The sequence below is a fragment of the Choloepus didactylus genome, chromosome 2 (genome assembly GCF_015220235.1).
Source record: "Choloepus didactylus isolate mChoDid1 chromosome 2, mChoDid1.pri, whole genome shotgun sequence".
Taxonomy (NCBI): Eukaryota; Metazoa; Chordata; class Mammalia; order Pilosa; family Megalonychidae; genus Choloepus; species Choloepus didactylus.
In genome coordinates, this window is record NC_051308.1 from 129,386,098 (window position 1) to 129,458,186 (window position 72,089).

The following is a 72,089-nucleotide window of genomic DNA, read 5'->3' on the forward strand; positions in this document are numbered from 1 at the left end:
TTATTTGACCTAAGGTAAAATTATTTTCTGTTCTGATGTTAAAAGAAATTAGCACATTTTCATATGCCTATGGTGTAGAACCAAATGTACCCCTATGCTCCATTCTTACATGGAAGAGGGAAGGGGTTGGTGAAGAGAGGGTGGAAAGGCAGGATATGGGAGGAGGTGGAGAAGAGGACGAGGAGGATGGGGAGCTGAATAGAAAGGAGGTTCTATTCCCAGCCCCAGAATGGCAGACCCTCTCTCTGGAAGTCCCCATAACTGCATTCCACACTCACACATTCCTCCACGGCTGTTAATGCCCCAGCCTCCTTTCTTCCCACAAGAATTGCCTCTCATCCAACTCCCCTCCCCTGATTTGGGGATTTTTCCTTTTCCACTAGATCTCCCCCAGGTCTAGGCCTAAGTCCTTCACCAGGAGCAAAAATGTGCCTGCCCACTTCCCACACCCAAAGAATTCATTAGTCAAACCTTGCCTTGTGGTTCTGGAGAATCCAAAACCCAGAAATCTTCCAAGAGAAAAGTAAGGGCAGGCCTGCACTCTTTTGGGTACAGGGGTCCACCCTGGTGAATCAGAATTCAGCTACCTCTGGTCATTTTAATTGAGAAATGTGAAGATGTTCAACTCCCACCACTGAACTTGAATGACTAGGGAGAATATATACAGAAAATGCACTGATTAGTACTTTGAGATATAACTATCAATCCATATATCCATATGCATAACACATACACACTTTTGTTTCATTTTGTTCATACAAATTATGTCATCTACATTTGTTTTCCAGCTTTCTTTTCTTTTACTTTCTTTTTACCACCTCCAAAGTACTTGTTTTGGCTAAACTGTAATTCCATTCATTGTCATGTAACCAGAGAAAGATTGTTCACATCTCCCGGGACATCTGTATAAGAAGAACCAGAAACAACCCAAATGTCCACCATCCCTGGGAAAGATAAACAATGGTGGTATAGTTAATTAGCATAAACATTGGATGAACCACTGAAGACTATCAAATACATACTTCTTAGTGTAAAAAGCCAAATATCAGAATATATGTACTCTAAGATTACAGGTTAAAACTGAAACCTCTTAAGGGTGAATAATCAGCAAATAATTACATGGTAAACAAGTTTCTGAATATCATGAACATTAGATAGTGCTGACTGCTAAGGGTAGGAGTGGGTGTGATCAGGAGGGAGCACGTGGGAAGACTGTGGCAGCTAGATATGTTCTGGGTGTTGATCTACGTGGGGTTACATGTTAATTTGTAACAATTCATATAACTCTACATTTATTTTATGCCTTTCCTACATGTTGTGTTAGAGTAAAAGGAAAAATATCCTTTCTGGATGATACCTATCAAAATATCTAATATTAGCCTAGTTTTCTTCATGAACAACAAACTGCATTAACAGTGCAGTTGAATTATCTCAATCTGTACAACATCTGTGAGCTGTGGTTCCTATTATGTCCGTAATAAAACACTGGGAAAGTATAGGAGGTGCCCTTGGTCCCATCCTGTCAATTGGTGGTGCCATGACCAGAAAGGGGCCAGGAAAGGGCAGCCTGAGGCAGCAGAGGCAGTGCTGACAACCACACACCTGAGTGAATATCTCCATCAACAGTGGTGCCTTTGAGGAGCCAGGAACGCAGTGTATTGTGAAAGCCTTGGCCTGAGGTGTCAAGGTTTTTTGGGGAATAGAATTATCCTGATTTGTGCATCTTACAAGGCAAGAAATGTTAACTGTGGCAGAGAAGAATAGACTTCTCAGTACCTTCAGATAAATTTTTCTTAGAGCAGGAGAAATTATATGGCATAAGAGCAGCAGGTGCCGAAATGACAGAAGTTTCTGGAGCTGGGTCACCCACATAATACATGCCCCTCTCCTGACCCCACTTGACTTGACTTTTCCTCCAATGCACACCCCTGTCCCCTTCCAGCTCCTTTCTCCTCCTACCCCACCCAGCCTGCTAATGGCGGTCAGCCCAGGAAGAGGAAGTGATGTAATGGGTCCCGCCCCATTTTCACTTAATCAGTGGCCTTGTCACACTGGATTTTCCTTCATTCAGATCACAAGTTAACAACACAGCATTTGGAAATTAAAAAGATAATCATAGGAATTAAAAAAACAACCCTCAGAATTGCAAGAGTATATTAAGAATGGCCTCTCAAAATCAAAATGAAAAGTTTGAGGTAATAGAGGACAGGAAAGATAAGTTCAGAGTATCTGCCAGCAGGTACAGATATGAGTATTAGGATTTCCGGAAAGAGAAGAGAGCTGTTAGGGCATCAGCGATTCTCCCTCATCAGGAGGAAGGAGTTGAGAAGGACATCCTGCAGTTACATGGGAAGAGACAGGAGGGAAAGGCAGTTACCAAAGGGGAGAAAGAGTCTGAACAGGGCCTATGGTGACGTGGAAGGGACAAATTTTCTGCAAGATCCAGAAATGCATTTTAGAACACCATACGTTGAAGGCAGGTGGAGGAAATTTTGATACATTTGTTTTAACTAATCTCTTGAAGAAATGTAGATTTTCCTTGGGTTGTAGGTATATCAAAATAGTCTATGAAAGTGTAACAGTGTTGTCAACTGAATTTCTCAATTCTCTGGATACTAATTTACAGTAGTTGTGTATCTCTGGATGAGAGTCTTGGCTCAATAATTGAGTTGGACAACCAGAAGAGCTGAGAGTAGTTCAGCTTGGTGATAGAGAGTAGGCCTAAGGGGCTCTGTGTCTGCTGTCTCTGTTAGGCAATTGGTGAGTTTGGTCATAGGTTGACCAAAAAATTGGTGGTTCCATCCCATATGAGCACAGTGGTTTTTGACTAATCCAGACCTCTTAAAGATGTGTTCGCTGCACATTCTCTATGAACTAGGCTCTGAACCTTAACCCCAATCTCTCTACATCTGGCCTAAATTAACTGATATCCAGCAAAACCTGAAACCAATATGATTTTCTCAGTTTTCCTATGTTTTCCTTCTGCTCTGCTCTCACAGATAACTAGAGCCAATAGCTGCATAAAGATATCACTCTGGCTTGGCAGATGCTACTGCCTGTTTGAACACTGTCCTGGATCTTTGATGCACAAGAGAGTCCTGAGACTGGCTTAACCTGACTTCCCTTGACTATGATCCCAGGCTGCAGTGAACTGGTAACTCTCCCACTGAGGAATGAGCTCTCTATGATTGGGCTTGAGTAGAATAAAAATTTTGAAAAAAGATTTTCCATTTTCATTGTATAGGCACTTTAAATAAGGGATCTTTTCCTTATTTCTAGTCATAACAATCATGGAAATTGCACACATCAAAGTTTATCTGGAAGAACTTAATAATGATGGTTGCTTTATTGCTCTTCTTCATTTCTTTCGTCTATGCTGGTAAGTGACACTTACTAAAAACCTTGCCTGGTGACCTCAGGTGTACAAAGGATAATATAAATCTGCCATAGGAAGTACAGGTAGATATAAATTCTCAGATCATGTTAATCTGGTGTTAAGTATTTTACTATCTTCATTATTTCAGAGTTTTGGTTGGTAGCATTAAAGAGACATTCTTTGAGTGTGTACAATGTTCTTCATAGTGTCCTTCAAGTTGTAAGGATTGGGAAGAATTATATGAAATTGAGTGCAAGATTTTTAACTGTGGTTCTTTGACTTCTTTTACTCCTGCATACATATATATGATAATAAGACATCAAAAGAGCAGAGAAAGGCACCAGTATAGAGTATCCTACTGTGGCATAACAAGTTACCACAAAGTTAGCGAATTACTGGTTTAAAACAACACACATTTAGTATTTCACAGTTCTGTTGGTGGGAAGACTGGAAAGATGTACCTGGGTTCTCTGCTCAGGGCCCAACAAAGCAGAAATTAATGTACTGGGTGGCTGCATTCTCATCTAGAGCCTAGGCTCTTCTTCCAAGCTCACCTAGATTGGCAGAATTCAGTTCCTGTATTTGCAAGACTGAGGTCCCAGTTTCCCTGCTGACTATCAGCCAGGGACATTCTCTGCTTCTAGAGGCCGCCTGCATTCTTTCTCACTCCAGACTTCATACTCCATCTTTAAACCAGCAACAGTGCATTGAGTCCTCATACTCAGATCCTCTGACATTGTTCCTCCTACCAGCCAGAGTAATCTCTGTCTGTTTAAGGAGCATGTGATTCGTTCAGGCTCACCTATATAAATTTTATCTTCAAGTCAATGGTTTCACAAAAAATAAGATAATTACAGTGGTGGTGTCTCATCTTGTATACACGTTCTGGGGCTTTGAGTGGGAAATATTCAGGAAGCTATTTAAGATATTGTACCATACACAGTGCCACTTGGGGCCTCAGAGTTTCACATCCCTCCTGCATGCAAGACATGTTCACCCCTGCTGAGGGTTCCCCAGGTCAAATACTGTTATGGAATCATTTCAAGTTCCAAAAAATCTCATGTAAAACCCTTAGTTTCAAAAATCCAAAATCTCATCTCAGTCATTTACATCAGGTGTTGTTGATGCTTCTGATTTAACACATTAAGTACAGATCCAGACCCCATTTCCTCTCTATGACTAGTACTCTGAAACTAAAGAAACAACTTACCAGCTCCCAACATATGGTTGTGGGACAGGTAGATAACAACAATTGTAGATATTAGAGGTCAAAATGGGGATATAAAAAATAAAAAATGAGTCATTGTTCCAACACACTTTGGAATCCAAATGGGCCAATTCCAGGAGTACCTCTATGATTTGGTTTCAAGGCCTGTGTTTTGGTTTCCTGGCTGGTAAAACAAATACCATACAATGAATTTGCTTAAGAATGGGAATTTATTGACTTATAGTTTCAGAGGCTAGAAGGCTTTCTTCTTCCTGGGTGGGCATCTTCTGGCTGACCAGCAATCTTTGGGGTTCCTTGGCATTTAGGTCACATGACAATGTACATGCTGGCATCTTATCCTTTCTCTTCTGTGTGCTGTTGAGCCTCTTCTGGCTGCTCCCTGTGGCTTCTCCTTCTGGGTCCAATTTCCTTTGCTTATGAGGACCTCAGCCATAATGGATTAAGGCCCACCTCATTCAGTTTGGGCACACCTTAACTAACAATATCTTCCAAGGCCCTATTTACTAATGGGTTCACACGCACTGGACCAGAGGTTAGGATCTGAACACATTGTGTATGTGTGTGGGGGGAGTGATTCAATCCCCAGCAGTCCATCTTCTGCACCCCCAAAAGACATGTTCTTCCCATATGCAAAATACATTCATTTCATCACAACATCCCAAAATCCTTCAACATTTTAAAACAATGCTAAGCCCAAAGACTCATCAATATCACTTATGGGTGTATACTGCCCTAGGGCAAAATTCCTCTGGTGCATCTGGAAACCTAGAAAACAAGTTATCTGCTCCCAATGTAGAATGGTGTGACAGGCATACAATAAACATTCCAATTCCAGAAGGGGCAACTGCAAGAAATACAGGGGTTTCATGTCCCAAGTAAGTCTGAAACCCAGCAGGGCAAACTCCATTAGATTTCAAGGTCTGAGGGTCATTTATGGATCTATGTTTTGTCCTCTGGGACTGATGGAGCAGCAGCTCTACCCCTTCCAAGTGCTTACACAGAACCATGTTCTCTTTGAAGACTAGGTTGAAGGCCCCACCCTCTTCATGCATCAGAATGGCCACCAGGGTCTCTGTGAATGCCCAGGCACAGGGACCACCCTCTCTGAGCATTTGGGTGGCAGCACCCTCCCTGAACAATGGGGCACAAGGCCTACTCACTCCTAGGATACGGGCACATGGCCCACCTCCTCCAATCACAGGGCTTGATCCTCCTTTCCACTCATGTGGTTTGACCTGCTCTCTTGGCTCAAACCTTACCTTCCATGGTTCTGTCCTTGAAGTCATTCTTTCTTCAATTCCTCCCTTCTCTAAAACATTCAGACTAGGGTGGCCATGGTTCTGCTCATCATACAAATTTTGCAAAGACCTTGTCAGATTTTGTGCAGTTCCAGGGGGCCCAAACCACCAACAACAGAAATTTCCAAAGATCCTTCCTGGATAACTTCATTTCCAATCTTGAATTCCCCTGAAAATGCTGACTGTATCCATGTTTAGTCACACCTTCTTTAGCAAAGGGTTATTCAGTTAAGCCTTCACATGTTACCCTTATCTGTGGGGAATCACCTCCCCAAAATTCAAGGAGATCCCTGATAGAGCCGCTGCTTCTGGCTTTAATCTCAGAGCACACTATCTGGAAAGTCTGAGAATTTTCCGAATCATCTATTGCTGTGTTTTTTTTTTTTTTTTTTTTTAATGCTTAACATTTCAATTCCCAGTTTATCCAGTTCCTCTCTCATTTCATTATAAGCTGCAAGGAGAAACAAGGCTATACCTTCCACGTTAGCTTAGAAAGCTCAAGTTCATTGCTTTCAAATTCTACCTTCCTTCTAACATCAGAACACAGTTTTGTCCACTTCTCTGCCACTTTATAACAAGGATTGCCTTTTCTACAATTTCCAAAAGCTAATTCTTCATTTACTTCTAAGGCCTTATTGAAGGTACCTTTAACATCCATATTTCTACCAACAGTCTCTTCAAAGTCATTTAGGCTTACTCTGTCAAGCACCTTATTCTTCCAGCCTCTACCCATTATCCAATTCCAAAGCTGTTTCAACCTTTTAGTCACAGCATCACTCTACTTTCTAGTACCAAAATTGCTTTATTATTCCAGGCTGTTAAAACAAGTATACCATGGATTGATTTAAACCACAGGAATTTATCAGTACACAGTTTCGGAGCCTAGATGTCCTGAAACCTTCCAGGGTTGGTATCTTCTGGCCGAAAAACAACCTTTGGGCTTCCCTGGCTTTTCCATAACATGTCAATGCCCGTGGCAGCATCTTCTCCTTTCTCTTCCTGCTTCCACTGACTTCAAGCTTCTGGCCGCTCGCTGTAGCTTCTCCCTTTTTGTATCCAATGTCCTTTGCTTGTGAGGACTTCAGCCAAATGGGATTAAGGCCCACACTTTTCAGTTAGGGAATACCTTAAATAATGATATCTTCAAAAGTCCTACTCACAAATGGGTTCACACACACAAGACCAAGGGTGGGCATCTGAACACGCCTTTTGTGGGGGACATGATTCAATCCCCCACAGCCTGGAAAAAACCCTCTCTGAGCATTTGGGTGGCAGCACTCTCCACTGGCTCATGGCTTCCCATTTGTTTTCATCTTACTTTTATTCATTCTTTACACATTCCTCTGTATCTTCATCTTCCTCCCTATACCAGCATCATCCCTATAATGTGTTGATGTGTCTTCCAAGCCCAAATAGGTCTGGTGATGATGTCATGGATGGGACTCTTTCCTAATAGGGGCTGCTCTTGAGTTCTCACACTCTTCTGGCACCATCTGTATTGACCTGACTTCTAGTCATGACTTTCTCTCTTCCCTAGGTGGATCATGTACAAGTGCAGGACTGTGTACACCTAGAACCAATCTCTTCCCTCTGTTTTTCCATAAAGAGAAGAAAATATCAAGGGTACTCCTGAAGAAGTATCCATATGAGCTCCCAGATCCCCCAGCAATTAGAGCAGAGGCAAAAACATGAAAGAGAATGAACAGCTAAAGGCCTAGACTCAGGTAACAGGCTTCCTCTTTATTCCCACTACAGGTGGGATACCCTTCCCTGGAAAAGGAAATGTGTCCCATTGAATTGCCACCATGGGCAAGGGACATGCACTGCTCCTGCTTTGTTCTCATTGGCACTAGGGCCTTTGGGGTTTCCTTCGCAGGTTGTTTGCACTATGGTGGGGCTTTTAGTTTGTGTGGAACCTCTTTGAGATTTTCTATGAATTGCCACTTCCCCAGACATTTTTATCAAGCACCCCAGTGACCCTGTGTAGCTCTTCTTCAGGTTTGCAGCTATTACTCAGGAATTAAGAGAATAATCTGCTGCCAATTATTACTTAATTATCCAGAGCTCTAGTGGTTAATGTGCCATCTCTATTTTATATATGAAGAAAATAAAACTGAAACAAAATGAGAAAATTGTCCACTAAAATATACATGTTACATTGTGAACCTGATATTTGTATCTTGTGCTACTTTCCAAAAAGCTTTTATTGCTTCAACTCTGACCCAGGATAGGATTTGTGAGAATTATGATTGGAAATAGAGGACACTGGTAAAAGTTTGTTAATCCTAGTGACTTATTCACTTCAAAAGTATTAATTGATTGTTTTATGTGTCAGACATTGTGTAGTCTCTGGTGATATGGGGTGAAGAGGACAGATACGCTCCCTGCTGTCAGGAAGATTGTCTTCTGGCACAAAAAGCAGACATTTTTCATGCAACCACACAGATAGCCTTTTGTCATTGTTGTGTTGAACATTATTGAATACTTACGTGCTCCTTGATTCCATTCTCTCAGCCAGTGATTGAACACTGACTGAGTATAAAAGGACTACAGAGCTATTATACAAGATTTGTCCCTAGAAAGGGTCATCTGATATTTTGGTTCTAAGTGTGGAAATACCCCTAGTTGTTCCAAGGTTTCTTATATTCAGATTCATAGTCCTGGAGCATGTGTTCCTGCATTGTGGACAGAGAAGCTTAAGGTCAAGGCTTTGGGTGGGGGCTCTGCTGTCATCCAGGAATGTGAGGGCTCCCAAAAATCTCTTATTCTTTTGGGACCTCAGATTCCTCATCAGTAAGTTCAGGTTCCTATTCTCATTCTCAGGGGTCGCTCCTGCTCAGTTTTTTTTTTCTGAGACCATGAGGTTTTGAGATGTGTGTTAACAGTGTCCTGGGAACTACACCTGAGATGGAATTTGTCTCAGCTGTGTATGTTTCTTACAGGAACTTGACCAGAGCTCAAGACCCGATATCACAGGACTGAAGGAGCAGATGGAAGAAAGAAAGTCAGCATGTGTGGAGGTTGAGAATAACCAAAGATGGCAGAGGTTATGGTGGCCCAAAGGGCATGAGCACATGGTAAACAAAGGTGCTTAGAATAGGGATGGTTTTCAGAGTTGGTTCTCAGACTTAAGGGGACATTGAAGACTGCCCATGATGTCAGCTCAGCTGTCTAAGAACACTGTCCCTTGAGCACTGGGAGAGTCCTCTACTCAGCTGAGAACTTGCTCACCTGGTCAAGTAAATGCAGAGAATGAACTGAGAGCTGCTTTATTCTGTTATGAAGCATCAATTTCAAGAGGAGATGGATGAGAATATTAAAGCTGGAGTAAACGCCCTTTGGGGAAGTGATGGAGATGTCCATTCTTGCCTTAAAAATTTTCCCCTGAGTTCTGTAGAGTCCAGGGTAAGGGGATCCTTGCATCTGAAGCAGTGATAATCTTCTCTTGCATTACACTTAAGATAGGCTTTATACTCAAGGCCTTTTCAATATTTTCCGTGTGCTTTGTTTTCCTTCCACTTGGAGGCATATATCATTTAGAGTTCCTTGAGGATCTCAAAGCAGTGAGAGAAAGAACACAAACAGTTTCAACAAACCGTGGTAGCTCCCCTATATTCGGTATTGAGACAGTCCAGAGGAAGGGCCAAAGACATCTCTTCCTACTTAGAGGTGTGTTGACAGGAATCCTCAAAAAAGTTCTGTTTTTACCAGAGCTCAACCTGTGGACTGGTCACAGAGAGTGAATGATAAAGAGCTAGGCTGGGGATTTGCTGCCTTTTGGAGAATGCAGAGCCTCCCTGAGAGGAGCTTGGGAACCAGATATAGATGAGTGAATTTGAGGTTTGCAGTCACTTCCTTTTCTGTGATGAAACAATACTGTGAGCCTCCTCAGTGTTTGGCTCTGTGTGAGGACCCCATGCATACAGAGATGTACATAATATTATCCCAGCTCACGGACTGTATCAGTCAGGGTCAGCCGAGATCTATTATAGGAATTGACTCATGCGACCCTGTGGATTACAAGTCCCAATTCCATAGGGTTGGCCACACAGGGGCACCCCAGTGCAGGTTTTGATGAATTCCCCAGGAGAAGCTAACTGGCTGAAGTAGAGAGAGAAATTCTTTTTTTCTAACTTCTGAAATCATCAGTTCTCCCTCTGAAGCTTTCAGGGGAGTGAAGAAGACTTTTCTTATTGCTGAAGGCAATCTCCTTTGTTGATTTTAGGTGTAATCACTCACAGATCAAACATCTGACTAGAGCTTAAAATCCACAAAATACCCTCCCAGAAACAATAAGACCAGTACCTACTTGACCAAATATCGGACAACATAATCTAGCTAATTTACCTATTAATTCAACCATCCCATGGGTCTCTCAGTCTGGTAAATAGTGAAGCTTGTGAAGTGTCATGAGAGAGGGTGATAGGAGGATGTGGTAGTTGCTGCCTGGGGTCACGTCGATGATTGTCCTGATCCTCCTTCTGGTTATTCCCAACAGCTGGATGACCTATCCTGTTCTAGTGACTCTGAACTTCACCTAGATTTCAGCCTTTCTTGGTATAGGCTACTACTTGTCTCCATGGTGGCTCAGATTTGCAGGGCTGACTGCCAAAGTCTCCGTAAGAACTGCTGAGATCTGTAGCTAGTGACCATGTCCAGGCCAGCTGGAGAAATAAAGAGGTGAGTTTAGTAAGACTTCTAAGTTCATCTTTGTCAAAATGGTCATGATGTTCTGCATGCTGTCTGATGTGCCTAATGCTTTTCAGACTTCACAATTCTCTCCCCATGTAAAAACAAAAGAAATACTGTTTATGTTCTTTGAATTTTAGAACTATTATATATTCAAATTGCAGATTAATAACTAAGGTAGAAAGGAGTAAAGCAACTTCCAAGTTTGCAGTGAGAATGTAGGCACTGTTCCATACTCCTAGCCTTCTGATTCTCATTTGGTTGTTAAATACAGTGACTGTTCTCTTAGAAAAAAGAATAAATAAACCACTTGTTTTGCTCCTCTGTGTTCCCTATCCATTTTTTTTTTATATTAGAGCAGTTGCATGTTTACAAAAAAGTAATGCACCAAGTACAGAGTTCCCATATACACCTCCTCCCCCAACAGTTTTCCCTTTTATTAACATTTAGCATTACTGTGGTACTTTTGTTACAATTTAGTAAACAATTTTGTTATAATTCTGTTAACGGTAGTCTACTCTTTAGGATTCACTCTTCATGTTGTACATTTCTATGGACTTAAAAAAATGTATTCTGGTAGCATATACACAATCTGAAATGTCCCAGTTTTTCCAAATACAGATATATGATTCAGTGGTGTTAATAGTGTTAATTAGTGCAGTTTCTGTTTCAGGAGATGGAAAAATGTTGGTAATGGATGGTGGTAGTGGTGGCACAACATTGTGTGTATAATTCACTCCCCTATCAAATTATATAAAATATAACATCTCTGCTCACTTAGAAATCTTGGATTCTAAATTATTTGAAATCAATGAGAGCCTTTCTGAGTTCGTGTGTGTAAATGGTTGTGGTAATTACACTGGGGCATACAGAGGGCTTAGCCTCCCCCTTACAACCAAAAGTTTCACAAGAGCAATGCCATTCTCTTGTCAACTGACTGTACTAGTGTCCTACCTTATGAGTATATCATGCTAGAACCTATGTATATTTGTACCACTGATCTCAGGGATATATGACTTTAAACAACCCCTTTCAATCCTATTCACCTTCAGTGCAGCTCTGATACTTATAACCTGATTAATGAACAATTATCAACCCTATCCATTCCCATACCTTTGAATTCACCCTTATTAACATATCTAAACATATTAGATATGTTCCCCTTCACAAGCTTCTGTCTCTTGGTCTCTAATATTCTACATTATAAGTCATTGATTTTATATTCACAGATTATTTTTTTCATTTTTTATTGTAGAATATAACATATATACATAAAAGTGACAACTTTCTGAGTGCAATTTACCAAGTAGTTAGAGAGCTAATTTCAAAGAATATTATAGGTTACAATTCCACAGTTTCAGTTATTTCCTTATTTATGAAATAAAACATATATACAAAAAAGGTAATATCATTCAAAGTATGATTAACTAGTAGATATAAAGGAAATTTCCAAAGTTATTATGAGTTATAGTACCATACTTTCAGTTATTTCCTTATTGTGAAATACAACATTTATACAAAAAGGTATAGCTTTCAAATTACCATTTAACAAGTTGCAATAGAACAAATTTCAAAGGATGCTATGGGTTACAGTTCTATCATTTCAATTCTTCCTTTCTAACTATTCTAATATCCTAGTAACTAAGAAAAAGAAAATTATATAATTATTCAGTATTCACAATACATTGTTAAATTCCATCTTGTCCGTTGCTACCCCTTCCACTAGTTCAATTACTTTTCTGATCTTCAGGGATGTCTAGGCAGTGACCACCATAATTTGTTCACATTGAAAAGGGGTGTCAATGTTATGAGCAAAGAGGACACATTTAGTTGATGTTCTTGAAGAGGCTATTGCCTCTGGGTTTTGAGACTTAGCTGGCATAGGAGACTCTGAAGGATCTAAGTTTCTGATGAATAAACTTAGTGAGTGAAAAATTTATAGAGTCTTGGATAGGGATCTGGGCACTCTTTAAGGTTTTTGGGACTACTGTTGACTTGGGCCTATTATACTGTGGTCATTTGGCATATCTAGGTGAGGCTTTTGTAGGAGTAACCTCCAGGACAACCTCCTGACTCTATTTGAATTCTCTTACCACTAAAAACTTATGTTGTTGCCTTTCTTTTTCCCCCAATTGGTCAAAAAGCATTCTCAATCCCTTGGTTCCAGGGTCCAGCTCATTCCCAGAATCCATGTCCCACATCACTAGGGAGGCTCATTCATCCTAGGGTTCCTGTCCCACCTCAGGGGGAGGGTGATAAATTTATCTGCAGAGTTAGGCTTAGGGAGAGAAAGTCCATGTTTGAGCAACAAAAGAGGTTCTCTGGAGGTGACTCCAAGGCGTGATTACAGGTAAGCTTATCCTCCTCTCTTCAGTCATTAGTTTCATCCGAGCAAGCCTGAATATCCAGGGCCTGACTGATAAAATAAGGGGTTCCTAAGTTCACATAACATGTTATATCCACAATAATCCATCATATCTCACATTGTCATCACTTAGTTGTGCAACCCTTATCACTCTCAATTTTAAACAATTCTCATGACCCAAAACATCTCGTAGCTCTTGTCAGTCCTTAATCACTTTTTGCCTGGTATTTGTGTAATACTAGTATGGAATTCCTATTAATTATAGTCCCTAGTATGCAATATGTAGATTTTTCCCATATACCCTTCTGTTGTCAATTTTTTGTGTTAGTGTCATACCTTAGAACATGCAAGGTGCTATCTATTTTGTGGTGCTGATCTGTGGGAAACATGCCTTTAAACAACCCCTTTCATTCCTAGTCACCTTCAAAATAGCCTTGATACTTATAATCCTATTAACAAACAATTGTCACCCCTAACCATTACCATACCTTTGAATTCACCATCATTAACATATCTGAACATATTAGATTATCATTCCCCCTCACTAGCTACTGTCTATCACTAAGTCTCCAATTTTCTTACAAGACATTGATTTTACATTGTTCATATAGTTCATAGCAGTGGTTAAATACAATAACAGATTATATTTAGATAGCACCAAAATCAATAGCAGAAACACTGAAAGTGACAAGAAAAGTTCTTATAATGTTTCATGGTTGGGCAATGAATCTCAAACCAATTCTAGGTTGCACTCAGAAAGTAAAGTTTAAGGAAATGCAGTGCATGAGTGGGGTCAAGTTTAAGATTGTGAGAGAAAAGTTATTGCCTTTAGGAGAGCCTAATGAGTTTTATGATCAACAGATTCCCACACGTTATATACAAGATAACAAAGACAGCACCTCACTTTGGTTGGTCTTACAGAAACAGAATGCCACTAATGCAATTTCATATTTTCAGAATCACCTTTGACTTCTGCCAAAGAGTTTCAGTGAGATTTTGAGTGGATCTGCATTGAATCTATAGGTCAAATTGTGGAAAATTGACATCTTATCTATATGCAAACTCATGAACAAGGAATTTCTGTTTATCTAAGAGAGTGGTTGATGGTGTCCTCTTTCCTATTCTTTTCCATGAATGCTCAGAACCCATGTTCACACCCATGTCACCTTCAAATCAGGCAAAACTGCAGCTAAACTGAAAAGAAGGATTCAACGGAGGAATCATCCAAGAGTCAGGCTCACAAAACCAAGATGGAAACTGATGCCTAAAAAGTGAGGGGATTCAGGATCACTCTCCTCTGCCTGCCCACCTCTCTTCTTAACCTGAGCGTCTATACCTCTGAAACCCATAATACGTGAATCACTGACCACCCCAGAGCCAAGTCCTTGATCTTACCATGTTCTGTGGAGGATGGAAGATACACATCACTGTTATTAGGCCAACTCAATCATCCTACCAAGAAATACTCCATACACCTGCTCTTAAGCCCTGTTCTATGTAAAATATGGGTGTACCAAATGAAAACATACAAGATAGCATCAGGTTGACAAGTCATTTCATGTATTCAAGGAAATATACACAGAATTTCTTAATCACTTTGACAGCTTGGGAACAGCTCTTGTGGGTCTTGAGTGAAGCCATGAAGTGAAAACTATGAAATGTAATGTTTAATGACTTTAGGAAACAAAGTATCCCACTATAGAGAAGGAGTTTAGGGTTAGGTGATGACCATGAATCTGTAGTTGAATTTAGTGCAGAGCTGTCGTGGTGTCCCATGAGGGGAAAAGAAACAAACATGATATTGGGATGAAGAAAAACAAGAGATAGAAAGAAAACATTTTTTTAGAAGTATTTATTCATTCACTGAATATGTAATCTGCTATTTTTTTCTATACTTTGTAGTGGAAATGGAAAATATGGGAGAAGATCCAGAGAAAAATATTAAGCTAGTTCAAAAGTTTTACGTTTTTCACCACATCTAAAGCTTTAATATCTGTTTTAATTTAAAAAGAAGGTGGTATGACTTCAGGGCAGCCCTAAAGAAAGTAATGATTTGGGAAGAGGATTACTGCCTTGGTATTCTTACACTTATACAAGAATGACTAATGAGAAATTGGTTTAGTTTTCTTGAAAGAGACAGGTGGGTGATGTCAGCACAAGGATACACAAATCCTGAGAGTGGCTGCTAAGGGAATGGACCCCACTAGTGGTGACCTTCAGAGGAGAGCAGTTGGCCTGTGCATCAGCATGGCCCAGGCAAATGGAAGGCAGAGGGTCCCAAGATTCCATGACACCCCCACATTCTAATTCTGTTATTGAGACTCCAGGCAGTTACCTGGTGTGCTCAGCCCTCCCTCCAGCACTCTCGTTGGAGACTGAGCCATAGGCACTGCCTCTTCCTCTGAACTCTAGCTTCTTGAACACTCCTTTTGTGGTTAAACACACTCAAGAGTTGTGGAGTATTCATCAAAGTTTTCCTAACAGTAAGCTAAGAATTACTATACTCTCCTCTCTATTCCTGCTTCAATGCATTTGATTTGACTTGTTTTTAATCCATCATATATTTTCTTCCCCACAGTCTCTGTGTCCACCTCTTCTGCCACCTGTTTCAGCATGGCAGTCTCATGCAGCACTTCCTGTGCTCCCAGGACAGAAATGAGCATCCAGGAAATCAACCAGGAATTGCATTCCCAGCTGGCAAAGTGCAAACAGAATTTCAGAGACCTCTCAGAGAAATTCCTTATATCCCAAGCTACTTTGTACTCCCTGGTCAATCAGCTGCAGAAATATAGTAAGTCCTATAGGGTCACAGACACCAAAGTGTCCCTCTGTTTTATCCTTCTCTTCCCTACTTCAAAATGAATTTCATCCAGACCACAATCTTGGGGGATGTAAGAATAGATATTAACTCTCAGTTTGCAGAGGATGGAAAATCAGAGGCTCAGGGGAGTAAAATATATTTATCAAGTTAGCAGTGAGAGCAAAAGTAGAACAACCCCACTTTTTGAGTTTTCAGTGAAGGCACAAAATTGTTGTTTCTCTTAGGAATGTGCTACACCATTTCTCTAGGATCTTCTGAATATTGGATCAGATACTGAAAACATATAACACCACTTGTTGATCTAAATGCCTTGGGACTAATGGACTTCTATCAATTGACCCTGTCTCCTGAGGCCCCATTGGCAAGGCACTGTTATAAAGTTACCCTGGGGAAACGTCATGATAGTCCACTGTGCCTGCCTTGAAGGAGCTTAAAGATGACTCTTCTCACTGAAAAGACTCAGATGGGAAGAGGCAAGTCCTGCTTCTAGGAGCAGTCTTTCCTTACACTTGAATCCAAGGAAACCATATAACTTTCAGTGTTGAGGCTGTGTGTGAATCTGGGGCTATCAGAACATCCATTACCCTCTATCTGCCTCTTCCTGAGCTGGTGAGCCTCTGTGCTTCACAGTCACCAATGGCTCCAGGTGGGGCTTCAGGATCTGAGCTACGAGACAGGTGGTCAATGTGAGAATGAGGCTGAGTGGAAGAGACCACTGGACCCAGGCAAACCAGGCAAACCTAGGCTGCCGGCAAGTGGGGCAGCCACTGTCCTCCCCAAAGTCATCCTTCACATTTGGAAATCCAGTGTCCTGAAGGAATCATGGGAACAGGGCCATGTGCACAACGGAATGAACAGAAGGACTCAAAATCAACTATGAACCTGAATAGACTTCATTTTCCTACAATTACTATTGAGTAAACCAATGGGGGGGATTTGTTTTATTGGAAATGACTGACATTTAGAAAGTAAAACTTAAAGCCTGCTAATAGGGAATTAAAGTAGAACCCTTCAGGGAATGGATAAACTAAGTTTTTTTAAACATATTTCCATATAATTATAATATAAATGGGAAAAATGAAGTTGAAGAAGAAGCATATCTGCCAAAAACTGTGTGTAAACATTACAGTGCAGTGGAGAAAAGCATGGAGCCTGGGGCCAGAATTCTTGGGTTCAAATCCAAGTGTGCCCCTGAGCTCAACACCTGTTAATATGGTCCCATTGGAGTACCTATCATGCTGAATGAATGAATTTTAATGAACAGAAGAGTTAATTTTTGTTAAGATCCTATAGCAGGGCCAGGCACAGTAAGAGTAATAACACTTTATTACTTCTTAATCCCTACTCTTTTTAATTTAATTCAAATTTAGTAGTGTCTGGACTCATTTGTAATTTATGGTCTTAAGGCTTACATTTTATATAATTGTTTATAGATAATCTATATTGTCTGTGTAATATTTGAAATTCTTGAAACTCCCAGCAGAAGGAAACTGTCAGACAGTCTAGGCCTTCCCAGCACACAACAAATCTCTGTTTTAGCTCTATTGCTTAATGCTCTGCCTAAGAGTTTGCAAGGTTTGTACAGGGGCCCAGGATTTGTTGTCACATCTGAGGGGATGTGAATTTGGGTTAATTCACTGCAGTTGGTTCATCTTTTCCAGGTTACTTTACCTGTCTATGAGCTAGCCGTGCAGTTGAGAGATAGAGAAATGAAGATATGGAAATCCCAGCAGAGAGCCTTGTCCAGGGGTTATTTTGGGCCTTGGGATGGACGCTGCATCCTCCCTTAAGGCAGTGACCACAGCAGCATGTCCAGCTTTCCACTGAGGCAGGCGTGTCTTTCTTTCCTCAGAGGCCAAAGCGCATAAGGACATCCTGGAGTCTGTGCTGGGGGAGAAGCTGCAGTTTGAGGAGGAGGAGCTGGCAGAGAAGCCCGGAGCAGCTGCAGGGCTCGGGTAAGGAGGGCTCCGGTAAGGAGGGCTCCATGCAGTGCTGGCTGGTGGGAAGGTGGCAAACCTCGGCCATGGGGCAGCTCAGCCGGGAGAAACAGGGGAAGGACAGAAATTTACAAGCTGTGTGCAGGTCAGACAATATTTATCAAACAATTAAAGAACAGTCAAATGGTAAAGATGTTACTCAGAGCCTTCTTTCCTCTTTCTCTACTTCTAAGTGACCATGGATTGTCTTTCTTTCATTTAAAACAATGCTTTTTCTTGATGTTTTCATTCTTTTGTTTTTCTCATCCTTTCAATGCACACCAGCTGTACCACTCCCATACCTCTATCTGGCTCTGTGTCCACTCTCTGTGTAGGACACTGTGGGTAAGACAAGGAAATTTGCATGTGCAGACAGGAGGGCCTGAAGTGACATCTTTAGGAAGCAGAGTTGGGACTTACTGTTTTGCTTTCAAAGAGTAGAGCAGGGGGGAATATCAAGGAATCTTTCAGGTGGTATCTCTGATGAGATGAAGGCCTTTTTGAACTTTATTCTTTTGCAACAGGCAGGTCACCAAATATGAGGCAAAATTTGGGGAGAAATCTTCTTGGGGATATTCTTAAAGAAGCCTCTGTCAAATCCTTATAACCTATCATTCATCTCATTGCATTCTCAAATTTTCTCATGTCCCATCTTAGGAAATACACTTCCCCAGTTCCCGATCAAACACAGGAGCTTGTCCTGCTATGGCAGAAAATACAAGTAGGGAGAGACGTGGCTGACCTACTCAAACAGCTCTTCATAGACCTAATCGCCCAGAATCAGCCTGACAACTGCCAGTGGCCAACCTTTCGAGAGAAACTGGATCAAGGACGCAAGCTGGCAGAGTGCCTTTACCGAAAGTTCTGGTCAGGTAAGTTGGCCACGGTTCCAGGTGACACAGAGCTGCTCTAATTCCCACGGTCACAGAAGACACCACACCTCCCCACCTCCATACATGGCATCTGCACCTGCTGTCTTCCTTGGCAGTGGACATTTCAGGCCAAACCAGGATCAGGGCTGCCTGGAAGGGAGAACAGACAAGAAACCCACTGGGTTGGAGATCAGAGGATATCAGATGTCTCCTTCATCCCTGATAGAATATGGCCTTTTGGGAAGCAAGAATCATCCACAGAGTTTTATGGACCAGAGTAAGGATGTGAGAGGAGGGAGCTTGTGAGAGTGGAAAGAGCCCTGAAGTAAATATCAAAGTTTCTCCATCTGTAGCCTGAGCACAGTCCTTTCTAACTGTGCACCAAGGGGTGATTTATCCTTGTGGATTTGGGTTTCCTCGTGTGTAATACAGGTTAAATAGTGTCTTGCAAAATTATGGTATCATCAAAAATGTGATATTCATGAATTCACTTCCATAAAAGCAAATACCTTCTGATTGGTGTTAGTTTAGTTTCTTGATGTAGTAGCACCCAGTAGTAGGAATGCTGGTTTATATTGGGACACTTTCCATAGAGAATTTTCCATGTTCACAGAGCAGGAGCAGATTTGTAGGTCTCCATGAAGGCCCCAATGTATAGATGGAAGTGGGTCAGGATTGTTTTTCCATACTTTAGTGAAAGGAGTGGGTCTGTGCTGGAGCCCTGAAGGGCCATGAAACTGCTTATGTTTGGCAACCAGCTTTGTGGCAGGGTAGAAGATATAGCTGGAATAGTTAAAAGAATTTACAGACAAGTAACATCTTTAACATTTTGCCCAATTTGAGGTAGATCATTGCCATGGTAATGATCCAGATCTGAGACAATTTCCCTGATGGATTAGAATACCAATTCATTTCACTTTCTTAAAGAACAAAATATGGGACCTTTCAGTAAAATTCTCAGTGTATTCTTGAACTCATCCTAAATAATTCTGTCCCCATGAGCATATATGCCACATGTTTGTAACAGGTGCAGTTTGAACTACATAATGTTTAGCTGGACATTTTTAAATTTGTTTGTAGAAAGTCATGAGGATGAGGAGGGTGAAGAAGTAGAAGAACTACTGGCTCCCAAGTAACAGTGAATGATGAGGCTTGGTAATTAGCAGGGAAACCATGGACAGTGTCCCCAGAGAACAAAGAAATCGAAAGTAGTCCCACAGTCCATATACAACTGAGAGAAAAAGTGCTGATTGAATTGATTTCATTCTCTTCACCGTAAATGACATCACCTGAAACAAGGTTGTCTATTCTCTTTATGGTACTGGGAGAGTTATTCGGACCTGAGGTGAACCAATATGTCTCAAGAATTTTCTGTACTCACAAAGACCACCGGTTCTCTCTCATGTGGTTAAAACTGGGATGAGATATATGTCTGCTTTCAGCACAGTTTGCCTGAGATTTGAACAGATATTTTAATAGAAAGGAATGTAACTAGAGGAAAAAATATCATATATGTGAAAATGTTAAGAGAAACTTGCAAGGAGGCACTGATATTGTGGAATCTACAATGTCCTAGTGGCAAGAATGGCCAGGGTATCTGCACATAAAAATGAAAAAAATGTGTGCACAAAAGTTGGAGTCACTGTTATTGTTCTCCCTGTGGCCTGTGTGTCATGACTATGTACCACAGAGAGAGCTGAGCCCCCTTCATCTGACCTTCTGTGATCAGAGCACTGGTCACCTATTGCTCTCTCTCTCATTTCCCTGTGCACTAAAATTTGCCCTCATCATAGGAGATTTGTTTTCTTCCATTTGAATGACTGCATAATGTGCCTTCTGTGACCTCCTTTATGCCCACTGCCATGGCCAGCTGGAACTGTGCTGCCAGTCCCTCTTGATTGGAAATTCTATCTTGTCAACTCTACCAGGCTCAGCAGTAAAATGTGGGAGACACAGAAAGTGGATGAAGGCCTTCAGGTCTCCCTAGATGGATGCTGTTTGTCTTTCTCAAGTCATCATGACCTGCCTGATTCCCAAAGGCCCTCCAGAAGTAGTGGGTTCTCCTTGGATGACCATGAAATCTGCTTTGATCTGGATGAATCCTGTGAGTACTCTATTGTAAAAAGAATAAATTTCCACCTGACCTCCAGGAGGCTTCTTATTCTTTGTGCTCACCATCAGTTTCTAGGTTGAGAGATGCTGTCTCTGCACTCAACTGCTGTAAACCCAAGTGATTTGAAAGAGACTAAGAACAAATTTTAGGCACAGACATCACTGGACCAGGCATCTTTGCACTCTTCCTTACATTTTTCCTAGTTCCTGCCTCACCTATGATGTAGGCATCATAGACCACTGGTTGGTGGAGGACACAAGGCAACCTTGGTTGAGAAGTGTAAAGGGGCCCAAACCATCTCTCAGCTACCACTGCACCACAGGTACAGCTGTGCCAGCAAGAGCTCCTGTTCAAAATGGGACATTGCATCTCTCCAGAAATACTGTTGTTAATATTCATCAATGAACAATATCCCTGAGAACATGTGGCTGCCCAAGTATGTTGGCAGGTTTGACTCTAATTTTGGGTATGTCAATTCCATGGTTCCTAGGTTCTAAACCCCATTTTATACTCAACAAGTAGCAGAAGATAAACATGATGACCATAGCCTGTGTCAGGATCTTCCCCTGAAGGCCAGTCTTGGACCTGGACTTTCTCTCCCATCCCATGAATGGACACAGTCCTGTTGTCTGTGTAACATCAAGCATTCCTTTCTATTTGAGTGTTTATAATTTCATCCATCAGTCTGGTAACAGTAGATATTCTCATTTAAACCAAGAACAATTAGTATATCTGATTGAGTAAATTCTCTATCTTGTGGCAAAGCACCTGAAAACCCACAGAGGCAAGGTCCCCATGATCTCTGGTGAAAAAAAGATATTAGCTATTTGCACAGACTCAGGGAAGAGGATATTGTGATGATGATCTATCTGATCATGGACAGTTTTCTTGATGGATCAAGAAAGCAAATCTGGTCACATGTCATAAGACACAATCTGAGTTTTTCTGAAATATTCCTTGCACAATCGCCTATTATCATACCAAGATTACTTACATCCATGTATTATCCTGGCTTTGTAATAGGTAAAGAAGGAACTACTTAATGTGATGGTCCCCATCTGAATTTATTTGCAGAAAAATGTGATAGTGAGGAGGAAGAAGGACAAGAGCCAATGGCCCCCAGTTAACTGAATAATCATGTGCTGTTAAAGCAAGGGTGACCTCTCTAGATCTGAGATCCAGTGAAAAACAGAAACTACAGGATATTTCTATCACATCATTTCAGCCATCCACAAAGCATCTCCTTGATTATATTGCTTTCCCTTTAGTACTTGTATCAGTCCCAGTTTAATTCATTTCTCAAGTTTAGTAAGTGTGTGCCAGTGTGACTGAAAATAAACTCATTAGTTTTGGGAACTTCCTGTAGTCTCAGAAATCAAATGTTTTCTCCTATGTGGATAAAATCTGCATCTTCATGGTTGGCCTTAGATCACTGGCAGGTGTTTTATGGGAAGAAAAGTAACCAGAAAACCAGTGTCCATATTGTGGGACAGTATTGAGTAAAACAGGCCTAGAGTCATAGGTTATCTGGAGGTCTAACAATACCTCAGGAGTGATTATTCACCTGGCCTCTATATGAAAACCCAAAAAAAATTAATTTAGAAGAATTGAAGCAACTCTTATGTTTCTCTTTGTATGCTGTGTGTCATTATGATACTGTGCATGTTTGACAAGCATTTTATGCACCCATTACTGAGCAACTGTTGCTCTTACTCTCCTGCCCCCTTGGCAGCCACACTCTGCCCTAGTCAGAGCAGGATTGTTTCCTTCCCCTTTGAGGAGATGTCCCCTGCCCTCAGGAACTCTCCACTATCCTTCCAAAGAGGACTAGCTGTGATGCTCTAGTGTGCAGTGCATGCTCCTTGTTTAATCATCTCTCTTCCATACCCCTCCACACTCACTAAGGAGTTGCAAAAACAGAAGGAAATGAATGCACTGCAGCTGGAAACATTGGATGAAGGCTCTTTGACTACCTTGGGTTGCCATTAACTGTCTGACTCCCAGGAGCCTCCAAATAACATGACTCTCATATCTGATAAAATGGAAGTCTGATCTCCTCTGGAGGAGGCCAGTGAGTACTTCGGTTACAGAGAACAAATCTCCTGTCCTCTCAGGTAGCCTCTATATCCTTTGCACTCATCATCTCTGTCTAGGCAGACACAAGTGGTTTCTGCAGATGGCCCTGTTTACCCATGTATGTTAGAATATTACCCTAGACCCGAATTTAAGCATAGATATCAATGTCATGTATCTTTGCACAATTCCTTGTCTTGCATCACATGTCTGTCACCCAGGCTGTCTCCACCCATTGTAAGGTGGAGGAACCTGGCCACACACAGTGCGGAACATGAAGAGATCAAGAAAAATTACAGGAACCACTGCAACACATGTAAACAGGTGTCTGTAAGAGCTCCCTCCTTAAGGCAGATCATCTTGATTCTACTGAAATAGACTTTGTGAATATTCATCCCTGAAAAATGTCCCTTGAGCACATGTTGGTGTCCAAGGAGGTCAGGACTCTTGACTCTAATTTTGGGATGTTGATTCCATTGTTCCTAAGTTCTAAGACCCAGTCCCCATTCTAAGTTGGTTTAGTCTCGAAAGAAGTCATCTGAGTGCCAGATGCATGTCACATGCAGGGTCTGTGGCAGAAGCATTCCTGAAGCAACACATGGATCTTGGAGCACACATCCACATGAATGACACTATGTAGTACAATGTATTATTTCCAATTTGAAGAGTTAAAGATTGGGACCATTCATCTAGTCTCAGTGTATAGTCTTACGTAAAACATGGACAACCAGGTTATCTCGTGGCAAAGGCTGAATCTGTCAGCCACAACTCAAGAAAGCAGCTAGGCAATTTCCAAATAATAATTGAGGAAAAAGATGTTTACATGTTTCCCCAGACTCAGGGCAGAGGACTTTGTGATGTTGATAACGAATTTTCTGCCCAATGGTTGAGAAAAGCAAATCTGTCTATGTCTCACAAGATAAAACCTAATACCTGGCCAGATATACCAGAAAATCATGCCAGGCCTTTCTTGTAAAGATAAAATATGAAAATTTCAGTGCAGCCTCTTACTGGATTTTCACCTGCTGCAGGATAAGTTAGGTCTCCATGCACACATAGGATGCTGCATTTGTAAAGGGAGAAATGGGAACTATTAATGTCTCCTTGGACTTTCTGAATTTGTTTTCAGAAAATTATGAAGATGAGGAGGATGAAGAAGAACAAGAATCATGGTATCCCAGGTAAGAATGGATGACCAGGGACTGGTACTGTATGGGTTAAACATGGGGAATATCCCAGAAAGAACACCGAAAGAGGTACAAAGTAGCCATGCATTCCAGACACAAGATGAACAAAAGATAATGAACTTCTAATTGCAAGTATAGAACCAATGATGACATAAGCTTTTTTTTTTTAAATTAAATTCAGTTTTATTGAAATACATTCACACACCATACAATCATCCATGATATACAATCCACTGTCCACAGTATGATAACATAGTTATGCGTTCATCACCACAATCTATCTCTGAACATTTTCCTTACATCAGAAAGAACCACAACAAGAATAAAAAATAAAAGTGAAAAAAGAACACCCAAATCATCCCCCCATCCCACCCCATTTGTCCTTTAGTTTTTATCCCCATTCCTTCACTCATCCATACACTAGATAAAGGGGGTGTGATCCACAAGGTCTTCACAATCACACTGTCACCCCTTGTAATCTACATTATTATATAACTGTCTTCAGGAGTCCAGGCTGCTGGGTTGGAGTTTGATTGTTTCAGGTATTTACTTCTAGCTATTCCAATACATTAAACCTAAGAGGTGTTATCTATATAGTGCATAAGAATGTCCACCAGAGTGACCTCTCGACTCCATTTGGAATCTCTCAGCCACTGAAACTATTTTGTCATTTTGCATCCCCTTTTGGTCAGGAAGATACTCTCAGTCCCACGATGCTGGGTCTACATTCATCCCCGGGAGTCATACTCTGCTTGCCAGGGAGATTTACACCCCTGGGAGTCGGATCCCACGTAGGGGGGAGGGCAGCGAGTTCACCTGTCGAGATGGCTCAGTTAGAGAGAGAGAGGGCCACATCTGAGCAACAAAGAGGTACTCAGGGGGAGACCCTTAGGCACCATTACATACAACTTTAGACTCTCCTTTGTGGTAATGAGCTTCATAAGGGCAAGTCCCATGCTCGAGGGCTCAGCACATCAAACCGCCAGTCCCAATGTTTGTGACAACATTTGCTAGGGGATCAGCATCTCAAAGTTTAGAAACAGGCCTTACAATTCAGGGACAGAGTTAACTGCTGTAACAGCTTACAATCTAGGGACTATTACAATTATTGTGACATAAGCTTTTTAACCAGGGTGTCTATTTTCTTTTGGTTACTTGGAGTCACTCTGACCTAAAATGAACCAACCAGTCTCTGGGATTTTCTGCACTCACAGAAAACAAATATTCTCTCCTGTATGTTTAAAACCAGGGTGAGATGCGTATCTGTCTTCTGCACTGTTAGCCTTATTTTGTTGGCAGTGAGTGATGGCTGCTCTGTCTTTCCTGCCTCCATGGCAGCCCCCACTGTGTCCTAGACAGATTAGGATTGTTTTCTTCTCTTTGGAGGGATGGTCCCTTGCCTTCTGTGACCTCTCCCTTAGGTTTCCAATCAGGACCATCCAGGACACTGTGGTGTCCAATCCGTCCTGCATTAATCATCTATCCTCCCAACCCTACTCAGCTGGGAGCTGGAGAAGGATGTAATGCAGGAAGTCCTGCAGGACTCAATGGATGAACATTATTTGAGTCCTTCCAATCACAATATCCTGTCTGATTCCCAACAGCTTCCATGTAGCACCTCCTCTTTCTTTCGTGAACATGGAATCTTCTGTGTTCTGGATGCAGCCAGTAACTACAAGTGCTCTCATTATAAGGAAAATAAATCTGCAAGGCCCTCAGAGGTATCTCCAGGTACTTTCTTCTCAAAACTCTGTATAGACTGAGAAATGTTGTCTTGGAGATAGGTCCTATTGATCCATCTTGGTTTGAATTAGACTCTAGTACAGCATTTTAGGCACAGATTGCAGGTGGGTCAGGTTGCTTTGCTGTCATCTTACTTGCAGGCTCTGACTTTTTCACTCTTTTCCACTTGGGCAAGTGAAGGCCATTGATCTCAAGGTAGGCCAGAGTGGTGACACTTCCATGATCATAGCCACCTTGCAGCCATCATGACCACACACTCAGAGCAAGTATCTGTCAAATCTTCTTTAAGGTGGTCTTCTCAACTCTCATGCAGTGACCTTACCCATTGCATTTCCTGACCTGCATTCACCAAGCTCCTCTGGTGATAACCACAGGATGGTAGTCTTTGCCAGGTGTTTTGAAGATCTCCTGTCATGATTCCTGTTTCCAACCCTTTCTTTCTGTTTCCTCTGAGATGCCTTACATCATTCTGTATCTTGATACCTCTTCCTAGTTCCTGTCTCACCTTTGACCTAGGCTTCATAGACCACTGGTGGGTGGAGGACACAAGGCAGCCTCCAGTGTGGAGTGTAAAGGGGCATAAACAAACTCTCAGCTACCACTGCCCCATGGGTACAGCTGTGCCAGCAAGAGCTCATCTTCAATATGGGACAGATCACCTCTCCAGAAATATTGTTGCTAATGTCCCTGGAGGACATATGGCTGCCCAAGTATGTTGGCAGTATTGACCCTAATTTTTGAGTGTCAGTTCCCTGATTCCTAGGTCCTAAACCTCATTCTATCCTCACCAATTAGCAGATGGTAAACACCATGCCCATGGCCTGTGTCAGGCCCTTCCCCTGAAGGCCAGTCTTGGACCTGGACCTTCTCCCCACTCCATGAATGGTCACAGATCCTGTCATCTGTGTAGCACCAAGCATTCTTTTCTATTGACTGTTTGTAGATTTCATCCATTAGTGTAGTAACAATGGATATTCTCATCTAAACCAAGAAAAATTAGAATATTTGATTGGGTAAAGTCTCTATCTTGTGACAAAACTCCTGGAAGCCCAGAGGCAAGTTCCCTGTAATCTCTGGGGAGAAAAAATGATGTGAGATATTTGCCCAGACTCAGGAAAGAAGACATTGTGATGAGGATCTATCTGATCATGGGCAGTCTGCCTGATAGATCAAGAAAGCAAACCTAGCCCCATGTCACAAGATGAAACCTGAGTTTTCCTGAAATATTACTCTCACAAAGGCCTATATCACACCAAGATGACTTATAGCCATGTATTTAGATAGTAGCCTGGATATGTAATGCAGAAAGAAGGAACTCCTTAAACTGATGGAATTTATTTGCAGAAAAATGTGATAGTAAGGAGGAAGGAGGACAAGAGCCAGTGGCCCCGGTAACTGAATAGTCACAGGCTGTTGAAGCAAGGGTGATCTCTCTAGATCTCAGATCCAGTGAGAAACAGAAACTACAGGAAATTCTTATCACATCATTTCAGCCATACACAAAGTATATTTCTTAAGAACATTGTTTGCTCTTTAGTACTTGTATCAGTCCCAGTTTAATTCATTTTTCAAGTTCAGTAAGTGAGTGTCAGTCTGACTCAAAATAACCTTTCAAGTCCCTGGGATTTCTGTAGTCTCAGAAATCACATGTTCTCTCCTAGGTGGATAAATCCAGAATGAGATGCTTATCTGCTTCTGCTTGGTTGGCTTTATATTCTTGGCAGATAGTTTATAGCAAGTAAAGTAATGAGAAAACCAGTGTCCATACTCTGTGACAATATTGAGTGATAGAGGCCTAGAGTTATAGATCCTGTTGTGTAATAATAACTAAGAAATTATTATTAACTTGGCCTCTATATGAAAATGCAAAATAAATTTAATTCAGAATGGTTGAAGCAACTCTTATGCTCCTCTTTGTCTGCTGTGTGTCATTACTGTACCATGCAGGATTAATGAGCATTTTATGCACCCAGTCCTCTGAGCAACTGCTGCTCTCACTCTCCTTCCCCCTTGGCAGCCACACTCTTCCCTGGTCATAAGAGGATTCTTCCCTTCCCCTTTCAGGAGATGTTCCCTTGCCTTGAGGAACTCTCCACTAACCTTCCAAAGAGGACTAGCTGTGATGCTGTACTGAGCTGTGCCAACATTCTTTGATTGTCTATCTTCCATCATCCTCCACACTCACCAGGGAGGTGCAGAAACAGGAGGAAGTTAATGAACTACAGACGGGCACATTGGATGAAGGCTCTTTGACTCCCTTGGGTTGCCATACCAGGAGACTCCCAGTAACATGTCCCTCATATCTGATGAACCAGAAGTCTGCTGTCCTCTGGATGAGACCAGTGAGTACTCCTATCATAGAGAACAAATCTGCTAGTGGCCTTCCCTGGTAGTCTATATTCTGTGTATTCAACACCTCTTGTGTAGCCTTAGACAGGTGGTCTCTGCAGGTGGCCCTGTCGACCCATCTTTTATAGAATGTGACTCTAGACCCAACTTTAAGTACATATATCAAGGTCAGGTGTTTTTGTGCAATTTCTATTCTTTCACCACATGTCTCTCACCCAGGCCTTCTCTGGTTAATGTGGAGGAAAATTGCCAGGTAGAGTGGGGAGAATGAAAGGAACAAGAAAGATTACAGGCACCACTGAAAGACATACAAACAGGTATCTATTAGAGCTCCCTTCTTAAGAGAACATCTTGATTCTTCTGAAATATTTTGTAAATATTCATCCCTGGCAGCGTCTGTTGAGCACATATTTGTGTCTGAGGAGGTCAGCACTCTGGACTCTAATTTTGGGACATATTGATTACATTTTTTCTCAGCTCTGAGTCCCAGTGTGTCTCAGAAGTCATGAGTGCCAGATGCATGGCACATGCATGGTCTGTTATAGCCACATTCCTGAGGCAACACATGCATCTTGGAATACACATCCCCATAAACAACCACTGTGTCATACAATATGTTAATTCCAATTTGAAGAGTTACAGATTGGTTCCATTGGTCTTGTCTTGGTGTGTGTTCTTATCTAAACCATGGACAACCAGGGTATCTCACATCGCAAAGGCTGAAACTACCAGCCACTCCTGAAGAAAGCAGCTAGGCAATTTCCTCATAATCATTGGGGGAAAAATATCTTTGCATGTTTCTCTAGACTCAGGGCAGAGGATTTTTTTGATGTTGATCACAAACTGCCTGCCCTGTGTTTGAGAAAACAAACCTGTCCACGTCCCCCAAGATAAAACCTGATACCACCTAGAATGTTCCTCTCACCATCTCCTGTTCTCACAGTAAGAATATTTATTTTCCAGTACTTGGATATGGTCCTGGGTTTTTAATGAGTGAAGAGGGAACTGCCTAATGTGGCTTTCCCTGTCTAAATTTATTTGCAGAAAATCAGAGCGATCATAAAGATGAAAAAGGACAAGAGTCAGTGGCTCCCAGGTAAAGCTGATAATCACAGTCTGCATGTGTGCTGGTGTCATCTGGGGACCTTAGGTAGAGGAAAAACAGAATCAAATGATTATATCTATTTCATCCTTTCTGCCAAACATGAAGTAACTGTATTAAGAATCTTGTCTGTTTTCTTAGATTGTCTTTACGTTTATGCTTCCTGTTAATTTCTCAAGTGCAGTAGGCTAGAATCACCTAGTCTGACATTAGGTGAACTGAAATATCTCAGAAATTTCCTGAATTCTAAGAATCACTTCTCACTTCTTTTGAAAACACTAGAATGAGATGTATTTTGACCATGGTTTTTTAGCAACAAAAGGAAATAGAAAAGAGGAACTAGAGATAAAATTCATGTTATGTCAGAATATTGAATGAAAGAGGCTTACAAGGCACAATTCACTGGAAATTTACAATGCCTAAGGAAACTGTATTTACTAGGTGATCCCATATATAATTAAGCAAATTAATGCACAAGTTTTAAAGTCACTCTTAAGGTTTTCTGTGTGAGCTGTGTCTCATGACTCCAGCATCCATGAATAGATAATTGACTCTGTTTCTCATCAGCATGCTAGCACGGACAGCTCTTGCTCTCCTGCCCCCACAGGTGACATAATCAGCTCCAGATTTAGGAATTTCTTTTTCCTCTTGTGTATATGCCCCTTTGCTTTGTGCGACTTCCTTTAGGCTTCTATTCAGGATCAGTTGAGAAACTGTGATTTGTAGTCCCTCTTGGTTTAATGGTCTCTTGGCCATATCCCACAAGGCCTTTTAGGGAGAAGCAAGAAGAGGATGGAATGAATGAAACTGAACAGCACACATGTAATGAACACCATTTGACTGATTTCCATTGCCATAATGTTCCTGACTTTCACCAATGTCCCAGCAGCACCTGCTCATCATGTTTGATGAGCAGGAAGTCTGTTCTCTGAAAACAGTGAGTATTTCCATTATAGAGAAATTGCCAACCGGTCTCCCAGGTAGTTGCCATATTCCCTGTGCTCACTCCCTTTGTCTAGGATGAGAATTAACTTTGACAGCAGACTCTTTATCCCACTGTGGTTTCCATCAGGCCCTAGGAATGTGTTTTAAGCACAGATATTATGTGAGTCAGGGAGCTTTGCACTCTTCCTCCATCTCCAGCAAATTCTATGACCCCCTGGCACTGTCTTGTCAGTGCAGGCTTTTGGAATCAATGAATGCCAGAGGGAAGAATGTGAGAGTTTCATGATAAAATTTTGCTATGATTGTACAATGTGTATTGTAGCATCTGTCTGACCATTTTGTTTAAGATGGGACCTCTCACCTCTTTTTCAAATTTCTTACAAACTTTCATGGAGAGCGTCTTTCATTCTCCAAGGAGGTCGTTAGTCTTTGCTATGTTTGGAGATGTTCTTTGCATGTGTACTTGCCTCTGAACTCCAGGCCTTATTTACTCATTTAGCCAGTCCTGTCTAAGCAGCTGTCTGAGTCCCAGAATATATACACCACTATCGTCTGTGTCAGCAGTTTTCCCTGAAGGCAAAGCCAGAGTTCTGGCACCGGATCACCTCCATGAATGGTCAAGGTTCTTGTCCTCAGTGGATCTAGTCTCCTATAGATTCTCATCTAAACTAAGAAATACCAGTATATCTGCTGGGGCAGTGGTTGAATCTGGAAACAACTCCAGTAGAAATCATGTGGGAAAATGACCTATTGTTTCTGGGGAACAAGTTAACAGCTTCACAGTTTTAGGACCTAAGACATCCTGATGATGATCTAACACATAGGGACATGGCCACAGAAATCATGTCCTGCACTTCTCATGAGACACATCCTGATGCCTGCCACAGGATTCCTTTCAGAGTGTACCCTGTTATTTCCCAGAATATATTTAAATAGCTTTGCTTGTGTAGTCCCCTGGGTTTTTACGTATGAAGTGGGAACTGAATATCGTATCTGTCACTGTCTGATTTTATTTGCAGCAAGTCAAAAGAAACACCAGCATGTGGAAAGAAAAAAGCCAGTGGCCCTGACATCAGTCTAAATACACATGGGATAATAATGCAGTGGTGACATCTAGGGGGCTCACATGCAGGGAACAACAAAAACTACTGCATATGCCTAATTTTCAATTTAGCCAACCATGAAGTATCCCTTTAAATTTGGTTGGTTTTCCTAGAAGTTTTCTACTGTTTTCCACTTCCCATTAATTTTCCAGATTAGTTACATAGACACAGACTGACCAAAGGCTGAGGTATCCAGTGTCAGAGATTTCTTGAATTCACCAAGATTGCTTCTTGTCTCTGGTGTTAATATCATGGTGGGATGCATATCTCATTTCCGCATTGTTGGCCTTGGCTCTTGGCAGGTATTTCATTGCAATAAATGTAGCATGAGGAAATAATTCATAACCCATGAAAATATTAAAAGAAAACCCCCTGTTCCGGTTTGAATGTACTGTGTCCCCCAAATGCCATTATCTTTGTGGTCTTGTGGTGCTGGTTAGATTTGCTTGGAATGTGCCCCACCCAGCTGTGGGTGATGATTTTGATGAGATGTTCTCATGGAGGTGTGGCCCCGCCCATTCGGGGTGGGCCTTGATCAGTGGAGCCATATAAATGAGCTGACTCAGAGCAAAGGAACTCAGAGAGTGCAGCTGTGAGTGATGTTTTGAAGAGGAGCAAGCTTGCTAGAGAGGAACGTCCTGGGACAAAGCCATTTTGAGGCCAGAGCTTTGGAGTGGACGCTGGCTGCCTTCTTAGCTAGCAGAGGTTTTCTGGACGCCATTGGCCATCCTCTGGTGAAGGTATCCGATTGCTGATGTGTTACCTTGGATGCTTTGTTGTTGGGGACGATTAAGGTAGCATGCATAAAATCCACCCTCAGCGATGCCGGAGATATGCAACATGACTGCTAGGGCTGATGCAATAGCGGCTTAAGTTGCCCTCAACCTTCTACGGAAGTGATAGCCGTTCGCGCCTAAGATTTGCACCTAGAGTGCTAGCTTTACTACCTGCCTTCTACCCCAGCAACAGTAGCCACCAATCCTGTGCTAGCCTTACATCTGCCATCCGCCCTAGCAACAGCAGCAGCCAATCCTAGACTGCCACCCGCCTTTGCAGCCACCAATCCTAGGCCGCCACCCGTTGGTACTAGCCACTCCCTCTACCTTAGAGTATATATACCCTGCCTCTTCAATAAAGTTTTGCAGCTTGATCAGAAACCTGTCTTGCTGTCGTTCCTCGCGTCTCTTGTCCCATACCATTCCTCCCTCACAGGATTTGGAGCTTCCGTTGAACGTCCCGCCGGCCGGGACAAACTGGCGCCCAACGTGGGGCTCGAGGTTCTGTGAGAGACGGAACGCCGCACTCAAGGAGAGAGAGGCCTCTCACACTCACTGCACCCGGGATCGCCGCGGGGAAGCGCGCTCGCGAGACAGATCCGTGCAGCAGTCGATCAGTGCCAGCGAAAGGAAAGAAGAAGAAGGAAAGAAAGCAACGAAAGGTAAGCCCCCACCCTCATCATGGGACAAGGAATTTCCCAACACGAATTATATGTTAGTCAAGTTAAGCAATCACTCAAGGCACAAGGAACACGAGTTAAGAAAAAAGATCTCACGCGCTTTTTTAATTTTCTGTTAAAAACCTGCCCTTGGTTCCCTCGAGAAGGTACTATAGACCACCAGTGCTGGCTAAGAGTTGGAGATTGTTTAAAAGATTATTTTCGAACCTTTGGTCCTGAAAAGGTCCCGGTTACTGCCTTTTCTTATTGGAACCTAATTAATGAAATTCTAAAAGTCCACTCTTCAGCTCCAGACGTTCAAAACCTCTGTAAATTAGGAGAGGAAGCTTTGAGAGAGCACTCTCGCCCTGCTTCAGCGTGCGGCTCAGTAGTCATTAACATGCCTGAATATCCCTTAAACGAAAATTCTAACAGGGATAGGCCAAATACCCCAACCACTCAAGTCAGTTTGTCGCCCGATCAGCATGAAATCGAACCAAAGGCTAAAATTTCTCCCTCTTTGGAGGAACCAGAGGTTAAAATTTCTCCCTCTTTAGAAAATAACTCCCTTCCTCTGTTTCGGCCACCCCCTTACGCACCCGATTTTCTCAAACCATATTCTCATTCTTATCCAGTCACGCCCTTATCTCAGTTTCGCGCTTTACAAGAAGCCACAGAAAATCTCTGGCTACACACCGATAATTTTAGAGAAACTTTTAAATAGGAGCAGCAGCATACCGCCGATCTGCTCGCCGACCTCCGGTCGGCAACTCAAAGCATTGCAGCCCTTTCGCTTCCAGAAAATGCCCGCTCATCGCGCCTCCATTGTACTCGCTGCGCCTATGCTTTTCCGGTTACGCGTAGTCAGACTCGAGATTCTCAAAATGGCGTCGCCGGCTCCCAAAAGGGCGCCGCCGGTTCTCAACATGGTGTCACCGGCTCCAAAAATGGCGATTCTGGTAGCGATAGCGAGGAGAGTAATAAATCAGATTCCCCCGACTCTAGCGAAGGAGAGCAGGAGGAAGCTGGTTCCACCTCAACAGCTAAATATAAAAAACTTAGTCTAACATATCTAGAGAAATTAAAAAAGGCAGTGAGTGATTATGGCGCTACCGCTCCCTTCACGCTCGCCCTGCTGGAAAGCCTTAGTGAAAAGGAACTTATTCCTAATGATTGGTTCCAGCTAGCCAGAGCTGCCTTGTCTGGCGGTGATTTCCTATTATGGAAATCTGATTATGAGGAGCATTGTAAAAAATATGCCACCCGCAATGCCCGTAAGGCCACTTCTAAAACTTGGACCTTAAATAAATTTTTAGGTCAAAGTCCCTACCATCAGAGTGATAAGCAGGCTCAATTCCCCCCAGGTCTCTTAGCGCAAATACAAACGGCCGCACTTAGAGCATGGAAAAAACTTTCGCAAAAGGGCACCGCCACTGCCTCTCTTGCTAAATTAAGACAGGGGCCTGATGAGCCATATACCGATTTCCTTAGCCGCCTGCAAAACATGGCTGAGCTCTTATTTGGGGCTAGCGAAAACGAAAGTGATTTTATTAAACACCTGGCCTATGAAAATGCTAATGCTGCCTGCCAAGCAGCAATCCGTCCCTTTCGTAATACTAATCTTAATAATTATATAAAGCTCTGTTCTGGCATCGGGCCCACTCAAACTCTTGGAATAGCTATTGGCGCCGCTCTTCAAAATTTTGCAGCGTAGCACAAAAATTTCGCGGCACAAGCAAAGCCTCCAACATGCTATAATTGTAAGCAACCTGGTCATTTCTCAAAAAATTGTCCCGTGCCGCGAATTCATTCCCCCTTACCCACTATCAACAAACCCCTATTGCCGCCCTCTATTTGTCCCCGCTGTAAAAGAGGGTTTCACTGGGCGTCTGAATGCCATTCTCAGACAGACATAAATGGCCAACCCCTTAAGCCTAAGCCTCAGGGAAACTTCCAATGGGGCCGGCCCCAGGCCCCAACCAGAACGAACCCAGGGGCAGTACGGTTTGTTCAGCCATCCCCAGTCGCAGTACCTGCGCTCCCAATCATAAACCACACTGCTATATCTCAGACTTATGGAGAGCAACAGCAGGGAGCGCAGGAATGGACCTCTGTACCACCTCCGAATCAATATTAACCCCAGAAAACAGTCCTCTCCTCATACCAACAGGAGTCTATGGACCTTTACCCCCTAATACTTTTGGTCTCATTCTAGGAAGAGCTAGTGTCACCCTGAGTGGAGTTCAAATCATCCCAGGTGTGCTAAATAATGACTTTAGAGGTGAAATACAAATAATCGCAGCCACCTCAAACAATATCATCTCTATTCCTTCTGGCACGCGAATAGCGCAACTTATCATACTCCCCGTTCAGCATGTTAACTCGAACTTCAAAAAACTCCAGCGCCCTACAGAGGCCCCTGGATCTTCCGATATCTTTTGGGCACAGCCAATATCCCATAATCGGCCCATCTTGCGATTAAAATTAAATGGTAAATCATTCGAAGGTATCTTAGACACAGGGGCTGACGCCACAATTATATCTTCAAATCACTGGCCTAAATCCTGGCCTCTTACAGCCGCTGCCACCTACTTACAAGGAATAGGCGAAACCGCAAATCCTTTACAGAGTTCACAAACCCTAAAATGGGAGGATGAGGAAGGAAACACTGGTACAGTTATACCATATGTTATCCTCCATCTCCCCGCTAATCTATGGGGTAGAGATATCCTAACTCAAATGAAAGTTTTTATGTGCAGCCCTAGTGATACCGTCACTACTCAAATGCTTAAAATGAATTTTCTCCCTGGCAAAGGCCTGGGCAAGACTAATCAAGGGATAAAACTGCCCATCTCTGTAACACCTAATATAGCTAAAACAGGACTTGGGTTCTCCCAAAATTTATCCTAACGGCCATTGACATCCCTGTACCCCATGCTGAAAAAATTTCCTGGAAATTTATGGAACCAGTGTGGGTTGATCAATGGCCTCTGACTCAGGAAAAGACCCTAGCGGCTATAAAGTTAGTACAGGAACAGCTTAATGCCGGACATATTGAACCTACTCAGTCCCCTTGGAACACTCCTATTTTTGTTATAAAAAAGAAATCAGGTAAATGGAGATTGTTGCAAGATTTGTGAGCCATAAACAAAGCTATGGTACCTATGGGAGCACTGCAACCTGGCCTCCCTTCACCGGTTGCTATCCCTATTAATTTTCACAAAATAGTTATAGATTTAAAAGATTGTTTTTTCTCCATACCCCTTCACCCGGAAGATAGACAATATTTTGCCTTTAGTGTCCCTCAAATTAATTTTCAAGGCCCTATGCCTCGATTTCAATGGAAGGTTTTACCGCAAGGCATGGCCAACAGTCCAACTTTATGTCAAAAATTTGTTGCTGACGCCATTAACCCTGTCAGACAACTATGGCCACAAATTTATATTCTCCATTATATGGATGATATTCTATTAGCAGGCCAGGACATATCTAAACTGCATTCTTGCTTTCAGAGCCTTCTTAAACATCTAGCAACAAAAGGTCTTCAAATAGCCCCTAATAAGATACAAACTTCAGATCCCTTTTCCTATCTAGGATTTGAACTTTGGCACCAGCAAGTTTTAACACCCCGCATTCAACTGCGAATCTCCCATCTCTTAACATTAAATGACTTCCAAAAACTTTTAGGAGATATTCAGTGGCTTCGCCCCTATCTAAAGCTACCCACTGAAACTCTTGTGCCGCTCAATAATATTCTAAAGGGAGACGCAAACCCCTCCTCTCCCAGAAACCTAACTCCAGAAGCAATGCAGGCGCTTACCATCATAAATCAGGCTATTCAAAATCAAATTTGCTATCAAATAAGCTACCACCAGCCTTTAGTCTTTATAGTTCTTGCCACAACCCACACACCTACAGGTGTATTCTGGCAATCCAATTTAAAATCACCAAACGGGCGAGGTCACCCATTGCTCTGGGTTCACCTCCCTGCTACTCCAACAAAGGTGCTCTCACCGTATATTTCTCTCATAGCTGCCCTTATAACTAAAGGCCGACAAACTAGTCGCCAGCTGTTTGGAAAAGACCCTGATTCCCTTATCATCCCGTACACCCAAGATCAAATCCATTGGCTTTTCCAAACTGACGATGAATGGGCTATCGCATGCTCTTCGTTTCTGGGTGATATTCATAACCATTATCCCAGTGATCTGTTAATCCAATTCGCTAAAATCCATCAATTCACCTTCCCAAAGGTCACCAAAACAAAACCAATAAACCCTGCTGTTTTGGTCTTTACTGACGGTTCAGCAAATGGGACCGCAGCATATGTCATCCAAGGCCAGGCATTTTCCATGCCCTCTCCCTATACCTCCGCTCAACTTGTGGAGCTCTATGCAGTACTGCAGGTCTTTTCCCATCTCCAAGACCGATCTTTTAATTTATACACCGATAGCGCATATATAGCTCAGTCTGTACCGCTATTGGAAACAACTCCATTTATCAAACCATCCACCAATGCAGTTCCCTTATTCTCAAGGTTACAAAAACTAATTCTTAAACGACAGCGTCCCTTTTTTATAGGACACCTCTGTGCCCACCAAAACCTGCCAGGCCCTCTAACGGAAGGCAACGCAATGGCAGATGCTGCCACCCAATTAATATGTCCCAATTTTTCTAATTCTCTAACCTTAGCTTCTCAAGCCCATGCTCAACACCACCTAAATGCAAATACCCTCCGTTTAAAATTCAATATTACGAGGGAACAAGCAAGGGAAATTGTTAAAACCTGTAAAAACTGTGTAACCCAACTGCCAGTCCCTCATTTGGGAGTCAATCCAAAAGGACTCATTCCAAATTAAATCTGGCAGATGGACGTCACCCATTTTGCCAGTTTTGGGCAACTTAAATATATTCATGTTTGCGTTGACACATATAGTGGATTTATTCAAGCTAGTTTGCAAACAGGAGAAGCTTCGAAGCATGTTATTTCTCATTTACTACACTGCTTCGCTATTTTAGGCCAACCTAAAATCATTAAAACAGACAATGGGCCTGGATATACTGGAAAAAATTTTCAAACCTTCTGTCAACAATTACAAATTAAGCATATCACGGGAATACCGTATAACCCCCAGGGGCAAGGAATGGTAGAACAAGCACATCGCACCTTAAAAAATGCCCTGTGCCATTTAGCCGAAAGTACTCTCAATCTCACCAAACAACGACCTCGAGACCTTTTACATCACGCTCTTTTTGTTCTTAACTTCCTAACTCTGGATGATGAAGGACAATCTGCAGCTGACAGACATTGGCATCCCAAAACGCAAACGCAACAAGCCACTGTTATGTGGCGTGACCCCTTAATGTCAGAATGGAATGGGCCTGACCCCGTGGTTATTTGGGGATGAGGCTCTGCTTGCATATACGATCAAAAGAGGGAAGGTCCTCGCTGGCTTCCAGAACGGCTGATAAAACATATTAATTCTTCATTGCCGAAACAAACCCCTGAGACACTTCCTTCCCCTCCTCTTAATAATAACCTTTCCAGGGTAGAAGCCTCTCCCTGAGAAAAATATCTTTCTTTTCTCTTCCAGCGCATCGATAACTCCTGCTATAACCCATCTGGAAACAACCAGTCCGCACACAACCGGAAGTGGAAAGAAGTCCTGCTTACAGGTTTATTCCATCACTAATCACATGAATTACCACTTGAATTACTATTGGCTTTTCTTAATTGGTCTTCTGGCTTTGCTGTTTGCAGCCGGATTAGCAACCGTTGCCCCAAAAGATTGGAATCCGTTAGAAAGATCCCTGCTTGCTATAGCATATTTGTGCGTTGTAGGGTGTATTACTTTGCTAGCTTGTCTCCCTTAACAGGGAAGAACCTATAGCCTCTATTAGTATGGCTTTGTTATGCCTACTGCCATTTAAAGTTGCCGCCTTATATTTTCTCCTGCAAAGTGTGCATGCCACCTTCGGCAACTCCAACCCCCATCAGCCTTGGAAATGGACCTTGGCACGATGGGAAGATTCCACAGTTATACAAACCCAAGTTACAGCAGGGCGACCTTCCTTTCTTGTCAACGCAACTGATCTATTTCCCACTCCTTCCGTACGCCCCACTGGTTGGAATCAAGCCCAATATTACATGTGCCCATCCTCAAACCCCGGAAAACCGTACTGTAATGCTCCCAACCAATACTACTGTGCATATTGGGGATGTGAAACATTAGCCACTCATTGGAAGCCTTACGCCACTGATCATTACTTAACTCTAAAATGGGCCCCCCTTGAACTGCAAACCACCTGAAGAACCCATTACCTGGGGTATCTATGGAAGTCATCACCACATTGCACCTACAGGTAGCTGCTCACATTTAAATCTCACCGTGCAGCTCCCTGCTGATCCCTCTTGGCTCCTCGGTTGAACTTGGGGCTTTAAGATTTACATGAAAGGGACCGACCCAGGAAGCCTTATTCTAATAAAGAAGGAAGCAGTACCGCAAAAACCTTTTGCCATTGGACCAAATATAGTGCTCACGCCTCCAGCTACCCCTCTTATCCCGAGCACGCCAAGCAAAAATCTTTCCAAAATTCACCCCACTACTCCCCCTTTTATTAGCATCCCAATATTGTCGTCCTCAAGCCCGTCCATATCATTTGACAGCCCGCTTTGGCCACTACTCCAAGCCACCTTTCTCTCTCTAAACTCCTCCCAACCTAATTTTACTCGTAGTTGTTGGCTGTGTTTCTCTGCCAAGCCTCCTTATTATGATGCTATAGCTCTTAATGTTACATTTAATACTTCTAATGAAGACAATCCTTCCCAATGCCCTTGGAATGCAAGAAAAATCGGTCTCACTATGCAATCCGTTCTTCACTCTGGGCATTGTATTGGTAATATTTCTGCCTCCCTAAAAACAGTCTGTGCACAGTTGTCCTTTCCATCGCCTGGTAAATTCTATATCCCCCCAACAGGGGCAAAATGGCTGTGCTCTTCCACGGGGCTTACTCCTTGCGTATCAGCAAAAGCCCTAACTGAAACAGGGGAAATGTGCCTCTTAGTGGCTGTGTTACCCCATGTCCTCTTTCATACAGAGGAAGACCTTTATCACCACTTGGTCACGCAATCTCCAGCCACGCTGAGAAAGAAAAGAGAACTTGTTACGGTTGTTACTATTGCTTCTCTTTTAGGTATTACTGGCCTAGGCACCGGAATTGCCTCTATCGTTCTCCAAAACCAAGGCTTCTCCCACCTAAGAGCTGCTATAGACGAAGATTTAGCCCGCATTGAAACCTCCATTACCCATCTTGAAAAATCCCTTACGTCCCTATCGGAGGTTGTTCTCCAGAACAGGAGAGGCTTAGATCTGCTTTTCCTTAAGCAAGGAGGGCTTTGTGCTGCGCTAGGTGAGGAATGTTGCTTTTACGCTGACCATTCTGGCATAGTTAAGGATTCTATGACCAAACTTAGGGAAGGAATTGAAAATCGCAAACGTGAGTGAGAAACCCAAGGGGGTATCTCCTGGGGGCTTAATGGAATCCTCTCCTACCTCCTCCCTATATTAGGCCCCTTAATAACCATAATCCTTGTAATATCTTTTGCTCCTTGGGCCATAAAAAGAATAATACAGCTAGTTAAGGATCAAATTGACTCTGCCCTAAGCAAGCCTATTCAAGTGCATTATCACCGGCTTCACCTCGCTGACCAGGGTTTGGATCCAGATCATCTGACTGCTACCCACCCTTACGGGTAAGAAACCCCCTCCTACGGGAGCAGCATATAACTCAAAAATATGCTTCTAGCGTATGCTATGATTGGTACCGCTGGGTGCGAGGCAAAGCACTGCAAAGGAGGGCCAAAACAATTAAAGGCCATTTTCGAGCTCCTTGAGAAATATGCCTCATTTGCATAGGGGTTTTGCTCTGCCAAAAACTCCCCTCCCCAGAAAAACAGAGCCACAAACAACTTGGGGAATGAGGCCTCTATTTCCCTCAGCAGGTTAATGCCAAAAGAGTGCTCGATCAGCATTCTTCCTCCATCCTTTTGAAAAACAAAGGGAGGAGATGTTGGGGACGATTAAGGTAGCATGCATAAAATCCACCCTCAGCGATGCCGGAGATATGCAACATGACCGCTAGGGCTGATGCAATAGCGGCTTAAGTTGCCCTCAGCCTTCTACAGAAGTGATAGCCGTTCGCGCCTAAGATTTGCGCCTAGAGTGCTAGCTTTACTACCTGCCTTCTACCCCAGCAACAGTAGCCACCAATCCTGTGCTAGCCTTACATCTGCCATCCGCCCTAGCAACAGCAGCAGCCAATCCTAGACTGCCACCCGCCTTTGCAGCCACCAATCCTAGGCCGCCACCCGTTCGTACTAGCCACTCCCTCTACCTTAGAGTATATATACCCTGCCTCTTCAATAAAGTTTTGCAGCTTGATCAGAAACCTGTCTTGCTGTCGTTCCTCGCGTCTCTTGTCCCATACCATTCCTCCCTCACAGGATTTGGAGCTTCCGTTGAACGTCCCGCCGGCCGGGACACTTTGTGGCCTTAAGACTGTAACTGTGTAGCGAAATAAACCCCCGTTTTATAAAAGCCTATCCATCTCTGGTGTTTTGCATTCTGCAGCATTAGCTAACTAGAACACCCCCTATAGGTCAAAAGTCTCTGCCAGTTGACAATAGCACAAGAGCCTATGTTCATAAACAGGTTTCCAAACATTTATGAGAATTCTTCATGGTGGTCATCTTGGAAAAATAACTCACAGAAATATGTACTGAAGTCCTCAAGATTTATCATTAACCTATCCACTCTTCAATGTCCCTTTTATCCCACCTTAGGAAACACCATTTCCTAATCCAAGAGCAAGCACAAGAGCTGATCCAGTTGAAAAAGACGTTGTGGTTAGGGAGATGTTTCTCTGACCTGCTCAATCAGCACCTCCAGGACCTCTTCAACCACAAGGACTCCAACAACTTTGAGACACAGCATTTTTCAGAGTAACTGGTTGAGGGATACAGACTGGCAGAGCGCCTATACAGCAAGTTCAACACAAGTAAGTTGGCCACTGCTTCCGTTGAGCTTCCAAGTTCTCAGATTCACAATAAAAACACACCTCCACTTGCCACAAGTGACACTGGTACCTGCTGTCCTGTGTTCCAGTGCACATTTGGGGCCTCAGCAGTATCAGGATTACCCGGGTGTGAGCACTGATGAGAAACACACTGGGGTGGAGGTCATGGGATTAAAACTGTCTCCTTCATCTTTGATGGAACATAGACTTCAGGGCAGAAGGCAGCGTCCATCAGTCTCAACAGACAGAAATAAGGATGTGACAGGAGGCAGCTTGTTGGAGTGAAGAGAGCCCTGTAGAAAATATCAAAGTTTCCCAGCCAGTACCTGAGCACTATCTTTACTGTTTGTGAGTGCCTTATTTTTCCATAATGGATTTGTGTTTCCTCATCTATAATTAGCTCAAAGAATGTTTCCTCTTTGATATCAGCTATCCTGCATACCAAAACAGGTTATATTCATGAATGCATGCAAAAAGGGAAAAAATCCTCACACTTCTGGATTGGTTTAGAGAGTTAATACGGTAGAATCTGCTTTGGGGAGCATCAGTTTATCCTGGAACACTTCCTTAGAGCATTTACCCTGTAATATGGAAGACGTGGACTTGCAGTTCCCTGAGAAGTCCCTGGAAACATGGACCAAAGCGGACTCTTCCCTTGAGAGTAGGAGCAATTCTAGGTGAAGCCGTGATGTGTCAGAGATACCTTGTGTCTGGGATCCAGCTTTGTGGGAGGATGAAAGACAGATCTGGAGAAATCCAGTGGGTGGCTGGAAAAGAATCCAGTGATGGGATTGCCCATTTTCAGGCACAGCACATCCTTATTTGTGATCAACAGAGTGGGGACACTTTGACTTATGGATCAGAAAACCCATAAGGGCCAATTCTTTAAAACCAATTTGGGACTGATTTGTACATTTCTCTGAGTGTATTGCCAATTCTTTCGTAGATAACTTATGTCTCCATGCCCACTTAGGCCTCTGTTTGTAATGGGTAAAGGGAGAACTATTAACATCTAATTGGACATGTCTGTATTTGTTAGCAGAAAATCATAAATTTAAGAAGTATGAAGAAATACAAGGACTACCTGTTCCCAGGTAATAATGTTGAGGGGCTGGTAGGTAAAATTTGGGGATGGTGCCAGAAAAAAACAGAAGAGTTCAATGATTCCAGATGCAAGGAAGAACAATTCTACTGATTGTATGAATTTCAGTCACTCATCCATGATTATGACAGCTGCTGACACATTTCTCTTTTCTCTTTGTGGTGCACATAAGGGTAGTGGGTCCTAAGGTGAACTAACTAGTCTAAGGGATTTCTTGCCCTCTCACAAACCACTTGTGCTCTCTTATTGTGGTGTTAATAATCATAGTGACATTCGTTTCTCTCTTCTTCCTTGTTGGCCTTAAATTATGGAAGTTATTTCATAGCAGACAACTTAACTAGACAAAATTTCATATGATGAGACAATATCGAGAGGAAGAGGCCTAGAAGGCACAAGTTATATGAGAGTGTAAAATGCAACAGGGGCATGTACTCAATAGATCGGTAAAGAAAATACATATATAGGTCAGCAAACATGGACAAGAATTCTGCTTGGAGGGCTATTGGGGATATACACATAGAAATCTCTATGAAAGCCCTTAAAACATTTCATTCGCTTATTTCCACTCTTAAATCTACTCTCCATTCCACCTCAGGAATTTGAGTTCCTAATAGAAACTCAGGCACAAGAGATAATACAGTTAAGGCAGAAAGTGGAGGAAGGGAGGCAGGCATCCTTCCTACTCAATCAGCACTTCAAGGACCTCGTCACTCACAATGACCCTGACAAGTACCAGACACAGAGCTTCTTGAAGCAACTGGTAGAGGGAAGTCAGATGGCAAAGTGCCTCACATATAAACTCAACACAGGTAAGTTGGCCCAGGCTCTGCTTCCACTGATCTACTCCCCATTCCTAGACACACAGGAAACTTCATATCCCAGCACCTCCATAAGATATATTTGTACCTGATTTCCTGCATTTACCTTCACCTTTGGGGCCATGACAGGATCAGGTCTGCCTAGGCAGGAGCAGATGAGAGACCTACTGGGGTGGAAGTCATAGGATTAAAAATGCCTCTGTCATCCCCAGTAAAAATTGGACCTTAGGGCAGATGGCAGCATCTCTCAGTGTCCATGGGCAGAAAGAAGGATGTGAGAGCAGGTAGCTTGTTTGAGTGTATAGAGTCTTTTGCTAATGTGAAAGTCTTCCAGTTTCTAGCCTGAGCACTGCATTTGTCAAATATGGGCTATTGATTTTTCCATCCTGGATTTCTGTTTCCTTTTCTGTAAAAAGGCTCCAATATTGTGTTGCATGGTTTCTGCAGCAATCCAATTAGTTAATATTCATGAATTCATTTCAAGAAACCCTCACTGTAATAGCAGATTTAGAGACTTCATGAAGTGGAACTGGTGGCCAATCATGGTCGATAAAGGAACATGTCACACAGGAAGCATTTCCCCTGATTAAACAGCAGGTGCCAACCTGCAAATCCCTGTGAAGTCCTTGAATGTATTGAGGGAAATAGGATAGGGCTCTTAGACCTCTCCTTAAAGAAAGGAGTACATTCTAGGTGTGGGCTGTGTTGGGATAGAGCCACTGAGCTCTATGGGCCAACCTTGGGGCAGGATGGAGAACAAAGCTGGAGAAGTCCAGAGGAAAGATGGACAAATATCCTGTGAAATGAGGGACAGAAGACATTTATCACATTTGCCTAGTTTCACACAGAGGATGCCTTGATGGTGAGATCAGGGACACCTTGCCAGTTGCACCAGAAATTCATGCCAGGCCCTTCCTGTAAAGATAAGATATGAGAATTTCAGTAGAGTCTGTGTCTGGATTCCGACCTCCATGGTAATTTAGGTCTCCATGCACACATAGGATGTTGCATTTGTAAAGGGCAAAATAGGGACTGTTAATGTCTCTTTGGACTTTTCTGAATTTGTTTGCAGAAAATGATGAAGATGAGGAGGATGAAGAAAATGAGAATCCCTGGATCCCAGATGAAAATGGATGACCAGGATCTAGTAGTGTACAGATTAAACATGGGGAATATCCAGAAATACCATACAAAATGCTACAAGGTAGTCAAGCATTCTAGACACATAGATGAACAAAAGCTAATGAATATCCAATATCAAGTATAGAAGCAATGATGACAAGGCCTTCTTAACCAGGGTGTCTATTTTCTTTGTGGTACTTGGAGTCACTCTTTCCTAAGTGAACTAACTAGTCTCAGGGATTTCCTGCACTCACAGAAACCAGAGGTCCTCTCCTGTATGGTCAAAACCTGTGTGAGCTGCATATCTGTCTTCTGCTCTGTTAACCCTTGCTCATTGGCACTGAGCAACGGCTGCTCTGTCTTTCCTGCCTCCATCACAGTAGCACTGTATCCTAGTTACATTAGGGTTGTTTTCTTCTCTTTAGAGCAATGGCCCCTTGCCTTCTGAGACCTCCCCATTAGGTTTCCTACCATTGGGAGCCTATGGTGTCCAATCCCTCTTGCATTAATCATCTGTCCTCCCAGCCCTACTAGGCTCAGCAGTGAACTGGAAGACACAATGGAGGAAGTCTTGCAGGACTCAGTGGATGAACCTTATTTGAGTCCTTCCAATCACAATGATCTGCCTGATTCCTAACAGCCTCCATGCAGCACCTCCTCTCAGTTTCATGAACATGGAGTCTGCTGTGTTCTGGATATACCCAGCAAGTACTCTCAATGTTAGGAAAATAAATTTGCAAGGGCCTCAGATGTATGTCCAGATACTTTCTTCTCAAAACTCTCTGTGGACTGAGAGGTGTTGTCTTGGAGGTAGGTCCTATGGATCCATCTTGGTTTGAATCAGACTCTAGGACTGAGTTTTTACAGATGGTAGTTGGGTTAGGTGCTTTGCTGTCTTCCTAGTTGCAGGCTCTGACTTTCTCACCCTGGCCCACTTTGGCAACTGCAGGCCATTGATTGCAAGGTAGGCCAGAGTGGGAAGACTGCTGTGACCATGGCCACCTTGCAGCCGTCATGAGCACACACTCAGAGCAAGTTTCTGTCAAGTCTCTTTCTTTGAGGTGGTCTTCCCCACTCTCCTGCAGTGACCTTACCCATTACGTTTCCTGAACTGCGTCCACCAAGCGCCTCTGGCAGTGACCACATGATGGCAGTCTTCCCCAGCTGTTTTGGAGGTCTCCTGTCATGATTACTGTTTCCAATCCATTCTCTTTGCTTCCTCTGAGGTGGTTTACATCCTTCTGCATCTTGATACCTTGACATGAAAAAAAAATCCTGTTTGTTCCAAGTTTTTATCACTAATGTCAAAATTCTGATCTTGTTCCATATCTTCCATGAATGCCATAGTTTCCTTCCTTTCACAGCATTAATTATTTTACCATTTCTGGGTTCCCAGTTTTAACCATGTGTCTAGTCTTAGTGGTATAAATCTCATCTGATCCATCATCACCCCATGCATCTCATGGTGATATGACCTAATTTTTTAGCAAAGCAGGAAATTTACCCTTTTCTTACTCTGTATCAAAATCCTTGTAGTTGGCCAAGAGATCCTTGATATTGCAGCCTCATAGGCATGTGTGGATTAATATTCCGATTTTCATTTCTTCTCACTTGGCCTATTTTTCAAATTTTGATTCAAGTGAGAATATGGATTATTAGGAGACTTTACTTATCAAATCACCTTACAGGAAGAGGAAGAGAGTCTCTAGTTTGTCTCAGTATATCTGAATTTTATATTTGATTGTGAAATCATAAAATTTGGAGAGACACCTCTTTTGGTCAGTGAAGGGCATAGTTAGTGACTTTTCCTCTTAAATTTCTATCCTCAGTCCTGTTGTCAATTTCTCTCAGACGTACAAAATTGCAAAGGCTTTTCTCAGGATTATAGCAAGTTAAGAAGAAAAACTTAAATGCACAATTTATTTTGCAATTATTGTAAGTCATGCCCCTTACCAAGCGAGTTCTGTATAAGCTATAACTGATTAAATCCTCACAGGGATACCCATCTGTGGTGGCATTTCCGTGTTAGATTCTGAGGCTCAACAAGATCTTTAAACTTGCACAAGATAACCCAGCTCAGGACTGAAGGGAACACTGGGCCTTTGTCTGCCAGAATCCATAGCTCAGGCCCTGCCCGACACTCTGTAAATTCAGGGACCAAGCAAGAATGGGTGCTTACCCCTACTTTTAGTCCTTTATTATAAATTACTTTGAAATAACTTTAAATGTAAACAAAAATTTGGAAGTCTGATAGAAAACACTCCAATTGCCCCTCACAGATTCCCCAACCCTAAAATATCGAGCACTTATTTCTGAAACAAAACCTGCAGCATTTCCAGTCCCTGCAGGCAGAGCTTAGCTCCCTGAGGATCTCTGTGGAAATATTAAAAGAGCTGGAAAGCCCATAAGCTCTTCTCACCACTCCCAGCCCCAGGGGTTTCCTCCTCTCCCTTAGAGTCCCAGGGAGGCCTCTAACCTTGCAAAGCTGCAGAGCTCTGTCTCAGAATCACCCACAGGCAGGACTGGGGCTACCCCGAGGACGGTGGGAAATTCTCAGGCACCCATCTCAGAAGGGAGGTGTGTGTGATATGTCCTGGCTCCTGCAGAAGGTCATGTAAAATGAGCCAGGAGAATCCAAATTCACCTATGCACAGGGGCTGAGATGAATGAATGGAAAGTCTAAATGACAGAAACATCCCTCCTGTAGCTGCTGTTCTCTCATCGTGTCTCACAATCACATGGAAATCCCAGTATCACCATCATCATCATGATGGGAACATCTTGTAAGCCCCTAAATCCATAGTACTTCACCTGAAATCATACAATTCTTTGCCTTCTCTTTCCTGCTCCCCAACTTCATTGCCTTTTTCCTGGGAGCACTGTCTTAATAAATCCCTTGCACCTAAATTCTACATTGTGGTCTTCTTTTGATTGGATCCAGGATAAATCTTAACCCTCAACTGTACCTTTGAAGTAGAAGTGTGAAATCTGAGGAGGAAAAGCCCCCTCTACAAAATCTAATTTAGAACTTGATCTGAGCCAGCAGTTCCCGTACAGGCCTGGAGGCGGTTTCTCATCAGTCCCAGAGGTGCAGGCCTGTGCTATTCTGCATGGGCCTTCTGACACTTCTATTTCTGATGGCCACAGCTGAGCTAACCTTAACAGGAGGACTTTGAAACTCAGCCTAAAGGGACATCTGTCCACCAGTACATGCAGAGGCCAGATTTCTAAAAGGCAGAGAGCATGAGTTTTTTTTTTTTTTTTTTTTTTTTTTTTTTTGCTTCATTCATACTTTTATTTTTTTTTTTATTCACATACCACGCAGTCATACAAAACAAATCGTACTTTCGATTGTTTACAGTACCATTACATAGTTGTACATTCATCACCTAAATCAATCCCTGACACCTTCATTAGCACACACACAAAAATAACAAGAATAATCATTAGAGTGAAAAAGAGCAATTGAAGTAAAAAAGAACACTGGGTACCTTTGTCTGTTTGTTTCCTTCCCCTATTTTTCTACTCATCCATCCATAAACTAGACAAAGTGGAGTGTGGTCCTTATGGCTTTCCCAATCCCATTGTCACCCCTCATAAGCTACATTTTTATACAACTGTCTTCGAGATTCATGGGTTCTGGGTTGTAGTTTGATAGTTTCAGGTATCCACCACCAGCTACCCCAATTCTTTAGAACCTAAAAAGGGTTGTCTAAAGTGTGCGTAAGAGTGCCCACCAGAGTGACCTCTCAGCTCATTTTGGAATCTCTCTGCCGCTGAAGCTTATTTCATTTCCTTTTATATCCCCCTTTTGGTCAAGAAGATGTTCTCCGTCCCACGATGCCGGGTCTACATTCCTCCCCGGGAGTCATATTCTACGTTGCCAGGGAGATTCACTCCCCTGGGTGTCTGATCCCACGTAGGGGGGAGGGCAGTGATTTCACCTTTCACGTTGGCTTAGCCAGAGAGAGAGGGCCACATCTGAGCAACAAAGAGGCATTCAGGAGGAGACTCTTAGGCACAAATATAGGGAGGACTAGCCTCTCCTTTGCAGCAACCGTCTTCTCAAGGGTAAAACCTATGGTAGAGGGCTCAACCCATCAAACCACCAGTCCCCTATGTCTGTGGTCATGTTAGCAACCATGGAGGTGGGGTAGGCGAATACCCCTGCATTCTCCACAGGCTCCTCAAGGGGGCACTACATCTTTTTTTTTTTTCTTTGTTTTTCTTTCTTTTTTTTTTTTTTTTAACTTTCCCTTCTTTTTTAAATCAACTGTATGAAAAAAAAAGTTAAAAAGAAAACAAACATACAATAAAAGAACATTTCAAAGAGACCATAACAAGGGAGTAAGAAAAAGACAACTAACCTAAGATAACTGCTTAACTTCCAACATGTTCCTACTTTACCCCAAGAAAGTTACATAATATAGCAACATTTCTGTGAACTTGTTCCTACTATATCCATCAGAAATTAACAGACCATAGTCATTTCTGGGCATCCCCAGAACGTTAAATAGCTTATCTGATCTTCTTGGATTATTGTTCCCCCTTCCTTAATTGTTCTCTACTGCTCGTTCCCCTACATTCTACATTATAAACCATTTGTTTTACATTTTTCAAAGTTCACATTAGTGGTAGCATATATTTCTCTTTTTGTGCCTGGCTTATTTCGCTCAGCATTATGTCTTCGAGGTTCATCCATGTTGTCATATGTTTCACGAGATCGTTCCTTCTTACTGCCGTGTAGTATTCCATTGTGTGTATATACCACATTTTATTTATCCACTCATCTGTTGAAGGACATTTGGGTTGTTTCCATCTCTTGGCAATTGTGAATAATGCTGCTATGAACATTGGCGTGCAGATATCTGTTTGTGTCACTGCTTTCCGATCTTCCGGGTATATACCGAGAAGTGCAATCGCTGGATCGAATGGTACTCTATATCTAGTTTTCTAAGGAACTGCCAGACTGACTTCCAGAGTGGCTGAACCATTATACAGTCCCACCAACGGTGAATAAGAGTTCCAATTTCTCCACATCCCCTCCAGCATTTGTAGTTTCCTGTTTGTTTAATGGCAGCCATTCTAACCGGTGTTAGATGGTATCTCATTGTGGTTTTAATTTTCATCTCTCTAATAGCTAGTGAAGCCGAACATTTTTTCATGTGTTTCTTGGCCATTTGTATTTCCTCTTCAGAGAACTGTCTTTTCATATCTTTTGCCCATTTTATAATTGGGCTGTGTGTACTATTGTCATTGAGTTGTAGGATTTCTTTATATATGCAAGATATCAGTCTTTTGTCAGATACATGGTTTCCAAAAATTTTTTCCCATTGAGTTGGCTGCCTCTTTACCTTTTTGAGAAATTCCTTTGAGGTGCAGAAACTTCTAAGCTTGAGTAGTTCCCATTTATCTATTTTCTCTTTTGTTGCTTGTGCTTTGGGTGTAAAGTCTAGGAAGTGGCCGCCTAATACAAGGTCTTGAAGATGTTTTCCTACATTATCTTCTAGGAGTTTTATGGTACTTTCTTTTATATTGAGATCTTTGGTCCATTTTGAGTTAATTTTTGTGTAGGGGGTGAGGTAGGGGTCCTCTTTCATTCTTTTGGATATGGATATCCAACTCTCCGAGCCCCATTTGTTGAAAAGACCATTATGACCCAGTTCAGTGACTTTGGGGGCCTTATCAAAGATCAGTCGGCCATAGATCTGAGGGTCTATCTCTGAATTCTCAATTCGATTCCATTGATCTATATGTCTATCTTTGTGCCAGTACCATGCTGTTTTGGCAACTGTGGCTTTATAATAAGCTTCAAAGTCAGGGAGTGTAAGTCCTCCCACTTCGTTTTTCTTTTTTAGAGTGTCTTTAGCAATTCAAGGCATCTTCCCTTTCCAAATAAATTTGATAACTAGCTTTTCCAAGTCGGCAAAGTAGGTTGTTGGAATTTTGATTGGGATTGCATTGAATCTGTAGATGAGTTTGGGTAGAATTGACATCTTAATGACATTTAGCCTTCCTATCCATGAACATGGAATATTTTTCCATCTTTTAAGGTCCCCTTCTATTTCTTTTAGTAGAGTTATGTAGTTTTCTTTGTATAGGTCTTTTCCATCTTTCGTTAAGTTTATTCGTAGGTAATTGATTTTTTTAGTTGCTATTGAAAATGGTATCTTTTTCTTGAGTGTCTCTTCAGTTTGTTCATTTCTAGCATATAGAAACATTACTGACTTATGTGCATTAATCTTGTATCCCGCTACTTTGCTAAATTTGTTTATTAGCTCTAGTAGCTGTATCGTCGATTTCTCAGGGTTTTCTAGATATAAGATCATATCATCTGCAAACAATGACAGTTTTACTTCTTCTTTTCCAATTTGGATGCCTTTTATTTCTTTGTCTTGCTGGATTGCCCTGGCTAGCACTTCCAGCACAATGTTGAATAACAGTGGTGACAGCGGGCATCCTTGTCTAGTTCCTGATCTTAGAGGGAAGGCTTTCAGTCTCTCACCATTGAGTACTATGATGGCTGTGGGTTTTTCATATATGCTCTTTATCATGTTGAGGAAGTTTCCTTCAATTCCTACCTTTTGAAGTGTTTTTATCAAAAAGGGATGTTGGATTTTGTCAAATGCTTTTTCAGCATCTATTGAGATGATCAATTGATTTTTCCCTTTCGAGTTTTTAATGTGTTGTAATACATTGATTGTTTTTCTTATGTTGAACCATCCTTGCATGCCTGGAATGAACCCCACTTGGTCATGGTGTATGATTTTTTTAATGTGTCTTTGGATTCGATTTGCAAGTATTTTGTTGAGGATTTTTGCATCTATATTCATTAGGGAGATTGGCCGGTAGTTTTCCTTTTTTGTAGCATCTTTGCCTGGTTTTGGTATTAGATTGATGTTAGCTTCATAAAATGAGTTAGGTAGTGTTCCATTTTCTTCAATGTTTTGAAAGAGTTTGAGTAAGATTGGTGTCAGTTCTTTCTGGAAAGTTTGGTAGAATTCCCCTGTGAAGCCATTTGTCCCTGGGCATTTATTTGTGGGAAGATTTTTGATGACTGATTGGATCTCTTTGCTTGTGATGGGTTGGTTGAGGTCTTCTATTTCTTCTCTCTTCAGTCTAGGTTGTTCATATGTTTCCAGGAAATTGTCCATTTCCTCTACATTATCCAGTTTGTTGCCATACAGTTGTTCATAGTATCCTCTTATAATTTTTTTAATTTCTTCAGGATCTGCAGTTATGTCACCTTTTTCATTCATTATTTTGTTTATATGGGTCTTCTCTCTTTTTGATTTTGTCAGTCTAGCTAGGGGCTTGTCAATCTTGTTGATCTTCTCAAAGAACGAACTTTTGGTGATATTTATCCTCTCTATTGTTTTTTTGTTCTCTATGTCATTTATTTCTGCTTTAATCCTTGTTATTTCTTTTCTTGTACTTGGTTTAGGATTGGTTTGCTGTTCATTTTCTAGCTTCTTCACTTGATCCATTAGTTCTTTGATTTTGGCTCTTTCTTCCTTTTTAATATATGCGTTTAGTGCTATAAATTTCCCCCTTAGCACTGCTTTTGCTGCATCCCATAGATTTTGGTATGTTGTGTTCTCATTTTAATTCATCTCTATATATTTAGCAATTTTTCTTGTTATTTCTTCTTTAACCCACTGATTGTTTAGGAGTGTGTTGTTTAACCTCCAGGTATTTGTGAATTTTCTAAGTCTCTGATGGTTATTGACTTCTAATTGTATTCCATTGTGGTCAGAGAATGTGCTTTGAATAATTTCAATCTTTTTAAATTTATTGAGGCTTGTTTTATGTCCCAGCATATGATCTATTCTGGAGAAAGTTCTGTGAGCACTAGAAAAGTATGTGTATCCTGGTGATTTGGGATGTAATGTCCTGTATATGTCTGTTAAATCTAATTCATTTATCAGATTGTTTAGGTTTTCAGTTTCCTTATTGGTCTTCTGTCTGGTTGATCTATCTATAGGAGAGAGTGATGTGTTGAAGTCTCCCACAATTATTGTGGAAACATCAATTGCTTCCTTTAGTTTTGCCAGTGTTTCTCTCATGTATTTTGTGGCACCTTGATTGGGTGCATAGACATTTACGATTGTTATTTCTTCTTGCTGAATTGCCCCTTTTATTAGTATGTAGTGGCCTTCTTTGTCTCTCAAAACATCCCTGCATTTGAAGTCTATTTTATCTGAGATTAATATTGCTACACCTGCTTTCTTTTGGCTGTGGCTTGCATGAAATATTTTTTTCCATCCTTTCACTTTCAGTTTCTTTGTGTCCCTGTGTCTAAGATGAGTCTCTTGTATGCAACATATTGATGGTTCCTTTTTTTTGATCCATTCTGCGAATCTATATCTTTTAATTGGGGAGTTTAATCCATTTACATTCAACGTTATAACCGTGAAGGCATTTCTTGAATCGGCCATCTTATCCTTTGGTTTATGTTTGCCATATTTTTCCCTCTCTCTATTAATATCCTTTATTGTACCCATACCGAATCTCTTTAGTACTGAACCTTTCTCCAAGTCTCTCTGTCCTGTCTTTGTTTCTCTGTCTGTAGGGCTCCCTTTAGTATCTCCAGTAGGGCAGGTCTCTTGTTAGCAAATTCTCTCAGCATTTGTTTGTCTGTGAAAAATTTAAGCTCTCCCTCAAATTTGAAGGAGAGCTTTGCTGGATAAAGTATTCTTGGCTGGAAATTTTTCTCACTCAGAATTTTAAATATATTGTGCCACTGCCTTCTTGCCTCCATGGTGGCTGCTGAGTAGTCACTACTTAGTCTTATGCTGTTTCCTTTGTATGTGGTGAATTGCTTTTCTCTTGCTGCTTTCAGAACTTGCTCCTTCTCTTCTGTGTTTGACAGTGTGATCAGTATATGTCTTGGAGTGGGTTTATTTGGATTTATTCTATTTGGAGTTCGCTGAGCATTTATGATTTGTGTATTTATGTTGTTTAGAAGATTTGGGAAGTTTTCCCCAACAATTTCTTTGAATACTCTTCCTAGACCTTTACCCTTTTCTTCCCCTTCTGAGACACCAATGAGTCTTATATTTGGACGTTTCATATTATCTATCATATCCCTGAGGTCCATTTCGATTTTTTCAATTTTTTTCCCCATTCTTTCTTTTATGCTTTCATTTTCCATTCTGTCATCTTCCAGGTCACTGATTCGTTGTTCAACTTCCTCTAGTCTTGTGCTATGAGTGTCCAGAATCTTTTAAATTTGGTCAACAGTTTCTTTAATTTCCATAAGATCATCCATTTTTTTATTTAGTCTTGCAATGTCTTCTTTATGCTCTTCTAGAGTCTTCTTGATTTCCTTTATATCCCGTACTATGGTCTCATTGTTCATCTTTAGTTCTTTGAGTAGCTGCTCTAGGTGCTGTGTCTCTTCTGGTCTTTTGATTTGGGTGCTTGGGCTTGGGTTATCCATATCGTCTGGTTTTTTCATATGCTTTATAATTTTCTATTGTTTTTGGCCTCGTGGCATTTGCTGAACTTGATAGGGTTCTTTTAGGGTTTGTAGACCTATTGAAGTCTTTATCTCTAATTTATCAGATCTACAGCTTCGTGGAGTACACTTTCTCTAACTAACCAGCAGGTGGCGTCCACGAGCCACCTGTCCTCCACAAGCCATTTCTCCCCTGCTTAGCCTTTTTGGTGAGTGGAGGAGTGAGTCTTGTGGGACCCAATTGGTGTACCAAGCTTGCGTGTGTAGTTAGTGTTGCCTGCCCTGTATGTGGGGCGTGTTTCTGTGCAGTCGGGGAGGGGGGGTGGCTCTAAAAATCAAATCTCCCTGGTGATCCTAGAGTTTTAAAGCTGCTGCAATAGTCTAATCCTTCAGTTCAGTCCTGCCACAGTTTGTCTCTGCCACTGACCCACAAGTCCTTGGTATTGGCGTATGGCTCCTGAGACTTGCAAGTGGGCCCGTCTTCCAGGCTGTGCACCCCGGGTCCTCTGTTGAGGGATGACTGTGCTATGTCACAGGTGAGTGCCGTCCCCCCAGGGCAGTTCTGGGCTGCTGGGCTGTGTAGGGAGGCTCCCAGTCTGCTCAAATGATGGCTGAATCCATTCATACTTTTAAAGATCTGGCCCTCTTTCTTTGCTGAAACACGAGTTGGTCATCCACGTCCATTTCTGTGGGACTTTGAAATATATAAGATCTCCACATCACTGAGTTTGTTTAAGCAGGCAATCCCAGATAAGGGGGGTTTGCCTCCCCTCTTCAAAAGCCAAGAATGCAAGACAGGGGCTGGAGGCAATGCTGTGAGCATGAGTTTTGTTAGACCTTTGACCTCTCTACTTTAACCTCACCTTACCACTTATCCATGCCCAGTGAAGTGTCCAGAACAACACAAGTTGGTTGAATCTTGAGGTCAAAGAATGTAAGAGAACCTGGTAGTGAATTAATTTTGTGAAAAGGGGTAAAGGAGCCAGCTTTACGAAGAGCCAGGGAGATCAACAAGGATATCAGAACTGCATTTCCCTTGGTCAAATGCCAATGAGAAAGGAGAATGTATCTGAAATGTCAGAAAGAAGACTAAAATCTTTACAGCCAGTGGAGAAGCCCATGGGAGAAAAGATGGAGAGAACCATAGGAAAATAGGGCTGGTCTAGACAGTAGTTTTATATCATGTGATCAAGGAAAAATCATCTGGTGAATGCCTTGAACCTATCCTTTGACATTAAGATTTAAATGGTCTGAAGTGGATTTTGGGCATCAGCATGTTTAGAAACCTTCTCAGGCAATTCTTATCAGCCACTGGACATGAGAAGGGACATTGGACTTCTAGGATCTCAGGTTATCAGCCTAGGAAGATCCCAAGTTTGTGGCTGCCTCATAGACAAGCAAAATATCAGCTAGAGAAGTATTTTTGTTCTTCTTTCAAGAATACAGTTCATATAAACTAGAAAATAGAGGGAAGCAAAGGAGTTAGGTGGATGAGTTAGACACATAATCTCTGTGTTTGGAGCAGAGCTTCTCAAACTTCTTTCAATATAAGATAAAATAAGAAATAAATATTACATTTACACCTAGTATACAGAAAATCATAGCTGTGCTTAAGTGCAATGCAATGCAATATTTTCTTCATACTTTCATAATACAATCTGAGATTCCCATTCAAATTCATTGATTTCATAGTCTGTTAAAGGGTGTGTAACATATTTTAAAAAATTTATTTAGATCAATTTCTGTCTTAATTACAAATCTCACAAAGAACTTTTATGCCTCTTTGAACTAAAGAGAATATAATAGTAAATAAAATGAAACTTATGAAAAAATTGTATCTTAATGCTACTTTATGTCACAGTTTACTTTGGAAAGAAATATTGTAAGACAATGTTTCCTAAGGAGTAGTTTGTGGGAAAAAAATTAAAGAAAAAGAATCTAGTAAAACCAAAACTCATGTTTTCACTTTGCTTTTCAAACCTGTTTTCTTAGACAATGAGAATATTTCTATACATGCCCCTAGGTGTGAACTGCTATGAATTCAGCCTGAGGGAATGAGGAAGATGAGTTGGGCCACCATTAAGCTCCCTGCTCTCTGCTAATCCCTTTTGTCTTTCTTCCCTTTCCTTTATTTCCTGAGACTCTTTGGAAGAAAACCTGCACTATTTCTTCTGTAAAGTGTGTGTCCATTTCCAGGCAAGGTGACCCGTATCCTCTCATGTCTGTTGGTGCCTCTAGATTGGAGCCTTTCCTCTCCCTCCCCCCACCCCCACCCTATGGAAGGAGCCTGAGGCCTGGCTTCTAGGCCAAGGTTGTCAGTAACAGGTCATGTGTCTTAGTACAACCCTCGCCTGGCTGGCTGGTGAAAAAGCCTTGACTTTGCTATAGACAAAGGGGAGGGAGGAGTGCAAACAGGCAGCTGAGGAAAGGGTGGTAGGGAGAGGACTTGGCCTCTGTAGCAGTGAGGCCAAGCCATGAGAACAGCCATCACTAGCTCCTGGTATGGAGTGGGTGGCACTCTGTCCTAATCCACAGTCTGGAATGTAACTAAGGAAGGTGTTTCCTTTAATCTGTGGATATCACTAACCCCTGAGCCAAACTGCAGCTCACCTCTTTAGGCTCCTAGTTTCAATAGGAACTTAGTGGGTTCCCAGGCTCTTTCTCAATTTAGCAATGCTGTAGGCTCAGCTATCAGCAGGACTTGACAAGGACTGTCATTTCATTTTTCTTCTTTTCTGTCTTACGTACTATGTACTGTTAGAAGATAATACAAATATGTATGAAACTTGATTTTAAAAAAAGTTTCTCTACCTGATGAAAAAAGTACACAACAGCAACTCAAGTTAAATCCCAAGCAGAACTATCAACTCTCCATACTTTGAATCCAGAAGGCTCTATCGACTGGAAACATCACCCTCCTTCCATCTTCAAATGTGATAAATACCTAGGAGGACAAATGCCATTTGACAGACATGTATGAGAGGCCTTAATCCTTGCTCCTTTCCACCCAAACCTGTTTATCACTGGATTGAGGAGTATGAGGAAGAAACAGCAGGTCAAAATAGACATTCTCTGACAGCAGACGGAATTTGCTAGGAAGCACACGGCATTGAGAGTGTCATGGTCTTGCTCAAAATTTTTAACCTGAATTTAATCAGGAGGAAATTATCAGAAAACTACAGAATCTATTCCATTCAACAAGACAACCTACCTGTCCTCTTCAAACAGCCAACTCCACAAACAATTACAACAAAAAGGTGTGGCTACATTTTTGGTTCAATGGCACAGGACTGATTTTGTAGCACTTTTGAACCAAAAGTGTGTCCTCGCGGTTTTCTTGTTGTTTTTCATGGTGATGTTGAGCTTTTTGAAGAGGCCAGGTCAGGCTTCTGGTACAATGTTCTACATACTTCTGAAGTTTCTTGGTTATTTTTCTCATAACTTAAGTTCAGATTCACATTTTGGGTAAGGTGACTCAATAATTACCAAAAGATTGAGTGCCTCCTAGTGCATCCTATTAGAAGGGTGATTGTCCAATCACCTGTTCACCTTTGTTACTGTGATCCAAGGTGTGGTCACTCGGGTAAGGAGGGGTCTGTCAGATTTTGGCATTGTACAGATACATTATTTTCTTTATAATTAAGTAATGTGGAGAGGGTACTTGGAGAATATTGAATATCCTGTTCTAGAATAATATTTTTCTTGGCTTCTTAACATCTAGTGATCCCCCTGCTCTCTATTACTATATTTGTGTTTGTCTATTGGAAATTTTCTAATTTATTCACTCTTCCTTGTTTCAATTTCCTGTTACTCTGCTGTAAAAAAAAAGGCTTTTTCTCAGCTTTCCCTACCATTACATTTGTTTGAATATCACTATAGACCCATGAATGTTTTTTATTGAATATTTTCCAGTCCATTATAATCATCATTATTTTTGATCCATATGGATACATATTAACATAAATATTATTACCTCTATTTATACTTAAGTTCACGTTTCATATGCTGTAGACAATATTTACCATATATATTAGATTTATTTACTCTATTTCTCCATGTTATTTCTTTTCTGTGTGTATGTGATTGTTGTGTGTGTTATTTATTATTAAGAAGGGTTGTATAACCATTGTTTATCTTTGGAATAAAAACATATTAACTTGTCAATTATCCTGTGTTTGGTTCATCATTTTTGAAAGATATCTTTCCACTTCAAACTTCTACCCCTTGATAATCAATATCCTTATTCAATTGTCTCATTTCTTCTATTTTTACTTGCCACTTATTATGGTATTAATTCTACCCTCTTAAAAACCCACCATTTATAAGCTATCTTCCCACCTGCTACCCACTGTGGTTTTTATTTTAGTTCTACAATGAAATATATTCATTACTCACTGGCAATTCATCAGTCAAATATTTCTGGTCATCCCTGTTTAGGTAGACTTCCTCTTTAATAGATTTCTTGTAGTGGGGTCAGGACTCCCTGGGTTCTTGATGTTTCATGATGTTTTTCTGCTCTCATGATACATGGATGTCTTGGCTGGATATAAAGTACTGGCTCAAATAATTTTCTAAAGTGTTTTTTTTTTTCAATGTTGATGTGTCCTGTTGAAATGTAGAATTTAAGTTGATTTGCTCATTATTGTATGTGATTTGGCCTCCTCCACACCTCCTGTATGTTCAAATATGCTGCAGGGGGTGAGAGGATCCTTATATATATATATATCCATTATCACTTGCTAAATATTTCTTGAGGGTAGATTCCTGGAAATGGAATTGCAGGATCAAACTATTTGTATATTCTATTTTGATAATTTTTTTTTAATGTTGATAATGTTGATAATTTTTTTTTCAGTTGCTAGGACATTCCATTCCAGAGGGAAACCAAGGAAAGAAAGAAAGGTAACCCAGTCAATTTTCCTTGTAAACAAGGAACATACAGGAGGGGCGGAGGAGGCCAAATCACATACAATAATGAGCAAATCAACTTAAATTCTACATTTCTATAATTGTCCCAGCTTTAAATCTCCAGGAACACCTGGGAGATTTGATCATTAAAGCTGCCACCCTTCTGTAACTGCTCAGACACACAACCCATATGCAGGGCAGGCAACACCAACTACGCACACAAGCTTGGTGCACCAATTGGACCCAAAAGACTCACAACCCCACTCACCACAAAGACAAAGTGGGGGAGAACTGGCTTGAGAGGAATATGTGGCTCATGGATGCCACCTGCTGGGTTAGTTAGAGAATGTGTACTCCATGAAGCTGTAGATCTAACAAATTAGCGATAAGGGTTTGAATCGGTGTATATGCCCTAAAAGAACCCTATCAAGTTAAGCAAATGCCAAGAGACCAGAATCAACAGAAAATTTTAAAGCATATGAAAAAACCAGACAATATGGATAATCCAAGCCCAAGCACCCAAATCAAAAAATCAGAGGAGACACAGTACCTGGAGCAATTAATCAAAGAACTAAAGATGAATGATGAGACCATGGCACAGGATATAAAGGACATGAAGAAGAGCATGGCACAGAATATAAAAGACATGAAGAAGACCCTAGAAGAGCATAAAGAAGAAATTGCAAGAGTAAATAAAAAAATAGAAGATTTTATGGAAATAAAAGAAACTGTTGACTAAATTAAAAAGATTCTGGATACTCATGGTACAAGACTAGAGGAAGCTGAACAATGAATCAGTGACCTGGGGGAAGACAGAGTGGAAAATGAAAGAACAAAGGAAAGAATGGGTAAAAAAATAAAAAAAAAAATTGAAATGGACCTTAGGGATATGATAGACAATATAAAACATCCAAATATAAGACTCATTGGTGTCCCAGAAGGGGAAGAGAAGGGTAAAGGTCTAGGAAGAGTATTCAAAGAAATTGTTGGGGAAACCTTCCCAAATCTTCTAGACAAAATAAATATACCAATCATAAATGTCCAGTGAGCTACAAATAGGATAAATCCAAATAAACCCACCCCAAGACATATTCTGATCACACTGTCAAATATGGAAGAGAAGGAGCAAGTTCTGAAAACAGCAAGAGAAAAGCAATTCACCACATACAAAGGAAACAGAATACACTAAGTAGTGACTACTCAGCAGCCACCATAGAGGTGAGAAGGCAGTGGCATGACATATTTAAAATTCTGAGAGAGAAAAATTTCCAACCAAGAATTCTTTATCCAGCAAAGCTCTCCTTCAAATTTTAGGGAGAGCTTAAATTTTTCACAGACAAACAAATACTGAGAGAATTTTCCAACTTGAGACCTGCCCTACTTTAGATACTAAAAGGAGCCCTACTGACAGAGAAACAAAGAAAGGAGAGAGAGAGATGGAGAAAGGTTCAGTACAAAAGAGATTCAGTATTGGTATATTAAAGGACATTAAGAGAGAGAAGGAAAAAATATACCTGACAAACATAAACCAAAGGATAAGATGGCTGATTCAAGAAATGCCTTCACAGTAATAATGTTGAATGTAAATGAATTAAACTCCCTGTACTAGTTTGCTAATGCTGCGGAATGCAAAACACCAGAGATGGATTGGCTTTTATAAACAGGGGGTTTATTTGGCTACACAGTTACAGTCTTAAGGCCATAAAGTGTCCAAGGTAACACATCAGTAATCGGGTACCTTCACTGAAGGATGGCCAATGGCATCTGGAAAACCTCTGTTAGCTGGGAAGGCACATGGCTGGTGTCTGCTCCAAAGTTCTGGTTTCAAAACGGCTTTCTCCCAGGATGTTCCTCTCTAGGCTGCAGTTCCTCAAAAATGTCACTCTTGGTTGCGCTTGGGGTATTTGTCCTCTCTCAGCTTCTCTGGAGCAAAAGTCTGCTTTCAACAGCCATTTTCAAACTGTCTCTCATCTGCAGCTCCTGTGCTTTCTTCAAAGCATTCCTCTTGGCTGTAGCTCCTCTTCAAAATTTCATTCACAGCTGCACTGAGTTTCTTCCCTTTGAGTCAGCATGTTTATATGGCTCCACTGATCAAGGCCCACCCTGAATAGGTGGGGCCACGCCTCCATGGAAATATCCCATCAGTTATCATCTACAGTTGGGTGGGGCACATCTCCATGCAAACAACCTAATCCAAACATTCCAACTTAATCCCCACTATTATGTCTGCCCCACAAGATTGCATCAAAGAATATGGCTTTTTCTGGGGGGCATAATACATTCAAACCAGCACATTCCACCCCCTGGACCCCAGAAAAACATATTCGTTCCAAATACAAAATACAATCATCCCACAATACCACAGAAACTTAAATCATTTCAGTAACAATAGTTAAGTACAAGATCCCATTAAAATCAAATATGGGCATGGTCAGTCCTAAGGCATACTTTTCCTTTAGCTTTGGATCTGTGGACTTAGAACAAGTTATATGCTTCCAATATACAAAGGAGGGACATTCATAGGATAAACATTCCAATTGCCATAAGGAGAAATAGTAAGGAAAACAGGGTTAACAGGACCAAAACAGTTCCTAAAACCAACAGGACAAATTCCATTAGGTTTCAAAGTCTGAGAGTCATTTACAGAGCAACGTTGCACCCTTGGGCTTGAGAGAGCGGGAGTCTAACCCTTCCTAAGGGCCTTTGCAGAAGCCCTTTCCTCTCCAAATGCTTGGGTGAGTGCTCCAACATATCCACACATTGGGGAGACCACCTTCTGGGCCCCACCCTCCTCAAACATCAGGGCAGCTCCCAGATTCCCTTCCATCTCCAGGGCACATGCTCAACCCCTTCAGAACAGTGTGGTGGCAGCTAGGCTATCCCTAATTCCCTGGGAATGTGTTCCACCCTCTTTGGGACCTCAGGTAGCAAAAGTCTTCCAGAGCATCGAGGTGGAATGCCCACTGTCGACCTCCGGGGCAAACTCATCCTTTCCATGCATGTGGGCTGCCCCACTCTCCCAGCCCAAGGCCTCTTGACTCCAGACCTCAACCTCCATGGCTCTGTCTTTGATGAAATTTTTCCTTCAGTTTGTTCCTTGTCTGTCTTCTCCAGTCCGGGCCAGCAATGGCTCTGTCTGTAAAGATCTCACAAAAATTCTGTTGGCTTTCCATGAAGTATGCAGGGGTCAAAGCCATCAGACAATAGGACTTTCCACAAATCCTTTCTGGATAATTCCATCTCCAATCTTGGCTTGTACTGAAATGGCAGCTGGGTTCCATGTTTGGTTACATCCTCATGTTGGGCTGTAGCTTCTAGGATCCCCCCCCCCCCCGGAAGCTTGTAATTTTCCAAGCCATCAGCTTCTGGTTTCTTTGAACCCAAGAGTTCAGTTCTAAGTTTATCTCTCTCCACTCGCATTTTGCTATAAGCTGCAAGGAGAAGCCAGGTTACCTTGTCCACATGTAGTCTGGAGAACTCCTCAGCCAAGTATTCCAGGTTGTCGCTTTCAAATTCTTCCTTCCATCCGACACCAGGACTCAATTTTGCCGAATTCTCTGCCACTTTAAAACAAGGATCACCTTTCTTCCAGTTTGCCACAACACATTCATCATTTCTGCTCAAGTCCTCATCAAAAGTATCTTTAGAGTCCATATTTCCATAAACAGTCTCTTTAAAACAGTTTTGGCCTTTTCTATCAAGCTCCTCCCAATTCTTCCAGAATCTTCCCCTTATCCATTTAAAAAGCCGTTCCAACATGTTTGGTATTTGCAAACTCAGCAGCAAAAGTACCCCACTTCCGGTGTCGAAATCTGTTCTAGTTTGCTAATGCTGCGGAATGCAAAACACCAGAGATGGCTTGGCTTTTATAAAACGGGGGTTTATTTGGCTACACAGTTACAGTCTTAAGGCCATACAGTGTCCAAGGTAACACATCAGTAATTGTGTACCTTCACTGGAGGATGGCCAATGGCATCCGGAAAACCTCTGTTAGCTGGGAAGGCACATGGCTGGCATCTGCTCCAAAGTTCTGGTTTCAAAATGGCTTTCTCCCAGGATGTTCCTCTCTAGGCTGCAGTTCCTCAAAAATGTCACTCTCAGTTGCACTTGGGGTATTTGTCCTCTCTCAGCTTCTCCGGAGCAAAAGTCTGCTTTCAACAGCCGTTTTTCCAACTTAATCCCCACTATTATGCCTGCCCCACAAGATTGCATCAAAGAATATGGCTTTTTCTGGGGGACATAATACATTCAAACTGGCACACTCCCCAATCAAAAGTTACAGATTCACAGAATGGATCAATAAAAATGAACCATCAGGAGGGCATGGCGAGATGGTGGATTGGTGAGGTGTATGTTTTAGTTACTCCTCCAGGGAAGTAGGTAGAAAGCCAGGAACTGCGTGGACTGGACACTGCAGAGCAATTTGACTTTGGGCATACTTCATACAACACTCATGAACACGTCAAACTGCTGAGATCAGTGAAATCTGTAAGTTTTTGCAGCCAGGGGACCTGCGCCCCTCCCTGCCAGGCTCAGTCCCATGGGAGGAGGGACAGTCAGCGCTGGGAATGAGAAGGGAGAACTGCAGTGGCGGCTCTTATCGGAAACTCATTCTACTGGTCCAAACTCCAACTATAGATAGACTGAGACCAGACACCAGAGAATCTGAGAGCAGCCAGCCCAGCAGAGAGGAGATAGGGATAGCAAGAAACAGCAAGAAAAGCCCAAAAAGAAAAGTGGAGGCTTTTTGGAGTTCTGGTGAATATGGAAAGGGGAAGGGCAGAGCTCAGGCCCTGAGGCTCATATGCAAATCCCAAAGAAAAACTGATCTCTCTGCCCCCTGGACTTTTCCTTAATGGCCCTAATTGCTTTGTATCTTAGCATTTCAATAACTCATTAGATCTGCCAGGAGGGCCCTTTTTTTTTTTTTTTAATCTTTTTTTTTTTTGAAAACAATTACTTTAAGATGCCCAATTCAGAAAGCTTCAAAGACTTGCAGTTTGGGCAGGTCAAGACAAGAGCAGAACTAAGAGAGCTCTGAGACAAAAGGCAATAATCCAGTGGCTGAGAAAATTCACTAAACACCACAACTTCCCAAGAAAAGGGGGGCATCCACTCAGCAGACTGGGAGCCTCCCTACACAGCCCTGTAGCCCAGAACTGCCCTGGGGGGATGGCACTCACCTGTGACATAGCACAGTCATCCCTCAACAGAGGACCAGGGGGTGCACGGCCTGGAAGAGGGACCTACCTGCAAGTCTCAGGAGCCATACGCCAATACCAAGGACTTGTGGGTCAGTGGTAGAGACAAACTGTGGCAGGACTGAACTGAAAGATTAGACTATTGCAGCAGCTTTAAAACTCCAGGAACACCAGGAAGATTTGATTGGTAGAGCCACCACCCCCCTCCCTGACCGCTCAGACACATGCCCCATATACAGGTTGGGCAATACCAATTACACACACAAGCTTGGTATACCAATTGGACCTCACAAGACTCACTCCCCCACTCACCACAAAGGCAAAGCAGGGGAGAACTGGCTTGAGGGGAACAGGTGGCTTGTGGACGCACCTGCTGGTTAGTTAGAGAAAGTGTACTCCACGAAGCTGTAGATCTGATAAATTAGAGATAAGAATTGCAATCAGTCTACAAATCCTGAAAGAACCCTATCAAGTTAAGCAAATGCCAAGAGGCCAAAAACAACAGAAAATTTTAATGCATATGAAAAAAACAGATTATATGGATAACCCAAGCCCAAGCACCCAAATCAAAAGATCAGAGGGGATACAGTACCTAGAGCAGCTACTCAAAGAACTAAAGATGAATGATGAGACCATGGCACGGGATATAAAAGACATGAAGAAGAGCATGGCACAGGATACAAAGGACATCAAAAAGACCCTAGAAGAGCATAAAGAAGACATTGCAAGACTAAATAAAAAAATAGGTGACCTTATGGAAATTAAAGAAACTGTTGACCAAATTAAAAAGATTCTGGATACTCATAATACAAGACTAGAGGAAGTTGAATAATGAATCAGTGATCTGGAAGATGACAGCATGGAAAATGATAGCACAAAACAAAGAATGGGGAAAAAAGTCGAAAAAATCAAAATGGACCTCAGGGCTATGATAGATAATATAAAACATCCAAATATAAGACTCATTGGTGTTCCAGACGGGGAAGAAAAGGGTAAAGGTCTAGGAAGAGTATTCAAAGAAATTGTTGGAGAAAACTTCCCAAATCTTCTAAACACCATAAATACACAAATCATAAATGCCTAGCGAACTCCAAATACAGTAAATCCAAATAAACCCACTCTGAGACATATTCTGATCACACTGTCAAACATCGTTCCTTCTTAAAGCTGCATAGTATTCCATCATGTGTATATACCCATTTTATATTTCCACTCGTCTGTTGAAGGACATTTGGGTTGTTTCCATCTCTTGGCAATTGTGAATAATGCTGCTATGAACATTGGCATGCAGATATCTGTTCGTGTCACTGCTTTCAGATTTTCCAGGTATATACCGAGAAGTGCAATCGCTGGATTGAAGGATAACTCTACATCTAGTTTTCTAAGGACTGCCAGACTGACTTCCAGAGTGGCTGAACCATTCTACAGTCCCACCAACAATGAATGAGTTCCAGTTTCTCCACATCCTCTCCAGCATTTGTAGTTTCCTGTTTGTTTAATAGCAGCCATTCTAATTGGTGTGGGATGGTATCACATTGTGGTCTTAATTTGCATCTCTCTAATAGCTAGTGAAGCTGAACATTTTTTCATGTTTTTCTTGACCATTTGTATTTCCTCTTCAGAGAACTGTCTTCTCATATCTTTTGCCCATTTTATAATTGGGCTGTCTGTACTATCATCATTGAGTTGTAGGATTTCTTTATATATGCAAGGTATCAGTCTTTTGTTAGATACATGGTTTCCAAAAATTTTTTCCCATTGAGTTGGCTGCCTCTTCACCTTTTTGACAACTTCCCTTGAGGTAAAGAAACTTCTAAGCTTGAGGAGTTTCCCATTTACCTATTTTTTCTTTTGTTGCTTGTCCTTTGGGTGTAGTCTAAAAAGTGGCCCCCTAATACAAGGTCTTGAAGATGTTTCCCTACATTATCTTCTAGGAGTTTTATGGTACTGTCTTTTATATTTTATATTGAGATCTTTAATCCACCATGAGTTAATTTTTGTGTAGGGTGTGAGGTAGGGGTTCTCTTTCATTCTTTTGGATATGAATATCCAACTCTCCCAGCCCCATTTGTGGAAAAGACTGTTATGTCCCAGTTCAGTGCCTTTGGGGGCCTTGTCAAAGATCAGTCAGCCATAGATCTGGGGGTCTATCTCCGAATTCTCAATTGGATTCCATTGATCTATATGTCTATCTTTGTGCCAGTACCATGCTGTTTTGACAACAGTGGCTTTATAATAACCTCCAAAGTCAAGGGGTATAAGTCCTCCCACTTCGTTTTTCTTTTTTAGAGTGTCTTTAGCAATTTGAGGCATCTTCCCTTTCCAAATAATTCTGATAACTAGCTTTTCCAAGTCTGCAAAGTAGGTTGTTGGAATTTTGATTGGGATTGCATTGAATCTGTAGATGATTTTGGGTAGAATTGACATCTTAATGACATTTAGCTTTCTTATCCATGAACATGGAATATTTTTCCATCTTTTAAGGTCCCCCTATATTTCTTTTAGTAGAGTTATGTAGTTTTCTTTGTATAGGTCTTTTACATCTTTGGTTAAGTTTATTCCTAGGTACTTGATTTTTTAGTTGCTATTGAAAATGGTAATGCTGAGTGAAATAAGCCAGGCACAAAAAGAGAAATATTGTATGCTACCACTAATGTGAACATTGCAAGATGTAAAACAAATGGTTTATAATGTAGAATTTAGGGGAATTAGTGATAGAGAGCAATTAAGGAAGGGGGAATTATAACCCAATAAGAACAGATAAGTTATCGTGGGTAAATTTAAAATCCTGGGAATGCCCAGGAATGACTATGGTCTGTTAATTTCTGATGGGTAGGGTAGGAACAAGTTCACAGAAATGTTGCTATATTAGGTTATTTTCTTGGGGTAGAGTAGGAACATGTTGGAAGTAAAGTAGGTATCTTAGGTTAGTTGTCTTTTTCTTACTCCCTTGTTATGGTTTGTTTGAAATATTTTTTATTGTATGTTTTTAAAAATTTTTTTATATAGTTGATTTAAAAAAAGTTAATTAAAAAAGTGAAAAAATATGCAGAGCCGCCTTGAGGAGCTGGTGGAGAATGCAGGGGTACTCGGCTTCCCCACCTTGATGGGTGCTGATGTGCTTACAGACATAGAGGACTGGTGGTTTGATGGGTTGAGCCCTCTATGACAGGACTTGCCCTTGGGAAGACTGTTGCTGCAAAGGGGAGGCTAGGCCTCCCTATAATTGTGCCTAAGAGCCTCCTCCCCAATGCCTCTTTGTTGCTCATATGTGGCCCTCTCTCTCTAGCTAAGCCAGCTTGGCAGGTGAAATCACTGCCCTCCCCTCTACCTGGGATCTGACACCCAGGGGAGTGAATCTCCCTGGCAACATGGAATATAACTCCTGGGGAGGAATCTAGATCCAGCATCGTGGGATGGAGAACATCTTCTTGACCAAAAGGGGGATGTGAAAGGAAATGAAATAAGCTTCAGTGGCAGAGAGATTCCAAAAGGAGCAGAGAGGTCACTCTGGTGGGCACTCTTATGCCCAATATAGACAACCCTTTTTAGGTTCTAATGAATTGGAATAGCTAGCAGTAAATTCCTGAAACTATCAAACTACAACCCGGAACCCATGAATCTTGAAGACAATTGTATAAAAATGTAGCTTATGAGGGGTGACAATGTGACTGGGAAAGCCATATGGACCACACTCCCCTTTGTCTAGTTTATGGATGGATGAGTAGAAAAACGGGTGAACGAAAAACAAAACAAAACAAAACAAAACAAGAAAAAGGCACCCAGAGTTCTTTTTTACTTTAATTCTCTTTTTCACTTTAATTTATTCTTATTATTTTTGTGTGTGTGGTAATGAAAATGTCAAAAATTAATTTTGGTGATGAATGCACTACTATATAATGGTACTGTAAATAATTGAATGTATGCTTTGTCTTATATGACTGCGTGGCATATGAATATATCTCAATAAAATGAATAAAAAGAAAATCAAACCATTGCTCAGTAAGGCTTGTTATACATAGCCAGCAGCTTCACCATAGTCCATTCTTCTCTTCTTCTCTATTCTACAGCTCTCCAATGAGGAAGAATAAAAGGAAAGCAGCCACTGATGTCTGGAAGTGATCTTACAATCACAGACAGACCATTCTGTTTTAATATTGGACATAGTCTTACAGAATATAAACCTCATACTAGGTTACTCCAAAATCATGACAAAAATGAGAAAACCAAGGCTTCTTTATAAGTTTCTCTAGATAGTGATGAAAACATGTTAAAAAATTACTGAACAGCCTTCTCTTGATAAGTAAATGACTGCTATTCCATATCCCAGACATAGACTTGCCCTGTGTTCTGAAAGTATCTAATCTGGAACAACCATGCCCATCTACACCCCTTTCCTTAAACTCTCCCCCAAACAACCCAGCCACAGTCAAAAATCCCATAATATCTTCTTCCTAAGACCCTTTTACTGACACCAGCAGGTGTGTTCTCCTCACCTGTACAGAGTAATAATGTACATTTAATGAGATGTGTGCTCCTGATGATCTTTGAAGTGCATTGAAATCAGCATTCCAGGAATGGGCAGCTGTAAACACCTAACCTCAGGAAAAATGTTTGTGTTCATGTCTTTGTGTAGGTAGTCTCTGGAAATTCAGAGATTGTTCTTAGCCTTGCAAAAACATATTCTTTTTGCTAAACTCCTTTAGTAATGTGAAATTTTGGGGTTCCAGCAGGATTTACCCAGGATGATTTAAAGTAGAGAGATTGAGGTTAAGGTTCAGAGCCTAGTTCATAGAGAAAGTGCAGCACAAACACAGCTTTAAAGGGGCTGGATCAGTCAAAACTTGGTGTGCCCAGAGGTATCAAATTGTCAGTTTTTTGGTTCATATATGACCAAATTCACCAATTGCCTAACAGTGAGAGCAAGCACTGAGCCCTCTGTCACCAAGCTGAAGTATTCTTGGCTCTTCTGGTTGTCAGACTCAAACATCTAACCAAGTCTCACAATGGAAAATCTACAACTACTGTAAGGTAATATGCAAAGAATCAGAAAATTTTGTTGGCAACACAGATACTTTCATAGACTACTTTCATATACCCACTACCCAAGGAAAAGCTGCATTTCTTTAAGAGATTTGTTAAAATAAATGTATCGATTCCCCCCCCCCCCTTAAAAGCATGGTGTTCTAAAATGCCTCTCTGGATCCTGCAGAAAGTTTGTCCCCCCAGGGTTACTGTAGGCCCTCTCCAGACTTTTTCCACTTAGATAATGGTTGTGCCCTCCTGCCTCTTCCCATGTAAGTACAGGATGTTGCTCTCAACTCCTTCCTCCTGGTGAGGGAGAATACCTGATGTCCTAACAGCTCAATTTTATTTCTGGAAATCTTGATACTCATATCTGCAACTGCAGGTGGACACTCAAACCTATCTTTCCTCTTCTCTCTCTTTTTCTTTGCAAATTTTCATTTTTATTTCTAGAGGCCATCCTTAATGTTATCTTGCAATTCTTTGAGTTTTTTATACCTCCTTTCTAATTTCCAAGTATTATATTTTTAACTTGTGATCTGAATGAAGGGGCATTATGTTGTGACAAGGCCAAGAATTCAATGAAAATGGGGTGGGACCCATTACATCACTTCCCCTTCCTGTGCTGACCAGCTGTTAATGGGGTGGGGTGGGAGGAGAAAAGAGCTGCAAGGAGGCATGGCTTGCATTAGAGGAAATATCAAGTCAAGTGACATCAAGAGTGGGGCATGTATTATGTAGGTGGCCCAGCTCCAGAAGCTTAAGCAATTTAGGCATCTGCTGCTCTTATGCCATATAATTTCTCCTGCTATGAGAAAAATTTATCTGAAGGCACTGGGAAGTCCATTCTTCTCTGCTATGCCTGCCTTATTTCTTGCCATGTAAACCCCACAAATTAGGATAATTCTCTTTCCCTGAAAATGCTTGACTCCTCAGGCTAAGCCTTCCACAATACACTGCATTCGTAAGAGCTCCTTAAAATCTCTAAGTGAATGGACTTCTGGAAGATGGCAGCTGGGAGACACAGGGCAAATAACACCTCCATGAAAAATACTAGAGAAAAGCCAGAAAGTGACCCAGAACATCAGTTCCAGTGGTGCACTAGCTGGACAAATTCTGCTAAATCCATAGAGACTGTGCACTTGGTGAAACCAGGAGTCTACATTCTTAAATGAGTGACTAAGCCTGCTGAATATCTGGCAGCCATGCAGTGGTGTGGGGAAACTGTGGGTTGGCATTTGGAGTCACAGTAGTTATTTTCTAAAAACCCAAAAGTGGCTGTGGATACGGCAGCAAGAAGTGCACAGTGAAGAGCAGCAGGAACAGGCTGTGCCAATGCCTCAATATCTGGCATTGAAGATAGCCTTTTGTGCATCCACTGCTAATTGTCTTGGAGTGAGGAAGCAGAGGTAAGCCAGAAGGGGAAAATAAACACACTCCTTGCAGCCATCTTCCCGGCAGGCTGGGAATGCTCCTGCCACAGCCCAGAGCCACACCAAAAAGCCCAGTGTGGCAGGAAGTGTTTCCAGCAACACACACATGCCACAATATTGGGCATGGACAAAAGCCTTTCACACACCCACAGCTAATTGTCCTGGAGCTAAGAAGATGGAGATGTGTGAAAAGGGGGAAATTAACACACCCCATTCAGCCATCCTTACAGCAGGCTGGGAATGCCCCTACATGGCCAGTGGCCCAGAACTCCCCTTGCGGGATGGCACTCACCTGTGATGTAGCACAGCCTTCCCTCAGCAGAGACCCTAGGAGGGCACGGCTTGGAAGAGGGATCCACTTGGAAATCCCAGGGACAATACACCAATAACAAGGACTTGTGGGTCAGCACCAGAGGCAATCTGTGGTGAGACTGAACTGAAGGTTTAGACTCTTGCAACAGCCTTAAATCTCCAGGAACACCTGGGAGGTTTGATTATTAAAGCTGTCCTCCCTCCCTATCCACTTAGATACACGCCCCACATTCAGAGTGGACAGCATCAACAACACACCCAAACTTGGTGCACCAATTGGAACCCCACAAGAATCAGACTGCCACACACCACAAAGACAAAGTTGGGGAGAACTGGCTTGAGGGGAATAGGTGACTCATGGACACCACCTGCTGGTTGGTTAGAGAAAGTGTATGCCACCAACCTGTAGATCTGACAAATTAGAGAATCATCTTGAATTAGCCTCCATATCCTAAAAGAACCCTATCAAGTTAAGCAAATGCCAAGAGGCCAAAAACAACAGAAAGTTTTAAAGCATATGAAAAAACCATATGATATGGATAACCCAAACCCAAACACCCAAATCAAAAGACCAGAGGAGATGCAGTACTTGGAGAAATTAATCAAAGAACTAAAGACAAACAATGAGAGCATGGCACAGGATATAAAGGACATGAAGAAGACCTTAGAAGAGCATAAAGAAGAAATTGCAAGAGTAAATAAAAAAAGTAGATGATCTTATGGAAATAAAAGAAACTGTTGACCAAATTAAAAAGATTCTGGATACTCATAGTACAAGACTAGAGGAAGCTGAACAATGAATCAGTGACCTGGAGGAGGACAGAACAGAAAATGAAAGAACAAAAGAAAGAATGGGGAAAAAATAAAAAAAATCAAAATGGACCTCAGGGATATGATAGATAAAATAAAATACCCAAATATAAGACTCATTGGTGTCCCAGAAGGGGAAGAGAAGGCT

The 72,089-nt window shown here is 41.8% G+C and overlaps 1 protein-coding gene and 1 pseudogene across 1 annotated transcript; both read left to right on the forward strand.

The window, feature by feature from the left end:
- The window catches only part of LOC119513280, a 15,319-nt pseudogene extending 7,843 nt beyond the window's left edge, over window positions 1-7,476 (forward strand).
- A 3,077-nt stretch (window positions 7,477-10,553) lies between these two features.
- On the forward strand, window positions 10,554-45,429 carry LOC119513288 (neuroblastoma breakpoint family member 6-like protein). Its single transcript, XM_037808351.1, has 8 exons — window positions 10,554-10,582; window positions 15,605-15,747; window positions 17,630-17,732; window positions 18,089-18,098; window positions 18,466-18,625; window positions 23,941-23,992; window positions 25,500-25,676; window positions 45,318-45,429. Exons 1-8 carry the CDS (start codon window positions 10,554-10,556, stop codon window positions 45,427-45,429), a joined length of 786 nt encoding a protein of 261 aa, XP_037664279.1.
- Window positions 45,430-72,089: the final 26,660 nt, after the last annotated feature.

What these genes read in the sequence shown, in the direction of transcription:
- LOC119513288 (XM_037808351.1), top strand. Translation starts at nt 10,554, where the DNA reads ATGTCCAGGCCAGCTGGAGAAATAAAGAG. An exon ending in CAAGAATCATGGTATCCCAG is followed by an intron (nt 23,993 to 25,499) that starts GTAAGAATGGAT and finishes AACCCTACTCAG; the next exon opens with CTGGGAGCTGGAGAAGGATG. An exon ending in GATGCAGCCAGTAACTACAA is followed by an intron (nt 25,677 to 45,317) that starts GTGCTCTCATTA and finishes CTGTCCTCCCAG; the next exon opens with CCCTACTAGGCTCAGCAGTG.